The sequence below is a fragment of the Lepidochelys kempii genome, chromosome 2 (assembly GCF_965140285.1).
Source record: "Lepidochelys kempii isolate rLepKem1 chromosome 2, rLepKem1.hap1, whole genome shotgun sequence".
In the NCBI taxonomy this organism is placed as follows: Eukaryota; Metazoa; Chordata; order Testudines; family Cheloniidae; genus Lepidochelys; species Lepidochelys kempii.
Genome location: NC_136381.1, coordinates 70,391,143 through 70,463,231, shown reverse-complemented (window position 1 = coordinate 70,463,231; position 72,089 = coordinate 70,391,143). Strand labels below are relative to the sequence as shown.

Here is a 72,089-nt window from a genome sequence, read left to right as displayed (position 1 = left end):
GGTTTATGAATGTTATAATTCTTGACATCTGATTTGTGTCCATTTATTCTTTTACGTAGAGACTGTCCAGTTTGACCAATGTACATGGCAGAGGGGCATTGCTGGCACATGATGGCATATATCACATTGGTGGATGTGCAGGTGAACGAGCCTCTGATAGTGTGGCTGATGTTATTAGGCCCTGTGATGGTGTCCCCTGAATAGATATGTGGGCACAGTTGGCAACGGGCTTTGTTGCAAGGATAAGTTCCTGGGTTAGTGGTTCTGTTGTGTGGTATGTGGTTGTTGGTGAGTATTTGCTTCAGGTTGCGGGGCTGTCTGTAGGCAAGGACTGGCCTGTCTCCCAAGATTTGTGAGAGTGTTGGGTCATCCTTTAGGATAGGTTGTAGATCCTTAATAATGCGTTGGAGGGGTTTTAGTTGGGGGCTGAAGGTGACGGCTAGTGGCGTTCTGTTATTTTCTTTGTTAGGCCTGTCCTGTAGTAGGTAACTTCTGGGAACTCTTCTGGCTCTATCAATCTGTTTCTTTACTTCTGCAGGTGGGTATTGTAGTTCTAAGAAAGCTTGACAGAGATCTTGTAGGTGTTTGTCTCTGTCTGAGGGGTTGGAGCAAATGCGGTTGTATCGCAGAGCTTGGCTGTAGACGATGGATCGTGTGGTGTGGTCAGGGTGAAAGCTGGAGGCATGCAGGTAGGAATAGCGGTCAGTAGGTTTCCGGTATAGGGTGGTGTTTATGTGACCATTGTTTATTAGCACTGTAGTGTCCAGGAAGTGGATCTCTTGTGTGGACTGGACCAGGCTGAGGTTGGTGGTGGGATGGAAATTGTTGAAATCATGGTGGAATTCCTCAAGGGCTTCTTTTCCATGGGTCCAGATGATGAAGATGTCATCAATATAGCGCAAGTAGAGTAGGGGCTTTAGGGGACGAGAGCTGAGGAAGCGTTGTTCTAAATCAGCCATAAAAATGTTGGCATACTGTGGGGCCATGCGGGTACCCATAGCAGTGCCGCTGATCTGAAGGTATACATTGTCCCCAAATGTGAAGTAGTTATGGGTAAGGACAAAGTCACAAAGTTCAGCCACCAGGTTAGCCGTGACATTATCGGGGATAGTGTTCTTGATGGCTTGTAGTCCATCTTTGTGTGGAATGTTGGTGTAGAGGGCTTCTACATCCATAGTGGCCAGGATGGTGTTATCAGGAAGATCACCGATGGATTGTAGTTTCCTCAGGAAGTCAGTGGTGTCTCGAAGGTAGCTGGGAGTGCTGGTAGCGTAGGGCCTGAGGAGGGAGTCTACATAGCCAGACAATCCTGCTGTCAGGGTGCCAATGCCTGAGATGATGGGGCGCCCAGGATTTCCAGGTTTATGGATCTTGGGTAGTAGATAGAATATCCCAGGTCGGGGTTCCAGGGGTGTGTCTGTGCGGATTTGATCTTGTGCTTTTTCAGGAAGTTTCTTGAGCAAATGCTGTAGTTGCTTTTGGTAACTCTCAGTGGGATCAGAGGGTAATGGCTTGTAGAAACTCGTGTTGGAGAGCTGCCGAGCAGCCTCTTGTTCATATTCCGACCTATTCATGACGACAACAGCACCTCCTTTGTCAGCCTTTTTGATTATGATGTCAGAGTTGTTTCTGAGGCTGTGGATGGCATTGCGTTCCGCATGGCTGAGGTTATGGGGCAAGTGATGCTGCTTTTCCACAATTTCAGCCCGTGCACGTCGGCGGAAGCACTCTATGTAGAAGTCCAGTCTGCTGTTTCGACCTTCAGGAGGAGTCCACCTAGAATCCCTCTTTCTGTAGTGTTGGTTGGGAGACCTCTGTGGATTAGTATGCTGTTCAGAGGTATTTTGGAAATATTCCTTGAGTCGGAGACGTCGAAAATAGGATTCTAGGTCACCACAGAACTGTATCATGTTCGTGGGGGTGGAGGGGCAGAAGGAGAGGCCCCGAGATAGAACAGCTCCTTCTGCTGGGCTGAGAGTATAGTTGGATAGGTTAACAATATTGCTAGGTGGGTTGAGGGAACCATTGCTGTGGCCCCTTGTAGCATGTAGTAGTTTAGAAAGTTTAGTGTCCTTTTAGCTATTACCAGCAGGACAGTGGGGTGGGAATAGGTATTGTTTCATATTCTCTGTGTATATATAAAGCCTGCTGCAGTTTCCACGATATGCATCTGAAGAAGTGAGCTGTAGCTCACGAAAGCTTATGCTCTAATAAATTGGTTAGTCTCTAAGGTGCCACAAGTCCTCCTTTTCTTTTTGCGAATACAGACTAACACGGCTGTTACTCTGAAACCTGTCATTATGCAAGGCACTGCATTTAGCCGTATGGAGTGGAAATCTATCAACTGCATGAAAAAACTTGTACAGATACAGACAGACATCATCTTCCTTTCCAAATGCAAACAGATGGACATCGTACCAAAAGGACTGAAGGTAAAAAATCCATTACAATCTACATACCACACAGACTATGCTGACAGCTTATGCCACACGCTCTCAAAGAAACTGCGGAATCACCTGATCAACATCCTCTACAGCAAACAGGGAAAGATTAAGAATGAGCTCTCAAAAATGGATACTCTCATAAAAAACCAACCTTCCACACAAACTTCCTCGTGGCTGGATTTTACTAAAACTAGACAAGCCATTTACAACGCACACTTTGCTTCTCTACAAAAGAAAAAGGACACTAAACTTTCTAAACTACTACATGCTACAAGGGGCCACAGCAATGGTTCCCTCAACCCACCTAGCAATATTGTTAACCTATCCAACTATACTCTCAGCCCAGCAGAAGGAGCTGTTCTATCTCGGGGCCTCTCCTTCTGCCCCTCCACCCCCACGAACATGATACAGTTCTGTGGTGACCTAGAATCCTATTTTCGACGTCTCCGACTCAAGGAATATTTCCAAAATACCTCTGAACAGCATACTAATCCACAGAGGTCTCCCAACCAACACTACAGAAAGAGGGATTCTAGGTGGACTCCTCCTGAAGGTCGAAACAGCAGACTGGACTTCTACATAGAGTGCTTCCGCCGACGTGCACGGGCTGAAATTGTGGAAAAGCAGCATCACTTGCCCCATAACCTCAGCCATGCGGAACGCAATGCCATCCACAGCCTCAGAAACAACTCTGACATCATAATCAAAAAGGCTGACAAAGGAGGTGCTGTTGTCGTCATGAATAGGTCGGAATATGAACAAGAGGCTGCTCGGCAGCTCTCCAACACGAGTTTCTACAAGCCATTACCCTCTGATCCCACTGAGAGTTACCAAAAGCAACTACAGCATTTGCTCAAGAAACTTCCTGAAAAAGCACAAGATCAAATCCGCACAGACACACCCCTGGAACCCCGACCTGGGATATTCTATCTACTACCCAAGATCCATAAACCTGGAAATCCTGGGCGCCCCATCATCTCAGGCATTGGCACCCTGACAGCAGGATTGTCTGGCTATGTAGACTCCCTCCTCAGGCCCTACGCTACCAGCACTCCCAGCTACCTTCGAGACACCACTGACTTCCTGAGGAAACTACAATCCATCGGTGATCTTCCTGATAACACCATCCTGGCCACTATGGATGTAGAAGCCCTCTACACCAACATTCCACACAAAGATGGACTACAAGCCATCAAGAACACTATCCCCGATAATGTCACGGCTAACCTGGTGGCTGAACTTTGTGACTTTGTCCTTACCCATAACTACTTCACATTTGGGGACAATGTATACCTTCAGATCAGCGGCACTGCTATGGGTACCCGCATGGCCCCACAGTATGCCAACATTTTTATGGCTGATTTAGAACAACGCTTCCTCAGCTCTCGTCCCCTAAAGCCCCTACTCTACTTGCGCTATATTGATGACATCTTCATCATCTGGACCCATGGAAAAGAAGCCCTTGAGGAATTCCACCATGATTTCAACAATTTCCATCCCACCACCAACCTCAGCCTGGTCCAGTCCACACAAGAGATCCACTTCCTGGACACTACAGTGCTAATAAACAATGGTCACATAAACACCACCCTATACCGGAAACCTACTGACCGCTATTCCTACCTGCATGCCTCCAGCTTTCACCCTGACCACACCACACGATCCATCGTCTACAGCCAAGCTCTGCGATACAACCGCATTTGCTCCAACCCCTCAGACAGAGACAAACACCTACAAGATCTCTGTCAAGCTTTCTTAGAACTACAATACCCACCTGCAGAAGTAAAGAAACAGATTGATAGAGCCAGAAGAGTTCCCAGAAGTTACCTACTACAGGACAGGCCTAACAAAGAAAATAACAGAACGCCACTAGCCGTCACCTTCAGCCCCCAACTAAAACCCCTCCAACGCATTATTAAGGATCTACAACCTATCCTAAAGGATGACCCAACACTCTCACAAATCTTGGGAGACAGGCCAGTCCTTGCCTACAGACAGCCCCGCAACCTGAAGCAAATACTCACCAACAACCACATACCACACAACAGAACCACTAACCCAGGAACTTATCCTTGCAACAAAGCCCGTTGCCAACTGTGCCCACATATCTATTCAGGGGACACCATCACAGGGCCTAATAACATCAGCCACACTATCAGAGGCTCGTTCACCTGCACATCCACCAATGTGATATATGCCATCATGTGCCAGCAATGCCCCTCTGCCATGTACATTGGTCAAACTGGACAGTCTCTACGTAAAAGAATAAATGGACACAAATCAGATGTCAAGAATTATAACATTCATAAACCAGTCGGAGAACACTTCAATCTCTCTGGTCACGCGATCACAGACATGAAGGTCGCTATCTTAAAACAAAAAAACTTCAAATCCAGACTCCAGCGAGAAACTGCTGAATTGGAATTCATTTGCAAATTGGATACTATTAATTTAGGCTTAAATAGAGACTTGGAGTGGCTAAGTCATTATGCAAGGTAGCCTGTTTCCTCTTGTTTTTTCCTACCCCCCCCCCCCAGATGTTCTGGTTTAACTTGGATTTTAACTTGAAGAGTGGTCAGTTTGGATGAGCTATTACCAGCAGGAGAGTGAGTTTGTGTGTGTATGGGGGTGGGGGGGATGTGAGAACCTGGATTTATGCAGGAAATAGCCCAGCTTAATTGTCATGCACATTGTGTAAAGAGTTATCACTTTGGATGGGCTATCACCAGCAGGAGAGTGAATTTGTGTGGGGGGGTGGAGGGTGAGAAAACCTGGATTTGTGCTGGAAATCACTTTAGATAAGCTATTACCAGCAGGACAGTGGGGTGGGAATAGGTATTGTTTCATATTCTCTGTGTATATATAAAGCCTGCTGCAGTTTCCACGATATGCATCTGAAGAAGTGAGCTGTAGCTCACGAAAGCTTATGCTCTAATAAATTGGTTAGCTTCAGAAAGGTTTCTCAGGACCAGGAAGGAATTTTGGTCAAAACCAAAGTCATAGAGACCATACATACCCAGAATAGCTAATAGTCTGATTCACAGCAGGGACTTGAATCTGGGTCTCCTACATCTAAGGTGAGTGCCCTAACCACTGGGCTATTGGCTATATTTGGGTGGGATAGATATGTCTCTCTCTCTCCCCTCCTCCCCCCCCCCTTTTTTTTTCGGAAAGGTCAGAAAGTCTGTTTCATCCTAGTGTAAAAGGGAGGAAAAATTGGAAATCTCAAAAATGTATATGGGCCGGATATATCTTTTGCTGGCCATCTCTTCTCTGGACTTATCCAAACCTTAAAGGCTGAAGTTTTATAGATGGTCTGAGTCATGTCTATTCTCATTCTGAGCCTCACATCTTTTGAGCATCATTTTCATTCGTGATCTAGCCCCACCTTCAAAGGAAGAAAAGACTGCTTAGATGGCTTCTCATTCAGTAGTCCAGAAGGAAGGTGACAGGGAATAAAAATAAATAAGTCCCTGCTTGTCAGCGTGACTGTTCATGATCACACAATGTATTCATTATATTGAAACAAATCCAAACAAAAATGTATTTGTCATTCCTTGTAAGTTAATGGGGCAGATCCTCAGCTGGTGAAAAGTGTCATAGCTCCATTAAAATCAATGGAGCTATGACACTTTTCATTAGTTGAAGATCTGCCCCACAGAGTTTAGGACAGGTACAAAGAGAAAATAAATACAAGACAAATAAGCCATAGCCTGTTTTTGACTTTTTAAATCACTCAGTTGGGTTCTTGGAGTTTTCCCCAGTTTGTGATTACTTTACATTACATCATCTCAGATATTCAAAAGCAGTTAGGACATATAATCTGGGTGTGCATTTGGTGATTTCATCATTAGGTGATTAAATTTGCCTGTCCCTTATTTGAACCACTGGCTTGTAACTTGTATTTCTGCTGGACAGCACAGTCACCATTAAGAGATTTCAAAATAGTTCCCTTAAGATAGGGATGGTGTGATATTTGAGACAACAAATTTACCCTAATTGTGAGATCAATTGTAAAAAGTCTATGATAGTTCATAAGATCTTGTAGTTCATAAGATGTTGCAATAATCTATAATAACAAATGTTGATAGAAAAAATATGTCAAGTTGCTTTCTATGAAGAATGTTATAAACAGGCGCAAGAAAACTAGATAAAGACTTAGTCCAAACCAAAAAAAAAAAGGCCACTTTGATATGATTCAAGGACTATGTTGAAATCATGCTCGGTAATAATAGAAGATGTGGAACCAGAGATTAATTGGTGTGTTGGATATTCAGCCTAATCAGTGGACAAAATAATGAGGGGATGAGCTATTGTGGGTCTTTAAAGGAGACTTTGGAGGGGGAAAACACAAAATAACAGATCAAGGCTACTGAAGCAAGCTTCATCATCATAGCTGCCACCCCCACCATCTCTTGGGACCCTAGGCTTTTATCATCCAAATCCTGAGAGATGTCCTGACCATATAGGCCCATAGAGCGGAACCCAGATAACATCGCCACCTCTACTGGCTCCAGCTGAATCCCAAACACCACCTGGGATAAAATGAGATTGGATTTTAACAACAACAGTGTGAAGTTGCACTCCATATGATTTTATGAACGTGAATATAATGTAACTCGAATATGCTTCATGCAAAAGGTCTCTTGTAAGGTATCATTACAAAGCTTATAATCTACTGAGTGTGCTCATCCTATTTGCATAAATGTATCACTCTTGTATCTGAAACTATAAATATGAAATATAACTCTGAGGTCCTATTGTAATTATGCAAAGTATGGGCCATTAATGGTGGTTTGGAATCTTGATGGCTCCCATCAACTAGGGTAATTGGTTGTAAATGGCGCTGTTTACTTAAAAGCCTTCCTGTGAGTGAGGCCAGGAAGAATGAAGGCTTGGCGTCTCACAGGACATGTGACCGGGTCACCGGGTACTGGAATCCATCTTAAACCTTATGCTTTTCAATTTGGAAGAAGGGGTGGAGACCAAAGAGAGACAAAAGATTCCCACCTTGTGCCAAAGGTTTATACAGAGTAAAACAGATTCATCTGGGGTTTGTATCCCACTGGGAGCTGGGTGCTGGAGACAGGAGCACTTCTTAAGCTGTTTTCAGTTAAGTCTGCAGCTTTGGGGCATGTGGTTCAGACCCTGCATCTGTGTTGGAGCAGACTGGCATGTCTGGCTCAACAAGACAGGGTTTTGGAGGCCCAAACTTGCAGACAAAATGGGCTCAGAGGTAATCTCAGCACATCAGATGACAGTCCCAAGGGGCTTTCTGTGATCGAACCTGTCACAAACAGTAACAGCAACTCCAGCCCATCTCAACTAACTTCTTCTCTTTTCCTCAAAAAGACAGTTATTACCATCTTTGATACCATCTAAGAGACTGTAAAACAAGGGGGTAGGAGGTTCTTCTAAAAACTCTTTTCAGTTAAAGGGAAAGGAAACAAGACAATTTGTTAAAATGAACGCTGAATGTAATATTTTAACAGCTTTTCCTTCTTTTCTTTATCTTTAATAAAGGGTTAAAAGGATTTGTAAATGGTGTTTCTCCCATGGTACTAAGGAGGCTGAGGTCTCTGTATACCAAATCCCAAACCTTGTTTAGAACTGTTTAATGTTGAACAGTGACTGCATTATAACACCTTTGGCCCATTTATTCCATCTAAATTAATACAACTAGGCTCTCTCTCTTAGAATAATCATGGTATGATCTGATCAATATAGATTGCACATTTAGTCAGTTCTGTGTGGATTATCTCAATGAATCCAATTCTGGTGGACAATATAGAAATTATAATCCAACAAAAAGAACAGTAACGATAAAACAGATAAAAAAATCTGCCTCAACTAGACAGGAACTTTTTTTTTTTCACCAGAAAATGCAGATTCATGGAATGGGACATGTTCCAGTAGAACATGACAATTTTGACAAAACTTCATTTTTAAAAAAATGAAACAGTGATTCAATAAGGTGGTAATGGAATGAGCTATTTTGATTTTTCATTTCAAAACAACTTTTCAAAATAATTAATTTTTCTGTGTTATAAATTATATAAATAAAACAAATACAGTGATTAAAATAATAAAAATAGAAATAAAAATGCGACTGGTAAAAACTGAAAAATTATGAGTGACTTGATCTGAAATTTGTGTTTTGTAGGAAATTTTGAATTTCAATTCATTCCAATTTGAAACAGAAACAAATTTTGAAATCATGGAACTTCCCACAGAATGGATGAGCTGTAGTCTGGGAGTTTCCTCTGGATTATTACATTAGAATAATCCTTGTGCTATCAGTCCAATTATATGCTTAACTAGCACATCTCAGATTTGTTCCATCACCCCAAAAGAACACCTCAATATTTTATCTCTTAACCTATCCTTTACATAGAAGTCAGTTTGACAGAAATAAATGTACTATACCAATTGACACCATTGTTGTTTTTCATCTATAATTTATGTTTGATCCAGGCTGCACTTTTCTCTATCTGTAACGGGGTCAGCACCCACCTCTCAGGGTCAGCACCCACCTCTTTTTTTGGGTCCAATAAACCTGTAATCACAGACCTTTTTGAGGGTGGCACCCACCTCTTATGGACAGCCCCCTTTGTTTGTTTGGGTATGAGCCTGCTTTTGGTTTTAGTTCTTATATCAGGGTAGCACCTGCCTCTCGCAAGCACCCCCCAGCTGATGGTTTTCTTGGCAGGTCTTCAGTGACTTGGCCCTCTGGCAGAGCCGCATACACTGTTCCCTCCTTCCAGGGTATACAGTCCATACTCATATATACTATAATCATGGAGCAGGTCCTCAAAGAATCAATCCTGAAGCACTTGCATGAGAGGAAAGTGATCAGGAACAGCCAGCATGGATTCACCAAGGGAAGGTCATGCCTGACTAATCTAATCGCCTTTTATGATGAGATTACTGGTTCTGTGGATGAAGGGAAAGCAGTGGATGTATTGTTTCTTGATTTTAGCAAAGCTTTTGACACGGTTTCCCATAGTATTCTTGTCAGCAAGTTAAGGAAGTATGGGCTGGATGAATGCACTATAAGGTGGGTAGAAAGCTGGCTAAATTGTCGGGCTCAACGGGTAGTGATCAATGGCTCCATGTCTAGTTGGCAGCCGGTATCAAGTGGAGTGCCCCAAGGGTCGGTCCTGGGGCCGGTTTTATTCAATATCTTCATAAATGATCTGGAGGATGGTGTGGATTGCACCCTCAGCAAATTTGCGGATGATACTAAACTGGGAGGAGTGGTAGATATGCTGGAGGGGAGGGATAGGATACAGAAGGACCTAGACCAATTGGAAGATTGGGCCAAAAGGAATCTGATGAGGTTCAATAAGGATAAGTGCAGGGTCCTGCACTTAGGACGGAAGAACCCAATGCACAGCTACAGACTAGGGACCGAATGGCTAGGCAGCAGTTCTGCGGAAAAGGACCTAGGGGTGACAGTGGACGAGAAGCTGGATATGAGTCAGCAGTGTGCCCTTGTTGCCAAGAAGGCCAATGGCATTTTGGGATGTATAAGTAGGGGTATAGCGAGCAGATCAAGGGACGTGATCGTTCCCCTCTATTCGACATTGGTGAGGCCTCATCTGGAGTACTGTGTCCAGTTTTGGGCCCCACACTACAAGAAGGATGTGGATAAATTGGAGAGAGTCCAGTGAAGGGCAACAAAAATGATTAGGGGACTGGAACACATGAGTTATGAGGAGAGGCTGAGGGAGCTGGGATTGTTTAGCCTGCAGAAGAGAAGAATGAGGGGGGATTTGATAGCTGCTTTCAACTACCTGAAAGGGGGTTCCAAAGAGGATGGCTCTAGACTGTTCTCAATGGTAGCAGATGACAGAACGAGGAGTAATGGTCTCAAGTTGCAGTGGGGGAGGTTTAGATTGGATATTAGGAAAATCTTTTTCACTAAGAGGGTGGTGAAACACTGGAATGCGTTACCTAGGGAGGTGGTAGAATCTCCTTCCTTAGAGGTTTTTAAGGTCAGGCTTGACAAAGCCCTGGCTGGGATGATTTAACTGGGAATTGGTCCTGCTTTGAGCAGGGGGTTGGACTAGATGACCTTCTGGGGTCCCTTCCAACCCTGATATTCTATGATTCTATGATTCCAAGTTCTTATCTCAGCCCTGGTATGGGGCCGTAGATCTAAGGCTTGTCCCAGAGGCACTGCCTTCTTGAACCACTCAGCCAGGGCCCATCTCGGTACCCGCAGTTGCTGATGTTTCATCAGGCCTCCCTGTGCTCCGTGTTCAACCAAACCAGCGCGGCCCATCTCAGTATCCTCACTGGCCTGGTCAGGTTGTGTGCTTAGTCCCCTTGGGCTTCAGCCTGTCCGCACTGACCTCCTGCTGGTCCTGCTGCTCTTCCCGCCAGCCAGGCACTCGGTCTTCAGCAGCCTTCCCTGGGCTTCAGTCCTGCCTGCAGTGAACACTCCACAGTGAGCTGTCCGTGCTACTGCTGCTCTTCCAGCCAGCCAGCCAGCCAGTCAGTCAATCAGTCAGTCCCTCATCAAGCTCTACACCTCAACTGAAGGCTCTGCTCTGCTGCCTGCCTTTTATCTTGCCCCTTATTGGTTGCTCTAGCAGCCCCTTTGATTGGCGGCTCTTCTGTAGCCACTCTAGGCTGCCTGGAGGACTTCTTGCTGCTCTCTTCTGGGACCAGGTGATGCAGGGCCGTGAGGCTTCCAGAAGGGCTGGTTCTTCCCCCAAGTCTTTTCTCATGCCCCGTCAATCATGCCCCCATACTCCGCTTGGGCGGCCTCTGCCTCTGGCTCTGCCCAATAAATAATTAAAATCATGCCTGTTTCCGTGGCTGCCTCTGGCTCTGGCCCTCCTTCAGCCTCTGCCTCTGCCTTCATTGTCTTACTGCTTTTGCCTCCGCCTCTGCCTCTGGCTTCCTTTGGTCTCAGCCTCTGGCTCTGACCTCACACAGTAAAACAGTTAAAAGCTTTCAGTAAAACAGTTAAAAGCTTGCCACTGTAAAACAGTTATTCTGGGACAGGGTGATGCAGGGCTGCGAGGCCTCCAGCCTCCTTGCAACACTACCCCATCATGCCCTTGATAAAAATGGAAGACCCTGGAATAATAGATAAACAAGAAAAAAGGGAATATCAGTAATGTGAAGATCTCAAATGAAATACCTGCTGTGGATAATAAGACAGAATTCAGTGCAAACACTGGATATTGTAGTAAACTGTAAAGCTGTCACAGAGTCTTCTGTCTGCTATAACAATTTCATAAATGAAATTTAAACAAGTACTGATGTGTTAAATGGGCATCTCCATTTTAGAAGGTTTATATTCCCGCTCAGACTTCCATCCACAGTTATCAGAAATAGTTTACAGCTGAAGTCTGAAAACTTTATTAGAAGAATTATAATATAGAGAGCTTTAAAATAAATGTGCCACTTCAGTGCAATAATTAATACTGACAACTGGCTTGGTAAAGATGATAAGTCTTCTCCAACCAGCTGGGCAGACCACAGCAGTGTATGGCAGATCTGAAACAGTTAATGGAGTATCATTGAGGGCAGAGGGCCTGCTTGGAATTAAAGAAAGGGAATGAGGGGCATGTTAAGGTTGGGATTTGGTGATTGGTAACAGGAAGAGGGGAGAAGGCTGACAGAAAAAGATGGAAGGAAGGTGGGAGATATCAACAAGCTCAGAGAGCAAGTTCAAAGCATCCACACTTTTGGGAACTTGTCCAGACTGAATCAAGCCTGGGAATGTTTGCTATAGCTTGGGCTGATAAAGAGCTATGCATGTTGTTACACATAGGGGATACAGGTATTATACGGGCATGCCCGGCCTGGTTACCAGTACCTCAGTATTTTGACAACATTTGTAATATACTTTAGCTGATTAAACCATCTCTGCAGGTTTTCCTAACAGGCATAAAATAAAGCAGAAGGAGAATGAGATAATAGCCTTATTATTTTATCTAAGCTGACCTTGAAACTAAAGGAACTTGAAACGTGCATGCACACAAACTAGACCAGCAATGGCAATATAACAACATCACAAGAACTTGGAACATTAAGCAGATTAGCTGACACAACATGACCAGGACTATCCACTGACTAGATTGAGTCTCACTGAGAAGAGAAAAAAGCCTAGCAACTGTGACTATTTTAGGCCCCAGTCCTACAATAAGGACCATGCAGGCTTTCTCTTCATCCACACAAAGCCGCAACAGAGCTTTTATGAAGCCTTGGAGACACTGGAACACAGTGCAGATCTTTCTTACTTGACAAAATCCAGTCAGAAGTTAGTACCTGTGAAAACTGGAGCATACGTATGAGCTATCCAACAGATCCCCTGTGCTGTCTGGGGTGGGGGGGGGGGAACCAGCCAGCCAGCCAGTGGTGGTATAGTATTCTGGAGTGATTTCCACAGCACACAGGAATTAATATGAAAGTCATCATATTCTGAGCAAAATTGAAAACTCTTGTACCTGCCTAAGATATACAGATAAATCTCTCCATCCCCCACTTTTGAAGTCTTGTAGCTACCATGATGTCGAGGGAGGTATAAAGACTATGTAGAGAGAATGATTTCTGCTGTCAGGCAACAAAGGAAGGGAGAAGGGTCAATTGTCCATATATGTGCTCCTGTCCTGGCAGATCTGGAATGCCTTTCCTTATGAATCTCTGCTTGGTTGGGAGGAGTCACTCCCTAACACATCTGGGTCCTGCAGAACCCATCCGTCTTGAGAGGGTGCCTCACAGGAACTTTTGCCAGGGGAAGCTCGTGGAGCTTTCCTACTCTTCTAGCCCACTCCTATGGGAAGAGTGATAAAGCCCAGGATGAAGGCTGTACTTGGCCACACTACACTTTTGTTTGTTTGTGGGGAGGGGAGAATCACAGGTTAATAGCAGTGACTTTTACCAAAAAACAAGTTTTGGTTAATATGTGTTATGTTTTCTCCTTTTTACCTCTCCACCAACACCAACACTGATAAAAACACACTCTGGGGAAGGGGAAATCCTAATGCAACTGCACTGAGAATTGACACTGACAAAATTATTACCAGAAGGCTAACCCAGTTTCCCCTAGCTAACAGAATGAATACTTTTCAGTTATTCCAGACAAGCAAAGCCTGCTGCTGCATTTCTGGTTCAGGAAGTGGGTCTCATGTAGGGCCCTTTGCTGTATGGAGCAAATGCCCTGAAAAATAAAGAGACAAAGGGGGTGAGGTAATATCTTTTATGAAACCAACTTCTGTTGCTGAGAGAGACAAGCTTTCAAGCTCTTCTTCAGGTGTTTCCAAGACCCTCTTTGTTATCTCACCCACCTTCTTTCTCTAATATCCTCAGACCAACACAGCTACAACTACACTGCAAAATGAAATAATACATCTTTTGGCACTTTGCCAAAAGGAAAAAACTCTCCTGCTGTGTAAAACCAGTAATTTGTTTGTGTGACAAATTATCACAAGAGATAAGGATAAAATGTTGGTCAAAACTAGGTGAGAGTTACTCTCTCCCCCAAAAGCCAAGTTATAATGGCCTCTGCTCACTCTCCTGATCACAAAAGGAGTAAGTTTAGCGAATCAGAGAATAGGAGAGATGCCATGTAAATTCCCCTGTGATAACTGTGACAGTTAACTCTGTTTAAACTCAAAATACATCAATGAGCAGCTGCCACAAAGTTTTGTGGCTACTTCCTGAGAGCAAAAAAGTTAATTATCCATCTCTGAGAAAAATTTGTTTACATAAAAATATGAATCAACCATTGCTGATTCATGAACAGATTGCATTCAGAAAAAAATTTTAATTGCATTCAGGTCTTGAGTCAAGTGTTCCTCAGAGCTCTAATCTTATTGTTTCAAGTAGTCCTTTTTATAAGCAAAGTGGCTCATAGCTGGCCTGGGATATGCAAGTACACCACTGACTTCAATAGACACTGCACAGGTATATTTGAGGGAGAACTGCACCCGGGAGGGCTTGAAATTGCAATTTCAAGCAAACCAATTCCTGTACGACTAAGGGAAACATGAGCACAGATGCTGTCACAGAAAGGAAATTAACTCTGAATATAGTTGGTAGTGAGCCGCAACATTCAGTTCTAGACATGAACTTCTCTAAAGTTAACTGCTAAGGTTTTGACTCAAACCCTTCTCTAGAAACAAGGATATATATGACACTCAAACCTCAAAAGTAGAGCTGGGTAAATTTTTTCCAGGCAAATAGTTTACTCATTCTCTTACACATGCTCTCTCTCTTGCAGTGAACGCTTACATATTTATACAAAATGGAACAGTTTCAACAGGAAAGAGTGAGAGCAGAATAGCTTACAGCCTGGTGGCTAGTGGCTAGAATGCTCACCTGGGTAGAGGGAAGATTGGAGTTCAAGTCCTCGTTATAGAGCAGGGATTCAAATTTGGGTAGCCCACATGCAGGCAAGTCCCCCAGTCACTGGGCCACAGGTTACATAGATGACCAGATTTTGCTGACAAATTCCACACACTTTCAGAGCCAACCCAAGTATCTGCTCTGGTTTTTTGGTTGAACTGAAAATCAATTATTCACCCAACTCTACTCATAAGTGCAGAGGAGTTTTACCATTGACTTCAACAGGCATTGATCAGGTCCAATATGACTAGTAGAGTCTTGTTAACTGACAGGATTGAAGGGTACTCTTCTATGGCTAAAACTTTAAAAATACATATACTGTGGGCTGGTTTGGAGAACTGCAATTGTTTTGGATTGAATAAAGTATAGCTACAGAATATGATAATGGCTCTAAAATAGAACTGAAAGGTCTTTAAGAGCTCAAGTCAATACACACTGGGGTCAACAGGACTCTTTCCCTTTACTTCACTTGATTTTGGATCAAGGACATTATTGTCATTCAATCCTTCAGTAACCACAGCAAATTCTCTAGCTTTTTATCCAAATTAGTCAAAAAGACTAACAATTCAATGACTGCGTGACTATGATATCAGACTATAAAAGTTTAAGCTGTATTTTTTCCTTTTCTAAATGGAATGTCTTAGCACCCAGAGGCCTCAACTCATGCTGTTGGGGCAGGACAGAGTTGTCTGGCTCTGGCAAGGGAGTGAGGGCCAGTGGTTGGAGCGGGCAGACTGGGAGTCAGGACTCCTGGGTTCTCTCCCCAGCTCTGGGAGAGGAGTGGGGTAAGGTGTAGGGGTTATCAAAGAGTCCTCCAAAGGCTACAGGATACTCAATGGAGGGCAGCAAGTAGCATAGAGGACACTTGAGCATCATCCTTACCACCAGAAATCCCCTACTGGTACAAAATAGCTCTCCTTTCATCTCTCTGTTCAGTTCCACCACTCAACCAATTCTGTGTTGGTGACTCCCAAAATGTCATTGAAGGAATTCTGGGTAGAAATATTATGCAAATGCAGCCCTACAGCCTTCTGTAGTCTGAGGCATAGGGCTTACAGTTAAATGCCAAGCAAAGTGTATTATTCCAGGTGAGACTATACCAGAGCAATATCGAGTCTTACCTCCCTGCTCTGATGTTTTTTCCTATAGAATCAATTATGCAGTTTACCCACCTTTATCAGTCCCCTATCAAACCTAGACTCTACATTGTTAGAATCCCTTCCTTGTCCCCCAGCATGAGATACACACCCTCTGCAACATGCATCTCATGCCAGGGGACAAGGAAGGGATTTGGATAATGTGGGAGTTCACATAATAGAGCAGAGATGCCCCAGCCAGGTCCATGCAGAGGACAAGCCCCCAGCTGAGGAGGAAGCCATTTTGCTGATGAGTGGCTCCAGAGGTAGTGCAGGACACTCTGCAGCCCTGCTGTCAAGAGAGCGAGCGAGCGGGGCCATGACAGCAGAGCTGCAGAGGGTTCCCTGCACTGCCGCAGGGCCAGTGGCACCTAATCCCTGGAGGTTCAAGGAAGTCTGTGGTCCGGGCTGGGCAGAGTCCTGGCCAGGGGTCTGTACTCTGCCCTGCCCCCACCAGGACCACAGCCTCCCTGCTACACCTTGCCCCTGTAGGTCTGGGTTGTCGCCAGCCCTGCAGTAGTGCAGGGAGCCCTTTGCAGTCCTGCTCTCATGGGAGGGAGTAAGCAGGGCAGGGCAGGGCAGAGCAGAGATCCCTGGCCAGGACTGAGAGGAGAAGAAGGAGGATGACTGACAAGCCCATAACTGAGGGGAGCCCACCCCGCTGCTGAATAGCTCCTGCCCTCTCAACTACCCAAACAAAATCCATGTCCCCCATGCTATTTGGATAATTGGGAGCATACTGTACATGGGCTGGTTTTGCTCCCATATCACATTCCAAACTAAGGTCTCATTTACTGTCCATCAGCAGCAATGCCCGTTTCAGTATTACTGCATTTCATCTTGCTCCCTGCCTTCAGTTTCTTTCCTCCCCCACCAAAAAAAGTTTTGTTTTAAACATTTCCACGTCTAAACCCTTTAGGATTTGTTTGCAATAGAGCACTGTGAATGACTGAACCCTGTTCTGTGTGGGAGGGCTTGAATGACTTTCTGCGCCATATGTCATTAACACCTCTTTTATTGATTCTGTACTGATTGCTGTTTTCTGAATTCCAGTACAGTGTATTTAATTGCATACATCCTCACTCTAGGAAGGAGGCACATCACCACTGTACACATTTATGGCAGTTGGTTTTTGAATATTAATTCCTAATTGAGGATCCAGTTCAGCAAAACACAGAAGCACATGCTTAAAGTTAAGCACATGCATTGTTGAACTAGGGGCTGAATCCGTAGACTACAGAGCAACAGCCGCCACTGTAAGTTATTCAGTATTTGTACAGTGGCAACAGTATGCTGGGAACTATAGACAGATATAAAGACAAAATCTCTTACATTCTAGACAACATGCCGGTGCAGGCTGGGGTGGGGGGGATGGGGATAGAGACAAAATACCCATGCAATTCTCTTACAATCTAGATCCAACACAAGCAAATGCAGGAAAAGGTGATGGGCTGCATGACTGAATAGTGAAGTTCAGCATATAGTTTGGTAGCTTCTGAGTTTTATTGTTTGGGTAAAGGTTTTACAGTGGTAGCATATACAGTTGGAAGAGTTCATTGTTAACAATTAGAAGCAAAATGTATCATTCTGATATATTGGATTGTGATTTTCTCCATTTGTTATTCAAAATTCATGAATGTTTTCAACTTGTTCTTGGTTTACAGGTCATTCGCTAAGAAGTCACTGCAAATATTCAAAATTTGGAATGTCCGCCGTGCTAGCTAGTTGCATAAGATGTGTAATATTGCTTCTGTTTCCTGAGTGGATGGCTCAAATTACCACTCTGTCGGTTAGTTACAAAACATTTCAAGCATATATCATTCTAAATTTGTTTCTGGTGAATATTTAAGCCTAACATTCACTTTCCACACATATTTGTATTAATATAATTCACTTGCTAGAATATTAGGGAAAAGATAATATAAAAGGGGCACACCACATAGTTAATAAAAACTTGAAACATATTACTGAATTTTATTTATTTTTCAGAACTGAGTGCATACCAAGAGGAACACTTTTCTGAGATGATGACTACAACTGCTAAGCCTTTTGGAAGAAATATACTGAGAAGGGGCTTGATCTAATCCAGACATTTCCTTTCCTTATTGTAAGAAAAGGATAGCTGGGATATGAGTTCTCAGAGAGCATCTCATCTTATTTATTAAGCCATTAATAAGCAGCTATCCCATGATCTAGGCACTCGCAAAAATTACAATTTTCACAATAAGAATAGAAAATACATGTTGGGCCAGATTCTGCCACCTTTACTCATGCTGAATATCACCTCACTTTGTGAGTCCTATGTTCTCCAAAGGAAAATCTCAAGGAGTAACGTGCTACTCAATCTGAGCGAAGGGGCAGAATCTGGCCCTTAATGTGTTGTTCACCTGATAGATACAGATCCATTGGCAGATGTAAAACAACAATAAAGGTCACTCCACAGTACTAATACAGTCAGATCCTTAGTTCTAATCCCTATTCCTTCTTGGTACTGGATCTTGGTGGGCGCCTCCTCCAGTTTCTCAATTTGTGGCGAACCTTGAATCCAGACTCCGTTAGAGTGGTTTAAAGGTTCATGACAAACCTCTGGGAAAGACGACGTTATTGCCAGTGCAAGATCTATTTTGGATGGTTCATCTAGACTCGTTTTACCTATCTCAAGAAAAGATGCTTCCAGCACTTCCCTAGTCTATTAATCCCAGCATTAAGATGTTTCAAAAAGCTCCAATTTATCGTTACTTGCTTCATCCTGTAACTGCTCATTGAAACCAGCATATGTTTTCCAGATTTACTGTGGCAATGGTTAAGCATATGCACATATAGTAATGCTTAGCCCTTAATAGCTGAAATATTTAAGCCAAATGGATATTCTCCAGTATTAGTTAAACTATGTGCACATTGTTCAGTATTGCAAGCAAGGCCAGAAAAATATGAGGATTATAGGACAATGTGCTGTAAATGCAGACAGACATTTACTCTGTGGGATTGTGATAGCAGCATGCCTTTCCCCAGCAGGCACATGGCCGCTGCCTTAGCTTCCCCTCTGTGAATGGCAATTTCCCTCTGATTGGATATGAGTTTTGAAGAGGTTTAGCCCTCTGGCCAAGCCTGAATCTTTCCCTTTTTCAAGGAACAGAGTCCAAATAAGATTCAGTTTAAAAATAATTCCAACCAGCCTCAACAATTCTAACTGCAGGAATTTCCATACCACCTCCCTATGCAGCACTATAGAGTAAAGGGGACCCCATTTCCATCCTCTATCCCAGCTCCAGCCCATGGCCCTAATAAATTAAGTCACCATCCATCTCAGCCTCCACACTCGTTTTCCTTGTCCCCGGGGATACTTCCTACATTGGTTAGTTTGCCTCTTAAGGCATCATCCTGATTCCTTCTGTAGTGGTCTTCTACCTGCTTCCACCTTCTGCACCACAGCAAACCACCACTTACTACTCAGGTGCTTTCCCAGAAAGTTAATGCCCTTCTAGCTGGAGTCCACAGAGTCCTTTCCCTGGCTTCAGAAAGCCTATCCTCAGCATATAACCACTTCTACTGCCTCTCCCTCATATTACACATAGGCTGCCCTTATATCTCCCAGCAGACGGCTGTTACTCCGAAACAGTCAGGGAGTTAAACTAGGCACAAGTGAGAGACAGCCCAGGAGCAGCCCACCCTGTCATAGGGATAAGGACTAAAACTTGGGAACTTTAATACAAACTTTTTGGGGCAGGGACTTGTTCTGTTTTTGTGCAGCACCTATCACAATGTGGGTCTGGTCCAGGACTTGGGTTCCCAGGCATTCCCATAATTACATATTATAATTCATATTATTACCATCAGTAACTAGCTAGCTATATTTAAAAATGCTGATTCAGATTCTGCTTTCGTTTACACTGTATTGCAGTGCTATAAACTCCAGACTTACACTGCTGCAAGTGAGAGCCGACTTTGACGCACTGACTATAAAAGCATGAAAAGTAAGACATTCTGAAAATCCTTTACAGATTGATACATACTGAGCAAACCACTGGGACAATAGTATCTGACAAAAGCAGAAATAGCAGTCAACCACTAGTACCTGTCAGAGTCAAGCAGCTTTGTTTATTTGAGATATTGCACTACCGTGGCTGTTATGTCAGGCCGTGTTAGCTGTTAGTAGCAGAAGTGGCAGATACAAAACTGAAACCAACAGCAGTGGAGTGAGTGGAGCTATAAGATGCAGAAATGAAAGCAGCAGAAGTGGGGTCTGGAGAGGAGATGCAAAACACGGAAGCAAGCAAGACCAGAGAGAGGGCCAAACCAGTGCTACTGAAGTGGAAAGAGACACAGAAGCAAAAGAGGCAATGTATTCATCACTTGTCTAAATCACAACACTCTCTGGCTCTGACATAGGCTTAGATTATTTCTAGATGTGACTGCCCGCATACTTACACTTGAGTAAAAGGCACTATACAATAAATACAAGATCATTATTAACATCAACATTACAGAAATATGGCTACATTTTACAGAACTAGAGGACAAATGGAAAATATGACTCAGCTCATGTTTTTATGGCAATAAAGAAACTAGACCAGCTCTTCATCTGATGTAAACTAGCACGACTGATTTCAATAAAGCTATGTCAATCCACACCTGCTGAGGATCTGGCCCACTACATCTGTGCTCTGATAAGCCAGTTCCCATTTCCTTCTTCCTGTAACTTTCTTCTTTTATTTGTTCCTCGGTGAAGTTGTTTAAAAATAAACTGCCTCCCCAAAGAAATAAAGTTTTCCAAAGCTATTGGACCACACGCTGGTCTCAGAGTATAAACCCCAAATAACTCCCCTGTTGTTACTATAGTCCTGCAGTATTTGTACTGTTGTAATTGAGATCAGAATCTAGTCCATGATATGCAAATCTATTTATAACCCTACTCGAGTTGCACCAAACTGAATTTTCCTTTTACGTATACCTAAAATGTCTAAATCTTTATCATATGTTTAAGGAAATGAGTGGAGACACCTATTCTGAAACATCCATAACCAAGCATTTTACAGTTGTTTTATTATTTCCCTTTTACTGTCTTAAATGGCTTCAAATGAATAGCAGTGTAAATAAGCCAGAATTATAGAGATGCACTGTACCTTTCCATGGTTTGGGATCTATCTGTCTTTCCATTGGTAACAAAACTTCCATAATAATGCAGCTGGCATGCAAGGTCCCAGCCTGGGCATATGTCTGATTACTTTCTTAAACAAGGTACAAAAAAATGATGTCCATTTTTAAGCAATACCTATGTAATAACACAGAAGTTTAGTTTAACTGTTCATTCATTTAGCCCCCAAAGTCTGGACTTTAACCATAAGATCAAGAAAGGAATTAGATGGGAATGTTGGGGTGAATGGGTTCTGTTACATACATTTTGCAGTTTGTAGTAGAAATACATTTTTAGAAGGTCTCTGTAATGGAAAGGCTAAGCAGACAAATGAGCTAACAAGTTCCTTGATGGGTATCACAAACAGAACATGGGTAGTCTGACCCAATGGTCAGAGCAGGAGTCAGGCTGAATCACATACCAAGAGATCAGAGGCTGAGATATGCCAGAGGGCAGACACAGGGCAGGAGACAGGCAGGGTCAGAATACCAGGAGATCAAAGTCAGGCAGATGGCATAAGAGGAGCAGCCCTAAGCAAGGAAAATCCAGTTGCATGGACAATTTTCTGTTCCTATGCTCTGTTGAAATACCAGCAGGGAACCAATCAGGACCCGCAAAGTTCTGCCAATCAGAGCCCAGGACTGAAGTCCTCTGCTGGAGTTCAGCTTCTTGTCCGCACAACTATTAGCTGGGCACACCGGTTGGCAGGTTGGAACCTAGTGGCTCCTAAAAGCCCTATGGCCCAGGGTTTGAGACCTGTAGTCCCTGATGGTTGGTGAAACTCTTCCCTCTACAGAGGGCCGCATGAGAACTATACACTGTGTCAGTCTCACTTAAGGCTCTTTAGGGCTATGCACATCCTCCTCTCTGTGGAGGAAAGCTTAAGGCAGGGGTAATAGCTATCGTAGCCTCTTTATCCTCCAGTGTGGAGGAGGGCTTCTTCCTCTCTAGTCCATCTCCCTATACAGCTACCTAGTGCATAACCTAACATTCAGTTTCTGTGCTAGAAGAGAGGATTTGGGAATATATACAAAGAGGGGAATGACAAAAGCAGTAGATTCTCTGAACCTGCCCTCATCTACTCCACTGAGCAGCAAGGTGTCCCTGAGGAGAAATGCTGCATATCATTCAGCAGTGTCCCCATTCCAAGTCCAGCTCTCCTCCTTGCATGCAGAACTGTGCTACTTCCATTGTCAGGGCATTTCCCACACTCCCAGAGAGGAAGGTGGGATTTGCCCCACAATGCGAGAGAATGAAGTTAGTCGATATGTGGCTTTTGTCAGGAGTCTTTTATAATTAAGCAAATGTCAGCTTGAGCAATTCTGGTTATTCTTTCCACATATGACAACTGAGTTTGGACTTCAGGATAAAGGGTTACATTCTGGTACCCTGAAACACAGACAAAATGAACGGAGAAGCTCTGCGACTTACCTGCTTGTCATCATAATGATAAATAAAGAGAATTATTTTGGTAATAATTCGAGTTGCATACCTCTCCTCTCTTTTAGACTACCCTAACTCCACTGACTTCTGTGGAATTATTCTTGATTTATGCTTGTCTGAGAGGAGAAGAAGGCCCTCAGTTTTTACAAGGAACCTTGACAAATCTCACATTCCTCCTTTGGGATCAAACACTGGCAGTTTGAGCGAATCCATTTCTTCTATTTTGAAGAAAAATAGTCCAGAGCTCCTGAGGTTTAAGACTTATTGTGTATATACAGTAGTTATTATAAATAACTGTCTCATCGTGAGTTTGAGGCATAGGGAATTAGTGTGCAAGCATTACAGCTGGATGCAACAGTTTCACAGCTCCACTGATTTTAATTAAGTTGTGCCTCATTGCACCATAGCTGAATTTGGCCAACAGACTTTAATGTGTCTTCAGAGCTGCTATAATTGCTTCTTGTGACTCCAGGTCCTAAAAGATTTGTTTCAAAGGAGCCATCAAATTCCTGCAACAAGTGCTCAGCTTTCAAATGTTCCATTACGGATAAATATCCACTGCACCATTTGGAAACTTTAAATGCATGGTTATTATATTGGCATGTCCAGGTAGGCATATAAAAACAAAAGAAAAGGTTTCAAATCTTCAAAAGCTTCCAAATTTGAATATGTGTAGACTTGAATATGTGTAGCTATAAGCAAGTCCAAGTAGTTGTGTTAAAGCTTCATTTTTGCTTTTAAATGCTCATTTCAGCCTGGAGAGAATCCAAAATGGAGGTTTCATTTTCACGTGAAAAACTACAAAAACAAACAGTTTTGCCTGCAGGTTTGCCAGACTTTTCAAGTGATTCCAGAGTTCCATCATATAAGAGGCAAGTTGTTCCACAAGATCAAGCACTAAACTGGGACCCCTGTAATATGAGTTTTTCTGCCTCAGGCAACTGACTCGAGCTCTGTTCCCCTGACCACCTTTTCTTTGTCTTGTTTTCTTATAACTTAATGTCTTCAGGGCACAGCCTGTCTCTTAATTTCTCTTTGTACAATGCCACACATGCCATGACCCTGATCATCAGAGGGGCCTCTAGGCACTGCTTTAATACAAATAATATGTCCTGTTATGTGACCTTGTGGCCTGACAGTAGTTCAAGTTTAAGCACTACAAGTTTTATTAAACTAAAAACAAACAAACAAAAACCCACAAAATCCTCAGCCTTTTAATTCCAGAAGAGAAGATACAGACAGTTCCCCTTCTGCTGCTAGTGTTACTATTACATTCAGTTTTCGTCTTGCAATCATGAAAAACAGATACTCTGCCAGAACTTCCACAAAGAATTGTAATTTCTTGAGTCGGGGGCCTTTCCAAGGCAGAAGTATCCATGCCCTTTGGGGGCTGTCTGTGCATATGCCAAGAAATACTCATCCAGCCAGCACAATGCATTTGCTTTTTAAAAATTCCTAATAAAGACTGTAATTTAGCAAAGCACTTAGGCATGTACTTATTTGGATCCAAGCTCTAAATGTCTATCCGGCAGTCAGCGTAAGCTTTGAAGGAGCCACTGCGGTTGTAGGTAATGGGGCCAACGGAAAGGCTGATTCTCATCCCCACAACTAGCACCAGACACTCAGCTTAACTCTACCCTTAGAGCTGGTCCAAGTATTCCAGCTCCTCAACTACAAGCCCCTCTCTGACTCTCATGTTGCCAGTTACGGAGCAAGCAGAGTAGAAGAGCAGTGCTTTCACCGAGCGCTACCAGGATTGTCGTTAGAGGTATGTGACCTAGATTCACAAAGATACTTATGCACCTAACTCTGGGTTTAAGTGCCTAAGCCCCAGTTTTGGCTTCGCTGCAATTCATAAAAGTCCTACCAAACTCTGTAGATGTCCAACCTCATTCTGTGCCTTAATTTTCAGAGTAAAAAATTTTCAGAGTTCCCTAGGCACATATGTTTCTGCCTCTGAGCATGGACAGAGGTGCCTCAGTCTAGGCATCTGGGTGCCAACTCCCACCTAAGCCCCAGAGTGATTCAGAAACCAAGAGAAAATAGAATTGCCTCTGCCTCACTCATATGTGGAGCCTGATCTAGTAGACATGCTCAGAGGCCTCCTGCTGGATCAGGTCCCATTCAAATTCTGGCAACTGGAGGAGCAAGGGAGCTGTTCTAGCTTGCATAAATAATTAAAGAGTGATTGGAGCATGGGGACTGGACCCTGGTCTCCCACCTCCCAGGTGGGTGTCATAGAATCATAGAATATCAGGGTTGGAAGGGACCTCAGGAGGTCATCTAGTCCAACCCCCTGCTCAAAGCAGGACTGATCCCCAATTAAATCATCCCAGCCAGGGCTTTGTCAAGCCTGACCTTAAAAACTTCTAAGGAAGGAGATTCCACCACCTCCCTAGGTAACGCACTCCAGTGTTTCACCACCCTCCCAGTGAAAAAGTTTTTCCTAATATCCAACCTAAATCTCCCCCACTGCAACTTGAGACCATTACTCCTTGTTCTGTCATCTGCTACCACTGAGAACAGTCTAGATCCATCCTCTTTGGAACCCCCTTTCAGGTAGTTGAAAGCAGCTATCAAATCCCCCCTCATTCTCCTCTTCTGTAGACTAAACATCCCCAGTTCCCTCAGCCTCTCCTCATAACTCGTGTGTTCCAATCTCCTAATAATTTTTGTTGCCCTCTGCTGGACTCTTTCCAATTTTTCCACATCCTTCTTGTAGTGTGGGGCCCAAAACTGGACACAGTACTCCAGATGAGGCCTCACCAGTGTCGAATAGAGGGGAACGATCACATCCCTCGATCTGCTGGCAATGCCCCTACTTATACATCCCAAAATGCCATTGGCCTTCTTGGCAACAAGGGCACATTGTTGACTCATATCCACCTTCTCGTCCACTGTAACCCCTAGGTCCTTTTCTGCAGAACTGTTGCCTAGCCATTCGGTCCCTAGTCTGTAGCGGTGCATGGGATTCTTCCATCCTAAGTGCAGGACTCTGCACTTGTCCTTGTTGAACCTCATCAGATTTCTTTTGGCCTAATCCTCCACTCCTAGGTCCCTCTGTATCCTATCCCTACCCTCCAGCGTATTTACCTCTCCTCCCAGTTTAGTGTCATCTGCAAACTTGCTGAGGGTGCAATCCACACCATCCTCCAGATCATTTATGAAGATATTGAACAAAACCAGCCCCAAGACCGACCCTTGGGGCACTCCGCTAGATACCGGCTGCCAACTAGACATGGAGCCATTGATCACTACCCGTTGAGCCCAACAATCTAGCCAGCTTTCTATCCACCTTATAGTCCATTCATCCAGCCCATACTTCTTTAACTTGCTAGCAAGAATACTGTGGGAGACCGTTTCAACAGCTTTGCTAAAGTCAAGGAACAACATATCCACTGCTTTCCCTTCATCCACAGAGCCAGTTATCTTGTTATAGAAGGCAATTAGATTATTCAGGCATGACTTGCCCTTGGTGAATCCATGCTGACTGTTCCTGATCACTTTCCTCTCCTCTAAGTGCTTCGAAATTGATTCCTTGAGGACCTGCTCCATGATTTTTCCAGGGACGGAGGTGAGGCTGACTGGCCTGTAGTTCCCAGGATCCTCCTTCTTCCCTTTTTTAAAGATGGGCACTACATTAGCCTTTTTCCAGTCGTCTGGGACTTCCCCCGATCACCATGAGTTTTCAAAGATAATGGCCAATGGCTCTGCAATCACATCCGCCAACTCCTTTAGCACTCTCGGATGCAACACATCCGGCCCCATGGATTTGTGCACGTCCAGCTTTTCTAAATAGTCCCGAACCACTTCTTTCTCCACAGAGGGCTGGTCACCTCCTCCCATGCTCTAATGCCCAGTGCAGTAGCCTGGGAGCTGACCTTGTTCGTGAAGACAGAGGCAAAAAAAGCACTGAGTACATTAGCTTTTTCCACATCCTCTGTCACTAGGTTGCCTCCCTCATTCAGTAAGGGGCCCACACTTTCCTTGACTTTCTTCTTGTTGCTAACATACCTGAAGAAACCCTCCTTGTTACTCTTAACATTTCTTGCTAGCTGCAACTCCAGGTGTGATTTGGCCTTCCTGATTTCACTCCTGCATGCCCGAGCAATATTTTTATACTCATCCCTGGTCATTTGTCCAATCTTCCACCTCTTGTAAGCTTCTTTTTTGTATTTAAGATCAGCAAGGATTTCACTGTTAAGCCAAGCTGGTCGTCTGCCATATTTACTATTCTTTCTACACATCAGGATGGTTTGTCCCTGTAACCTCAATAAGGATTCTTTAAAATACAGCCAGCTCTCCTGGACTCCTTTCCCCCTCATGTTATTCTCCCAGGGGATCTTGCCCATCAGCTCCCTGAGGGAGTCACAGTCTGCTTTTCTGAAGTCCAGGGTCCGTATTCTGCTGCTTTCCTTTCTTCCTTGTGTCAGGATCCTGAACTTGACCATCTCATGGTCACTGCCTCCCAGGTTCCCATGCACTTTTGCTTCCTCTACTAATTCTTCCCGGTTTGCGAGCAGCAGGTCAAGAAGAGCTCTGCCCCTAGTTGGTTCCTCTAGTACTTGCACCAGGAAATTGTCCCCTACATTTTCCAAAAACTTCCTGGATTGTCTGTGCACCGCTGTATTGCTCTCCCAGCAGATATCAGGGTGATTGAAGTCTCCCATGAGAACCAGGGCGTGCGATCTAGTAACTTCTGCGAGTTGCCGGAAGAAAGCCTTGTCCACCTCATCCCTCTGGTCCAGTGGTCTATAGCAGACTCCCACCCCGACATCACCCTTGTTGCTCATACTTCTAAACTTAATCCAGAGACTCTCAGGTTTTTCTGCAGTTTCATACTTGAGCTCTGAGCAGTCATACTGCTCTCTTACATACAGTGCAACTCCCCCACCTTTTCTGCCCTGCCTGTCCTTCCTGAACAGCTTATATCCATCCATGACAGTACTCCAGTCATGTGAGTTATCCCACCAAGTCTCTGTTATTCCAATCACATCATAATTCTTTGACTTTGCCAGGACTTCCAGTTCTCCCTGCTTGTTTCCCAGGCTTCATGCATTTGTGTATAGGCACTTGAGATAACCCGCTGATCGCCCCTCTTTCTCAGTATGAGGCAGGAGCCCTCCCTACTCATCAGACAGCAGAGTCATTCTCTCTCTCTCTCTCTCTGGCACAGTGACTGTAAGTATTTATATATGGTAGAACAGCTTGGCCCCTTTTTATTCAAAATGCGACCCAATTTTATGTAAATTCTCTGTCACTTACCTTGTGGTTTTAATGCCTTTATTAAAAATATTATGTACAGCTTTTAGTGAATCACTCATTAAAAGTCTAAAAGACACTTTTTTCACTTTTCTTAATAGGGTGGGTTTGCAATGAAACAAGAAGCGAATCAGTGGCATTCTTCCAATGGTGCCCATTTGAGGAACAAGAAGTCACATTATTTTGGGAGCCAGACAAGATGCTCTGTGAGCACCCTTTTAAAACTTACCTTTGTCACATGACAAAGTAAAGAAAAGAGATGACAGGCTTGATCCAGAGGGACCCCTGCCACTGCTTAAATCAGCATCCTGCTCCTAGGTATGGGGGTAGGTCGTCCCATCAGTTTTCAAGCAGAGCTTCTCACTGAGATCAATGAAGCATTCTGATTGACAACAGGTTGTACCAAGTGGCCTATGGGAAAGAATTAAAGAGTAAATAATTCTAAATATCTCTGATTTATTTTAAAGTTTCCCTTATGTTCTTCTAGATAAGTCCCATGCATATTTATGGTACTATAGTTTGGTACTATGGTTTATGGTAATATAGTTTAACTTAGTCTTAAATAGGTACAAAACAGGCAAGGGCTAATTTCTCCATGAAGAACCATTTTTCTTTACATTGTACTTGTATTTTTGCAGTTGTTTTTTTAAAAGGGAAATTCAAACCATGATACTTGGATCACCAATCTGTGCATAGTAACGCTTTTTCTCTTCAGTTAGTAACTATGACAAGGTATTGAAAGGGTAAGTCCTTTAATAAACTAAGGATTAATTCCCTTAGATGAGGAGAGACTACAGGGAAATGGTCTGCCTCTCTTGTTATTGCTATTGTTTTTCTTTGCAGATTTTTGTTATTAGAAAACTAATATCCAAAGACACACTATAGTATAATATTACTTTTAAAGAGAAATATTATAATGGCCTTACTCAATACGCATAATACCTTACTCCACAAGTACTCTCATTGAAATCAGTGTGACTAATTGTGGAGTAAGTTGCTATTCAGTATGAGTCAGACTATCACAATTTGGGTCAAAGGTTTCAATGCACTGTATTGTGTAGTAATGCTATGTATTGGAATTATTTAGAGGATTTTCAAAACAAATCTTATTGAGAAGAAGAGGGACTCTCACAGATATTATAATGCTCTATTCCCAAACATTAATATACACCCCCACACAATTTAAAAGCCAATGGATAGCTCTGCAAAACATATTTATTTAACCACAGTACTATTCCATGGATTGTTCCTACTACAGAAGGAAACTTTCTGGCCCCAGATTCCTTCATTATGACTAAAACAGCTTCTCCTTAATAAAATGTGACACATCACTCTCATAAATATCTAAAAGCTGGATTTTTCTTTTTTAAAAAAGTACATGTTAAGCACATCAAACAACAAGACAGTAAGTAGAGAAGTGAGAGGATAACCCCACTGAGCTGTGGTCTTTCAAATGTATCTTTTTTTATCTCTTAGCTGTTTCAAGTCTTGCCAAGTCAACAAGCTAAATGCATATGGGGTGAAATCATGGGCCCACTCCTGGGAATTTTGCCATTCATGTCAATGGGGACAGGATTTCACCAATGGTGTTTTTCTGTTGAGCTTGTTAGAATTAGTAGAAAGCTCTCAATTTCTATGAATTACCATGTTAACTTAATGTGCTAAAATTATACCATTTATCCCATTATGTTCTTTGAATAATTTAGCCTCTGACCCTGAAAATGCTTATGTACAATCTTAACTTTAAGTAGTTCTCTACTCAGATACATAGAGTTAAGCATGTGTATAAGTGTCTGCAGGATCAAGGTAATACTCAGTTGGTGGCTAACACAGGAGTTACAATATAGCAATAATTATATTAAACAAACACACAGGTTCAATTAAAGTCAAACACCTCTTTTAAGAAGTACATAAGAGATTTAAAGATACCCTAAGCTTTCTCTACTTCATTCTACCTATACAGTTTCCAAAAATCTTCCCAGGCAGACACTCTCTGCTGGTATTTCCACAGACTGGGATAACCGGGCTTTTGGAAGCATGGAAAATGCTAAAAATGCATAAATCACCATATCGATTCCATCAGTCAGAGGGCAGGTCCATGAAAACAGCAGCATCTTTTTAAGTATCACCATATTCATAATGATCACATTATGCAGCATGATCTTGCCCTGAACACCACCTTTCAGCAGCTTGTTGGATGACTTGCTCAGCCATGCATTATTCACCAGAGGTTCTGGGCTGTCTCAAAGGCAATTACTGTTCCATGTACTGTCCTTATGAAGAATCATTTTAACCAGTATTTTGTATTGTGCAATTAAGAAGATTTATACTATGTCCCCTGAAACAGTACATTTTAAAAAAATAGTATTATAATTTAGTCTCTCGCTTTAGTGGCATAATATAACTAGAAACAATTTACAGTGGTACAGATTTCCATTTTTCTTCATTTTTGGTAATTACATGTGAATGTCTATTGTCTAACATGATCTCCAATTCAATAATTAATTCCTGTGCTCTAGTATAAAGTGTGTAATATTTTCAGTGATAAATTCATAGGCATTTGTAGACCACAACCTAGCCACTCTATTACACTGTGTGTTATTATTGCACACTAAGACCCTGACTCTGCACAAACTCTTGTACCCACAAAGAACTCCAGGGAAGTCAATAGTGTCTTCCCACCTGGATTTCATGACATGATCAGTGACTGTATGAGTTACACTATAACTGTTCTTTATGATGTGCTCATTGTTTGTGAACATTGGTTCTTTTTTGGTGACATTTTTCATGCTTGGTCTCAGAAGAGTGATGAAATTTTGTGGGAGGGGTGAGCAGTCAGTCTGGCTATTTCTGAGGTCTGTATGAGGAAAGAAATAATCCCAAAACAAAAGAAGAAAGAAAACCTTTTATGTTATATAGTCTGCACAGAAAATCTGCAAAAACCTAACTGAACGTTCTGATCCTGCAAACAGACCCTCTTGATTAGATCAGAAAGAGGAGAAAATGGGAGGAGAATGCACTGCCCCAGAAGTCATAGGATATGGAGGAATGAGCACAGGAATTGATACCAGGAAATTTTATTCCCACACTAGGTAAAAAGCATTTTCCCTGTCTGTAGATGGCAAAGATACAGATGGAATAGGCATAGTTGATTAATGGGTAGGAGTTTAGAACTGAGAGTCAAGAAACCTAGGTTCTGGCTCAGGTCAATTTGGTGGCATTTCTGTCTGCTGACTTGTGAAGAAAATGTAACTCTGTGTTGCAACAAACACACAGAGTAGTTTTCCACCAGTAGTGTCATGGTATGTGTAAATGTACTGATTTTCCTCAAACGTCACTTGATTCTTCACTCTCAATAAGAACCATAAAACAAGCCAAATCTATGTACTCTGTATAATATATTGTATATTATATATTGTATTAATATAGGACACATTAAAAAGCATAGGCACAATGAGGCAGTGGTAGTTTTATCTTAATGTTAAGTTGGTTTTTGCTTGTTTGTTTGCTTTTCATGAAGTTTCATATTTATGATATCCTAACATTCTAGCTGCATTACTTAGCAGAGCATGGGATAATTCAGGTCAAACAGCTTTTGTTCAATACAGCTCTCTCTGCACACATTTGGATGGATCAGGGATGTGAAATATATCCCTTTGGCAAAATGCTAAATGTGTGTTACATCAGTAACTAGCATCTTCATCTAACAAAACAACCAAGACAGCAGGACTGGAATAATACAGCAGGCAACATTCTCAGTGCTGATCTGGAAAGCTGCAAGATATTATCTGATTTCTACCATTGACCATTATATAGATTTCAGTCAAATCTTTGAAGATATTATTTCAGATAGCCAAAGATTATCTCCAAGTCATAATACTTTCTGTCTCCACTCCCTATGCTGTAAGAGTAATTGGATATTTGACACTCAGACTTACCACATAGGATGATGTATTCGTATTTGGCATTACTACTACAACATGAAGGTGAGATAAAAACATGGAGTAGATGCTACTATGGTTAGGGTTCTTGCTTTTTATCACTAAGACAGAGTTGATGCCAGACAGGTTCACCAGTGTAAAATGACTTGATAGTGATAGTTACGTTATCTTCTGAGGAATGGCTCTTCTCTATATACACTCTAGTTAAAAGTAAATATTGGTCATGATAATTCAAAGTTTCTTTGTTTCATGATCTAATATAGCAGTGATATGTCAGCCAGAGATCACCCCATGTTGTCTTTTTTGAGCTTTAGCTTCCCTGTAATACTTTGTGGGCATAATGGACTGTGAAATCGAAGTTGTAGCATGAAACCTCAGCTAGCTTTGATATTGACTGGGGGTGCTGAGAATGGTGGTGGGCCTTGTTTGGAAATGCTGACTGTTTGGGTGAAATATTGGTTGGGTGAAATCTATGAAAATATAAAGGCAGGCATTTACCTAATTTACATGCACATACAGGGTTTAAAGCACAGAGGTGGTGTGAGGTGCTGTACTTGCCACCTGTAGCAAGCACCCTTTTCCATGGCTTAGGCCTCCAGCTAAGTCACCTAAAGTTCAGTCCTGAACTTTACCCCTGTTACTTCTGGGGTAACAAAAAGGTCCAAACAGAAGGCCTAAGAAATCCATAGTAATAATACTTCTTCAACCACTCTCAGGTCAATACTTGTCCAACTACTTATCAAGGAGGAATTACCAGGCTATCCTCCCCCCAGGGATATTGGCAGTTTACTTCTGTGGTTTCCCTTCTCCCCACTCACGAGCCCCATTGCAGAACTTCTTCCAGGGAAGCCTCACCTGGTTCCTGTGGATTTCTTCTATTCATGTAGGCCCTAACTCAGGGCTTCTCCACGGGAGCCTACTCTGCTCCCTGTAGGTTTCTTCTACCAGACCACTCTCCTTCTTCCTCCTTTCCCTGAAACCAGTTTCCACCTCTAGCAATCTCTGGTCTGGAGACCTACACTAGCTCTCTTTCCAGAACCTGATGAGAGGAATTCCATCACTGTTTCTCTTCCCCAGGGACCCTTGGAAAATCCACTGTCCACTCTGTGCCACCCATCCCCTTCCAACCTGTAGAAACTGCAGGACTTCACTCAAAGGAGCTGCTTTTCTCTCTCCCTTCTAGATTTCTTTTATATTGTTCAAGCAACCTCTTTCTAGCTTGGCTGTTCCATTGCTAATTAATTACTCCATTACTAATTAATTAATCCATTAATTAATCCATTACTCCAGCTGGAGCACTTTATTGCTCCCATGTGTAGCCTATAGGGTCATCCGGGGACAGTTAGGCCCTAATTCTTCTGAAGGACCATTGGCCCCATGACAAGTGGTGTTTGTGTATTTTCTCCATGTGCATGGACTGTGCTCCTGTTTGAAAATTCAGGCTTATACATTTCATAGGGAATTTTAAGGTTATTATACCTTTGTGTAGTTTTTAATAGGAAATAGTAAAAATACTCCACCAGTTCTCAGCCTGAGCATATGAAGACATCCTAGTATCTCACCAATCCAAGACAGAGGAATAAAACAATGGGTGGTTTGTGTTTGTTTGTTTTTTATTAGTGAAGGGCTTAAAAGTGACTGGATCCTGATTTTGAATACCCTGAAACCGAAGTTCAAAGATACTGGGATCCCAGGCTTTTGTGTGGCTCATTAAAAGGACAGGAGCTACATGTATCTCAGATCAGATTTGAGCTACTTCAGACTTCTCATCTGGGATTTTAGTTTGGGTCAATCTCTTATTATTTATTTGCATTACAGAAGCCACTTTAGGTCCCAACTGAGTATGGGTCCCTATTGTGCTAGGAACTGTAGAAAGAGAGTATGAGCCAGACTCTTCCCCTTCAGATCTAAATAGACAAGGAAAGGCAAAGCCAGAGGCATCTCTAGTCTTCCTTGTAAAGTCGTTGCTGCATATTTACGGGTTCCCTATCAGCCACTATGACTCATTGGGCAGAGTCCGGTGGCTGAGCCACTTCCTTTGGAATTCAACTTTTCAAAGGGTGTACTTTGAAAGGAACCAGGCTGGAGAAGAGGAGGAGAAAGTTGGATTTCTTCCCTGTATTTTCGAATGGGCTTTCCATATTTGAACTCTGGCTGCAGGTGATTAAAAACAAACAACTGATCATGCTTCCCATCAATTACAATACAAAAGGCGTAACAGGGTCTGTGTTTGTTTGTTTGTGCTCCGAAGTGGGCTTATTTGCAACAAGGACGTCAGCGAACCTGTCATGGGAAATGAATACATTTGTGTCCTTGCCCTATGCTCAGTTTGACCGGTTAGCAGGAAGCTCTGGTGCCCATTTGCTGAGATCGCACCTGCGCTCTGTTCCCGTTTGCAGGCAGCGAAGTGGTGACTAGAGATCCAAAAGGAGCTGTCCAGGACTCAAGTATGTGGAGAGCTGTTCATCGAGTCAGTTGCCGGGGAGCTGTCCAGCATTTCAGCACCTAGGCGCTTTCGGGATCGCGGGCTTCCCGGGCAGCCTTCAGCCCCCACTATCTGCAGAAGGACCCGCAGAAGGAAAGCAGACCCTCTGCTCTAAGGTAAGGAAAAAGAAGGAATTTCAAAGCTCAACAAACACAGAAGCAGATCTGCAATTCCAGGAGTGTGTGAGTGAGTTAGATTTGGGGGGGGGGGGTGAGAAAGAGAAAGGAATCCGGTAGGATCCCCTTTAGATGACATGCTCCTGAGGTCTGCTGCTCTGCATTGTCTCTTTGTAAATGTGCTTCATAACTATCGTGTGTGTGTGGCGCTCAGTGACAACGCAACCCACCCCAAGAGGTGAAACGGAGCACGTGGAGGGTGCTTCGGCTGTGAGGTGCCTATTTCCATGTTTTCTGAAAATGGGCATTTCTCTTGGTGAGGAAGCCTGAACTTAAGTGTGTGTTTTCCATTGTCCCTGCAAGGAGCAACGGTGAGGAGACGAGGAGTGATGGGCAAAGAGGTGGGATGACGAGAGACCTGTCCGGTGCAGAGCCGGAATTAAAGGTCTAAAGCCAAGCCAAAGAAGCAGCGCCTTCCAGGTTCACCACGGGCAGCCGCCAGCCCGGAGATCTGACTCCGGTGACATATCCCTGGACCTGGTGTTTGAGCCGAGCTGGGCGACCGCGATTCAGCCCACACTTCACTCCCTTGGGGGAGCCGCGGCCGGTCTTTCTTTCCCACCGCAGCCCATGGCTAACTTCTCCTCGCACTCCGAGCCCAACGCGTCCTGCGCGCCCTGCGCGGGCAGAGGGGCCCCCTGGCCCAACGCCTCCGCCCCGCAGCTGCTCCCCGACTTCTACCTGGCCGTGCCCCTCATCTACTCCCTCATCTGCGCCGCCGGGCTGACGGGCAACACCGCCGTCATCTACGTGATCCTGCGGGCCCCCAAGATGAAGACGGTCACCAACCTCTTCATCCTCAACCTGGCCGTGGCCGACGAGCTCTTCACCCTGGTGCTGCCCATCAACATCGCCGACCACCTGCTGCGGCAGTGGCCCTTCGGCGAGCTCATGTGCAAGCTGATCATCTCCATCGACCAGTACAACACCTTCTCCAGCATCTACTTCCTCACCGTCATGAGCATCGACCGCTACCTGGTGGTGGTGGCCACGCTCCGGTCCGGGAAGGTGTCCCACCGCACCTACCGCGCCGCCAAGCTGGCCAGCCTGGCCGTCTGGGCCCTGGTCTCCATCGTCATCTCGCCCTTCGCCGTGTTCGCCAAGCTCCACCGGGAGCAGGGGCGCTCCCAGTGCGTCTTCGTCTTCCCCAGCCCGGAGAGCCTCTGGTGGAAAGCCAGCCGCCTCTACACCCTCCTGCTGGGCTTCGCCATCCCCGTCTCCACCATCTGCGTCCTCTACGCCGCCCTGCTGGCCAAGCTGAGACGCGTGCGCCTCCACCGCAACGCCAAAGCCCTGGACAAAGCCAAAAAGAAAGTGACGCTGATGGTGCTGGTCATCCTGGCCGTGTGCCTCTTCTGCTGGACCCCCTACCACCTCAGCACGGTGGTGGCCCTCACCACCGACCTCCCGCAGACCCCCCTGGTCATCGGCATCTCCTATTTCATCACCAGCCTCAGCTACGCCAACAGCTGCCTCAACCCTTTCTTGTACGCCTTCTTGGACGAGAATTTCCGCAAGAGCTTTCGCAAGCTGGTGGACTGCAGGGCGTCCCCCTAGAGCCCCCAGCCGCGGCTGCTCTCCTCTGTCATTTTCAAAGGGGAAAAGAGCATCCCGGGGGACAAGACTCGGGCGCCGGTTTGTGAACCGGCCTTGATCAAGCTTTAGATCCAATGCACCCCTGAAATCCAAGCACAGGCAGGGTCCAGTTCTTTTCGGTTTGTCTTGCAGCCAGCGGCACAGCGTTCAGACGGGAGGGCTGGGGATTTTCAAATCCACACTAGCTCCTTGGCCTAGCCTTACCCATCACACTCATTCCTTTTCCTTCAGTAGGGTGCTCTAGATTTCTGGGGGTCCTATATTATGGAGCAGGAGCAAAATCCAACATTTTACAAGATTTTTAGTGAAGAATAGCTAAGTACTTTGACATCTACATATATTACTGGAGATCTGAGTGCCTTGCTTAATGACTCTTAAGCCTGCTAGTTTTATATCTGCAGTACTTACCTTGTAGCTCCGCTTCACTCCCTTACTCCATTCTAAATAAATAAACCATCATTAAAAGAGCCTATGTTTTCATAGCAACCTGATATTCCCCCCTCCCCCTCTGGTCCGAGGCACTTTGTGAGTCAGAATCAGATCTCATATTTCAGTCTAAAAGCAGCAGAAATAATGCAGTACTCAGTGTAAATGCTCAGAGGCTGCCAGGTATAAATCTCCTTCCCTACACATAAATTATTGTTGTTAAAATCGTTTTGCATGGAATACTCTCCTGCTGGATGAAAATCAGCCTGACCTTTCTGAACACATTTGAAAAAGAAATCACTATCCGGCTTTAGATCATGTAGATTAGGCTATAATTCTACATCTTTAACAACCTTCAAAAGACAGATCTCCCAAGGCGAAGGAAAATGGGAGAGCGTTAGTAACACCGCTAAGCTTATTTCCTTTTATATGGGACCTAAATATGCCTATTAAAGTCTCCTGAAATCCCACTGCTTTCTCTGCACGTAGCAAGGAGCCCTTGGACTGGCTTTAAGAAAGAAGAAAAGAGGAACCATAGTGTGTAGAAATATGGATGTGTGTTCGGAGCCACTTTCTGTAGGAACTGGCATTTTCAGCCCAGCAAACTGTTCTATAATATAAAGTTCCCAGTTCCTATTAGTAACAGAATAGTTACAGAATAGTTACAGAATGGTTAGTTTTATGTGCAATACATATATTTATGATAGGTTCCTACATCTTCTCAAAAAATGCTCAGACTTCTTTTCCCCCTTGTAGCTACTTAAGGATCAGATATTATTTCACTATAAACCCTCACTTCGGAGTTAATAGTTTTAAAGGGGGTTCTGTCAAAAACAAACAAACAAAAAAAAACCCCTACTTCCACCCCTTACCAGTCACGTTAGCTTAATGCTACTTTCAAAATAAAAAGCTAACATATTATTCACTATTTTGCCTTAAAAAATCCTCTTTATCTAAACTTGGACAATGAGACTAAAAAGATGAATTTGGCTCTTTTCAGTTTCACCCTTGTTCACATGCCTACACAGTTCAGGGGAAGGTTGCATTTTTTCCCCATTTCACTTCTCTCCTACCCCCACAAGGAAAATTGACAGACTTGAAATATAGTTTGTAAAAATATTTCCAGGCACATAAGATTTTGAAATTGCAAAACTTCGTGGTCTTGTCTACTATTATTAATTCATATTGCAGTAGCGCTTAGGAGCCCACTGTGCTCGCCCAGAGGTGGGCAAACTATGGCCCACAGGCCACATCTGGCCCACAGGACTGTCCTGCCCAGCCCTTGAGCTTCTGGCCTGGGAGACTAGCCTCCTGGTCCCTACCCCGCTGTCCCCCCTGGCAGTGGTGGTGGGGGACAAGGAGCAGGGAGGGTGGATGGGTCGGAGGTTCTGAGGGGGGCAGTTAGGGGGCGGGAAGTGGGAGGGGCAGAGAGGGGGAGGCAGTCAGGCTGTTTGGGGAGTCACAGCCTTCCCTACCTGGCCCTCCATACAGTTTAGCACCCCAATGTGGCCCTTGGGCCAAAAAGTTTGCCCACTCCTGTCTAGGCACTGCACAAACACAGTCTTGTCTGCTTGATTTTTATGCGGATGAAACTTACTATATAAAAATATAAAATAGTCAAATATCAAATATCCAGATCATCTTTTGTTTCTAAAACTAGGATATATAAATTGATGTAGATTCTCATTAGACAAACATCAATCAATAACACTGTTTCTCTGAGGAATGGTGAAGATGATCATTTTTCTTGTTGTGAATAGGAGTGGAGATATAACTTTCTTAATAGCCCTAATGAAAAAAAATGGTTACACTTCAAAAGCTGACAGTTTTGAAAACATGTTGAGTCAAATCTTCTGAAGCTGGTATTTACAAGATCTAGTCACACTTTTCCCATATGCTTAGTGACTAAGATATACTAATAACAAAGCTCAGTTAAAGTTACAGTGCAGCATTTATATACATTTTCCAGTTAGTTGGCAGTGTAACAGAGCTGGTAGGATTAGCTGGTTACAATTGTGTCATAGCTACTGATGTATTAAGAAATTATTGTGTATGTGCACTGCTTTCAAATGATGCACTCATTAAAAATCATGGTATTGTACAGCTTAAAGATGCTCCAACTTCTTAAAGGTAAACGTGTATAATATTAGCACACATATAGTTTAATCAGTGTAGTACATATTCAGGCCTAAATCCAGCTGCTGCCTCCCCAGGTGCCTCTGACAGCAGAAGTGATGCATCACCACTGTGCAATAAGGCAGGTCTGGTTTCCAGGGGCCATGCAGAGGTCTGTGCAAGACTTTCACAGAGCAGAGCTCAGGTCTGCAAATGCCCCCTGTATGGCAGTGCAAAGGGGCTGCCTCCAACCTACCACCAAAAAGTGAGTGGGAACAGGTAATTGGGTTGTCTAATTGGGGGATGGAGTATCTGCCACTGATGGAGACCTTCAATCTTCCCCCTGTGAGCAGGACACAATATGGGCCTTATATGCTAATTCAACCACTGGGATGAAGTGCCCCTTTTGAAGCCACTCTTCTACCATGGCATGATCTGGCTTGGTTACCTGGGCTGGTGCTGGGCTAGCGGAGGAGGAATAATACAGAAAAAAAATAGTTTTCCCCAAGAAGACTCTTTTGGAATCTGGGGCGGGGGGGAGAACAGAATTAAAATATCTGCACACTTTGTGGTGTTTTATTCTCTCTGAGAATTACAGTGCTCTTGAAAGTCCGGGATTTTCTATACTAACTATAACCAAGCATTGTGTAGTCTTTCCCTGAGATCTTGGCCATGTCTTAGCACTGAGTAGTGGCATTCCTGCTACTTCAGTTCTTGCACTTTACCGGAGTAAAGTATAAAGAGCTGTCAAATTGTGTGATGGGACAAACAACCAAAGAACTAATTTCAGATCATCAGCACCTTTACCCTTTTTGGGAGCACAATTTGAACTCAGATCAGCAGAAGCAAAAATATCTAGAGAATACCACACCATTTTGGCCACATTTGATCTTTAATTTAAGGAGTATGTGTGAATGTCAACGCTTTGATAATAAAATATTGTTAGTGTAGTATAACTTTAGCTCAATACTATGTCAATAATTCCTTATACATAGTAAACACATACTAGAGTATCATTCCATTCTGATTCATAGTTGCTGCATGTCAACGGAGGAGAGAGGTATGAAATTCCATTTAAATCACAGGGATCACTAATAGCATGTAGATCACAAAGGTGGGGTTTTTTGCTGTTTGTAAAGTGATCTCTAGGATAAGCGTCTTGCTGCAGTGGCTGGGTAAGAGCTAAATGACCATTTCCATTAGAAAGGTCTCATCAATGTGACCGCTGATCCTTTCAGTAGTCTAAATTGAACACCTTAAACTAAGCTCAATAGACATTTTGAAGCTCAGGATTTAACTCATCCCTTTACCGCATGTGACAGTCCTCGCTCAGGGGTTGGTTGGTCGGGTAGTATCATCTGGTGGTCAGGGGTTAGGCCTGTGACCTGCCAGGGGGGAGGGGTTGTTGGTAGAGGAGCCCAGTCTCTCCCACTCCACCAGGCTCTGACCCAGGGCCCTTTGAGGGCTATCAGTAATCTGACAGTGGGGGATGCTTAAGGCTGCCCTACCTCCGCCACTCCCTATCACCATTCCCCTCCACCCCCATGATTGTCTGAAAGTCGACATCTGAGTTAAGACTGCATGAAGGATGTCCACTCACCACCAGGCACGTCCTGGCAGCTACGTGTAGTGTGGTAGCTCTTTTTTGCTCTTGGGAAGCAACTGCCTCCTCCTGTGGTATGGCTCACCTTCCTGGGTGGGCCAGATCAGTCCTAAGGCTTTCCCTTGCTGGGGCAGTCCAAACCAAACAAAGGGAATTACCAAAGTCTGGAGTTCATATGAGAGGGGGAGAGGGGAACGTTTCCCCCTCAGGCTGTCTCCGCAGCAGGTCCTCCCTTTCCTCAGGGAAAGATTTATGGGCAGTTGTCTTAGGGAGAGACTCTACCTTCCCTCAGCTCTCCTCTGTTGGAGGAGCAAGTTGCATGTCTGCTTTCTTCCCTGGGCTGCCACCAAATGAGCTGCCACCTTCTGCCCTGCCTTTTAGCTCCTCCTCCAGTTGGTGCATTTCCTACAGATGTGGCGGGGACAGGGTTGGCTCAGCCCAGAGCAGTTCCTTATCCCCTTGTTGCTCAGTGTGGAGTTTGTACACTCCATCAAACCTTGCTTGCAAAAATTGACTTCACTGTGGTTGCATGGGTATAGCTAAGTATAGAATGTCATCCTTTGATACTACAATCCATTTTTAAAATAAATAACGACTTTGACATGGAAAGGGAGGCAGTCAGCCATGTGCTGAGCTTCGGAAAACCAAATTTACATTCCATGGCAAATTCTGACATTTTGAAATTTGTTTTCATTCTGCATCAGAACAAAGAGTCCAAATTTCACATTTCTCACAATACAGAAATTCTGAGAAATTTTGATTCTAGCACATTAAAATGTTTCATTTTGATAGCAGCAAATTGCCATAATCAAAATGAAATGTTTTGTTTTGATAGGGTAATTTTTGTATAGATAATATCAGCACATTATATATATTCTATCATAATTAATACTGTATAACAAACATTATGATATAAATATAATTAAAATAATATTTTAAAAGTCCAGATGAAATCAGAAAGTGCAAACAATTAATTTAGGCTTTTTCCCCATGGAAAAATTTGTGAAAATCAATAGAGTCCCACCAGACATTTCAATTTTGATAAAACAGCTTTGTAAGTAAACAACATCATTCAGAGAAAATTCATATTTTACTAGGTCTATTTTAAAAGCATTTCCCCTTAAGATTTTCTCAATGATTGCTGAGACATTCAAAGTCCATTTGAACAGCCATTCTAGCACAGTTAAGATAGACACCTAAGGAATTCGCCTTTGGGGAGAAGACATCTCTTCGAGCCTGATTCTGCTTCATTCAAGCCAATGTGGGATTCATGACTGACTTCACTGGCCATCTACCAGCCTCCCAGGAGGATGAAGTACCCATCTCTATACTATATACATGAGAACTTGCCATTATCAATTAGTCTTGCTTCCTGAAACAAAATGTAAGTGGAATGGCATGTAAATTTAGTACCAAGAACATGTCATCTCAACTAAATTTGTAAATTGTGATTACACTTATCTTTAGGAAATGTTACAAATAGACTTGAGTGCCTCAGCAAATTAGTGTCAAATCCATTTCATGGCATGCTGCAATTTATGTTCCAGGAAAAGTGAAGAAAAAGACAGCTTTGAAAGTAAAGAACATCATTCAAAGAAAAGTCATGTTTTACTTAGTGATCATCAAGTGTGGCTTTAAGAATACAAGAGGAGCATCCTTTCTGGTTAATAAAGTCACAAAAATAGCAGGGGAGTTTAAGACATGAATACGAGTGTTGTCTATGATGTTAGTTGCCAGAGGATTTTGTTTAAACTGATGTGCAGTGATTCTTGTCTCATCACCGTTGGGACTTCTATAAACCTTGGCAATGTGATTTGGATACAAACAGCTGTGCAGCGCTTCTGTGGAGTTTGACCTGGTTCTGTAGAGCAAATGCCCTAGTCAGCTGCTCAGTTTATACTAACAATAGGTTAAAATATGTATTCAACCCCATTTTTATACAGTTTTGGATGCCTGAATCTTAACCAATTTCTGGGGCAGTGTGATCTGAATCAGAAGGAAAAACCCTGTGACTATTTCTATTTAGGTGCTTCTGTTTGAGGAATAACTAAACAAACCATTTTGAGGCATTTCCTTCCCTAGGAGACTTGTGTTTCCCCCTTTCCCTTCCTCTGAATACATTTCTCACTGCCCGTGGGGACACAATGGGATACACCATGGCATCTGTCACCAGATAAACATTATTTCACGCTGCCTATTATGCATGTTCAGCAGTTGCAGAGATATCATTTGGCTTGTCTGTCATTGTGCGGGAATGTAAACATTCATTCAGAAAAACACTATTACTTGTAGCACATACAATCCATCAATACCTTCTTTGCTACCTCTGCCATGCTGAATCTATCTCTTACCTCTCCTAAGCATCAAGATAACCATCCAATTAGAGCTCCCTTTATGTGCAGTAGCAACCCCCTTGTCACGGTCTGAACACTGGTACAAAAGTACACAACATATAGGTTTGATATTCAAGATGGAATGTTCAGGTTACCAGGAATAACATTTCTGTCTGTTTTTGGGGGGTACATGAATGCCCCCCCTCCAAACCATTAATGCCTCAGATACATTTATAATGTATTTTCTCACATCAACCCTGTGCCGCAGGGAAGCATTATTTTCCCTAATTCTCAGAATCTGAGAGATTATGGGCCTGGGTTTCAGTGAGCACTTGCAGCTCCCATTGAATTCAAGCTGTGGGTATTCATCATTAATGAAAATCAGGTCCAACGCTTAAACTTTTCAGAAGCACCTAAATGGCTTAGAAGCTTAAAGCCTATTTTCAAAAGTGGCTTAGGCACTAAGGAGCCTAAGTCTCATTGATTTTAATGAAACTTAGGCTCCTAAGTGCCTAAATCACTATTAAAATGGGACTTAGGCCCATAAGTCACTTACACACTTTTAAAACTTTTGCCCTACAGCAATGCCTACACTTGCAAGTATACACGGTTACATGTGTGCTCTCGTGCCATAACCCATGTCCTGTCTACAGATGAAGCCATGAAGACCATTTCTGAAGGACAGTCTAGTGTAAGAAAGCTAGCATACCTGAGGGTAGTTAGTGTGTACACGCCTCTGCTGTGGCATGGCCCCACACCTGTTTTACAATGCAGAGTGGATGGGAGCAAGGGGCGTGTAGTCGGTCACTGTTGTCAATAGTCCCCCCAAGGCCATTCTTACAATGCATTCAACCTTTTGCCTCCTGACCCTTATCTAAACATATAAAGGTCCCTGACCCCACCTTATCAGGGGTAGTAGTAACCGGCACTGTGCACTTCAGAACTGTTTTCTGCTAAAATCTATTGAACAGTACAGGAGATCATGGTGTTGTGAGCCAAGAAAAGATCATAGGTGACCCAAGAGGAGCCACTTGGTCTCTGGAGCACACACAGGCGCAGATCAATGTTTAGTCAGAGTGCCCCATTCTCCATGACTTTGCCCGAGGTAGCCGGAGCATTCACTGAACTAGGAGATTTCCCAGATGCTGAAGGATGCAGGCATTCATCAGTCTCCATCCCAGTACTGGGAATGCATGGAGCGCTTCAAGCTCCTGTACTGGAGGGTGAAGGACTCAAACTGTTGCTCTGCGAGGGGACATAGCACACGCCCCTGCTAAAATGAACTGCACCAGGTATTCTCCAGCACTGCAAGTACAGACCCCGCAGTCACCCATGACCTAGTCCTCAACCCTGCCAGCCTCATCATATGACAGGATGCTGATGAGGGGCAGGGTGAGAAGGAAGAGGAGCATGTGATTCTGCACCCCTACCCAGCAGACACCCCTGAGGAAGCCCACTCTGAGGAGGACTCCAAGCTGTGGCAGGAACCAGAATCCAAGGTTGGTAAGTTACTTTACATCTCTATACACCACAGAAATATCCCCTCTTGTATCAAGAATACATGCCTGACACTCCCACCCCTGACCCCTGCTTCATCCTGACATGGTCCATGAGCAGGCCAGGGCGGTAAATCAGATTTTATTGAAATCTCATGATCCACTGTAAAGTATTAGCAGAAGTTATAACACAGTATTAACAAGCAGTCTCCATGCCCCATGTTTGCCAGCCAGCACTCCAAATAGTGATAGTCCCTGGGCCAAGCCAACTGGAGGAAAGTAATGGAGGGAGGGTCAGGTTCTGAAAGGGCCCTGATAGGGAAAGAACAGCTCTTGATATATATATACTTGTTTGAAGATCCCAAACCTTCCTCCCTTTGCAAACAAGAGTCATGAGGGAGGAGGGGAGAGGTATTAGTGGCTTGGGTGCGCATCTGGGAAGGGGAAGAGAATCAATTGTTTGTCTGAGGAAAGTCAGAGCAGCCTATTCTCCCTGTGGCCATTGGGAATATTTACTACCATTCCCAGTCCCTGGTGTGTGGACTCTCCTTGTTCCAAGCCACTCTGCAGAAGCCACGAGAAGTGGGGATGGGTGAAGCATCCACCCCAGCCGATGCACAAACACAATGCCATGTCCCTTAGCAATGGAAAAGCTGTGGTGTTAAAAGTTCAGTAAAGAAACTACACTTCCATAGTGACTTTGTTTCTCTGTGCCTTTCAATACTGTTTTCTGGACATGGGACCAGACTTTCTGGCAATGCACTGGGGGATAGCAGGTGGGTAGATTTTGTCTACAGTTCTCTGTTCCTTTTCCACAGAAACTCCATCTGTTAACATAGAATACAATCAACTTCCTCTTGAATTGCCACTCAGTCCTGTAAGCATAAGTCAACAAATTTTTGGTGTAGCAAAAATTCAAGCTTGATCTTCAAGTTTAACAGTGGGGCAAATGTGGTTGATCAACCTTCACAGCTTACCAAATCCCTCCACTCAACTATATGTAGAGGGGTCACCATTATCAGTAATCTGTCTCTGCCCCAGGTGGCCAGATATCCTTTGAGGTACTGGAAAGCCACTTCTTTTTCCATCCCTGTACCTCCACAACTGCTACCTTCTCCATGTGATGAACAGCCTTTAAAGAACAGAAAGGTGACTTGGCAACCTTACCCCAAAAGGAACCCAACTCCACCCCAAGCAGTTCATCTGTACACTGTAAACATTACAACATTTTAATAAAATTAATGCAGGTATCTTACCCTTTTTCACCTCAGCTCCTTCCTCATGGGCTGAAAAAGTAGTCTGAAGGAAGGAGGCTGTAACAGCTGTATTCCTTGGATTTAAAACAGTAACAGTATTGTGGCCTCTGGCAGCAACTTATGTCGGGGGATTTAGGTACCTTCCAAAGAAAAATGAAATACAGTGTTACTCTTGTGTTTGACTTGGCAGGACACTGATGCTGAGGGAGAACCCATTGCACCAGGAGAGTCACTGCAGCGATAGCAGAAGAAGATATCGAAGGATTCTGGAAAACTTGCTTGTTGCTATAGACAGAAAGAGTCAGGAGCAGCTGGACTTTCTTAGGGCAAGGGAGGATCAGGCTCTTAGGCAGGATGAGGCATTCCTGCAAATGGAGACACACCACAGGCAATGGGAGCCTGCATATAGGGAATGGGATCATGCAGTCCCTAGTCCAACTGATGACGGAATGCTTTTGAGGCTTGACCATCACCATTGCTGCTGCTCCATTCCTGGAACAAGGCAGCTCCTCCCCCCACTTCTCCTCTTCCAACTGTATGCTGTTGAACCAGTGAATCCCCCTAATCCCAGCAGGGAGGAGCTGGACTACCACCACAAAATACTCTACTGTGCTAAATCCCCAAACCCCACATAGCAGATGTACTTGTTAGTTGCTCCACAAAATATTCTGTGGGAGTTCCCTTCTTCTCAGGTTGAGGAGGGGAAGAGCAAGGAGTTGTACCCACAGAAAGTAATGTTAGCCCACTTCTGAGGGAATTTGGCCTTCTTCTTTTTTTATTCATTTGTTCTTGTTGCAAACTGTTCTAGCTCTATGTTTCCCGTATGTATGTAATCAAAACTTACTGATCACTTCACTTGTATGTGCACCTTCTTTTCAGAGTATGATCAGTGTGATACTTCTCAGAGGTCTGGGATGAGGTAGCAGGATTCACACACCACATGACAGTGTGATTTCTGTGAAAGTCTGGGGCCATGGAAATGCTAACAATACCATCCCTCCCACAACCGCTTCTCCCCCCAGTGCTTCAGCCATGCGTTTGGTAATATCTTTAAAATGATCATGGCAATGATGGATGTTGTGAAATAACTATTGTTGGCCAAAGCACTACCATGAAAACCAGAAGACAAGCTAACTGAAACACCATGATGGCTTTGTTTATAATTAAGTGAGAATACAGATGAAGGAAACAAAAAGTATCAGTGAAGATACCTGGCACTGAGAGCTTTACTGACTCTCCCACTCCACCAGTTACCACTGGCAACCACAGGAGTAGTCATGTCAGGGGCAAAATCAAAAGCACCTAATAAGAGCTCTGAGATGCTGCAGGTCAGGCAGAATTGTAAGGATTGTTATTAAGTCCCTCCCAAAGCCTTACAGGACTGGTTTTGATTTATCATAACAATGCTTTTAAGTGCTCCCCATAAACCAACCTGAAACAGAGCATGAAACGAAAACAATACTCAATGATGGCATTCAAATTCTCCTTAGCACAAAACCATGGCCAAAGGTGTTGACCTTGCAGGTCCTCTCCCCAGTTGCTTTTGGTTAGTACATGAGCTACAGGGGATCAAAACCCACCCAGGTTTTTCACAAGAGAAGTATGTGGCAATGGTCTGTTGAGCTTGCCCGGCAGTGTCACACTAGTGTGCCTCAACCCTGTCCCAATTCACCTTCTGGCTGCATTTAGGAGGAAACTTGAGCTGCCTAGTTCTACATGATGTATGCAAAACATTAAGAATAAAAACCATTTTCTCTCCATCTTTCTTATTTGCTCTTCACTAAGGAGTTCGGAACTATGACTTGGAAGAAAAGAATAAAAAAATTAGTAGGCACTGGGTTTTAGTATTCAAATAATGGATTCTTGCTTGACCTCCTCCTAGCAGCATTTCTCAAACATATAATACTGGAAGGGAAATTCCATTTGTTTATGTCTTGCAATAAATTTAATATATTTTTGCTACTATATGGCAAATATATATGTGGCAGATTTCTCTCATTCGGATATGTGGACACTAAACATTGACCACTAGAATAAATCTCACCACAACAGGGAGGTCTCTTGTACATGTATCATGCAACCTCTCTTGCAGGCCTTGGAATTAAACAGATTTTTCCTCAATGCACCAGAATCTTTGTTTCAACAACTCACAGGCTGTATACCAAAACATGAATTTAGAGCAAAATCCTGAAGCCTCAAGTCAGGCCTAAACTCATATGCAGAGAGAGGACCCCTCAGACCTGGCTCTCATCTCTTCTATACAGAAGGAGTGTTTTGGAGGCAGGTCTGTAACATTGTCCTCCAACCACCTCCAGACCCCACAGTGCGTGCTCCATGGGTCTGGGAACCAGATGGGAGAGCAGGCAGGGGCTGGACAGTCGAAGGGAAGGAAAAGGTGGACAGGGACAAGGCCAGAGAGACAAAACATTGTCCTCATGGTGTTCTCATGAAGCTTAAGCACAAAATAGGATGTGGTCTCTTTTCTATAGAGCCCCTTTGTTTTCTCAGGGACAGCTACATTCCAAGAAAGGGCCAAATGGAGCTGCACTCCTAAAGAGTATCCAGAAAGAGCTTCAGCACTGGTTATTGTGGAATGCATGTGGATCACTAGAAGTGGAGTTGGTGGTCTATTCCACAAAGAGCAAACCGTGACCTCCCAATGGAGCAACAAGGGAGGAATTCCATGTAGACATTCTCTCCTGAGACCCTTTCCTGTGTGTTTTTTCCATAAGAAGGGGTGATCTAGCCCTTTTACTTGACTCAGTGCAGAACTAAGGGGACTCAACCTTGGATAGCTTGTAGGAGATCTGACAAGATCACAGCCTGAGCCATTATGACTGCTGTAAGATAATTACTTCTGTGTTTTCCAATATTAAAATATGTACATCAATAAAGCCAACTTTTTTTTCTGCAGCACCATCCCAACATTGCAGGGGTCAGGCATACTTTTTCATAGAAAAGATAAAGATATAAAATTTATAGATAATCCAATAAAGTGAACACAAAAACATGGGTGCAGTCTTTTGCGCGGGATGCAATGGGAACCATGCAAACTTCTTAACAACAGTTACTATCATGTTCACTGATTATTTATATGGGCATATGCACCTTAGACACTTCTTTTTAAATTAGCAAATTTAACCAATCACATTTGGTCCTGATATAGCAGTCTTAATTGCACCTTGTACTTCCAGCTATTTGATCAAGATGGATTAGAGCCTGCAGAGGAAAAATAACAGCATGGCGGCCTGGTGTGCAGCATTAGGAGTTCCTTCTGAGGGAGTATTTGCAACAGGAGTCATGAATCAGGTATTTAAGTCCAGTCACCTGCAACATATAGAATGCAATTCTGTCCACAGTAGAGTGCCAGAAACAGCCACTCATTAGCCAGTAGCAGCATTCCAATTCCCCTGCCTGGCCAGATCTGCTGAGAATGAATTACTTGTGACATTCTCCTTTTAATGAGCCTCTATGCCTGTGATTAGGCCTATGATATATATAGGCCTGTGATATATATTGATATGAAAACAGGACGAGTTCCAGTCTATTCCACCTCATTCCATGAAGAGGGTTACCTTGTTGACATGAGTGACATCACTACCATCTGGGTCATATAGGAGCTGTGCAATGTCATGAAACTCTCTCATGACTTGCTTTCATAAATATAAAGGGAAGGGTAAACCCCTTTAAAATCCCTCCTGGCCAGAGGAAAAATCCTCTCACCTATAAAGGGTAAAGAAGCTAAAGGTAACTTTGCTGGCACCTGACCAAAATGACCAATGGGGAGACAAGATACTTTCAAAAGCTGGGAGGAGGGAGAAAAACTAAGGGTCTGTGTCTGTCTGTATGCTGCTTTTGCCAGGGAAAAACAGGAATGGAGTCTTAGAACTTTTAGTAAGTAATCTAGCTAGGTATGTCTTTAAATGGCTGAGAAAAGAACTGTGCTGAATAGAATGACTATTCCTGTCTGTGTGTCTTTTTTGTAACTTAAGGTTTTGCCTAGAGGGATTCTCTATGTTTTGAATCTAATTACCCTGTAAGGTATCTACCATCCTGATTTTACAGAGGTGATTCCTTTACTTCTATTAAAAGTCTTCTTGTAATAAAACTGAATGCTTTTTTCATTGTTCTAAGATCCAAGGGTTTGGGTCTGTGGTCACCTACGCAAATTGGTGAGGATTTTTACCAAACCTTCCCCAGGAAGTGGGGTGCAAGGGTTGAGAGGATTCTGGGGGGAAAGACATGTCCAAACTACTTTTCCCAGTAAACCCAGATAAAGTTTGGTAGTGGAAATCCAAGGGGAAAGGGTAAAATTAATCTGTACCTTGGGGAAGTTTTAACTTAAGCTGCTAAAAGTAAGCTTAGGAGGTTTTCATGCAGGTCCCCACATCTGTACCCTAGAGTTCAGAGTGGGGAAGGAACCTTGACACTTGCAGTTGGTGCTGCCTGTGATGGGGGGTGGAGTTACGGCTGAAATTGTAATGATTAATTGTCTTGACAGTGGCCTCAGAAACTGTTATGTGCACATGGTGGCAGCAGACAAGCTTCTAATCCCCATGGTATATCCAGATGGCTCCTTGATAGGTGCCTGTTGCCAGGATCATATGGGCAAATTTGATATGTTTTTAATTTCATGAGCAATATTTTGCCCAGATCTACTCTGTGGGTTTCCAATTTATTCTCCAACATCCTGACTATCTGAAAGTTCCGACAACCAAATCTACTTCCTTTCCTGGATAGGTTTCAGAGTGGTAGCCGTGTTAGTCTGTATCAGCAAAAAGAATGAGGAGTACTTGTGGCACCTTAGAGACTAACACATTTATTTGGCATAAGCTTTTGTGGGCTAAAACCCACTTCATCGGATACGTGCAGTGGAAAATACAGTAGGAAAATATATATATACACACACAGAAAACATGAAAAAATGGGTGTTGCCATACCCACTATAACAAAAGTGATCAGTTAAGGTGAGCTATTATCAGCAGGAGAAAAAAAAAGCTTTTGTAGTGATAATCAGGATGGCCCATTTCCAACAGTTGACAAGAAGATGTGAGTAACAGTAGGGGGAAAAATAAGCACGGGGAAATAGTTTTACTTTGTGTAATGACCCATCCACTCTCAGTCTTTATTCAAGCCTAATTTAATGGTGTCCAGTTTGCAAATTAATTCCAATTCAGCAGTCTCCTGTTGGAGTCTGTTTTTGAAGTTTTTTTTGTTGAAGAATTGCCACTTTTAGGTCTGTAATCGAGTGACCAAAGAGATTGAAGTGTTCTCCGACTGGCTTTTGAATGTTATAATTCTTGACATCTGATTTGTGCCCATTTATTCTTTTACATAGAGACTGTCCAGTTTGGCCAATGTACATGGCAGAGGGGCATTGCTGGCACATGATGGCATATATCACATTAGTAGATGTGCAGGTGAACGAGCCTCTGATAGTGTGGCTGATGTGATTAGGTCCTATGATGGTGTCACTTGAATAAATATGTGGACAGAGTTGGCAACGGGCTTTGTTTCAAGGATAGGTTCCTGGGTTAGTGTTTTTGTTGTGTGGTGTGTGGTTGCTGGTGAGTATTTGCTTTAGGTTGGGGGCTGTCTGTAAGCAAGGACTGGCCTGTCTCCCAAGGTCTGTGAGAGTGATGGGTCGTCCTTCAGGATAGGTTGTAGATCCTTGATAATGCGCTGGAGGGGTTTTAGTTGGGGGCTGAAGGTGATGGCTAGTGGCGTTCTGTTACTTTCTTTGTTGGGCCTGTCCTGTAGTAGGTGACTTCTGGGTACTCTTCTGGCTCTGTCAATCTGTTTCTTCGCTTCAGCAGGTGGGTATTGTAGTTAAGAAGAAAAGGAGTACTTGTGGCACCTTAGAGACTAACCAATTTATTTGAGCATAAGCTTTCGTGAGCTACAGCTCATTACATCCGATGAAGTGAGTTATAGCTCACGAAAGCTTATACTCAAATAAATTGGTTAGTCTCTAAGGTGCCACAAGTACTCCTTTTCTTTTTGCGAATACAGACTAACATGGCTGCTACTCTGAAATCTGTAGTTGTAAGAATGCTTGATAGAGATCTTGTAGGTGTTTGTCTCTGTCTGAGGGGTTGGAGCAAATGCGGTTGTATCGCAGAGCTTGGCTGTAGACGATGGATCGTGTGGTCTGGATGAAAACTGGAGGCATGTAGGTAAGTATAGAGGTCAGTAGGTTTCTGGTATAGGGTGGTGTTTATGTGACCATCGCTTATTAGCACTGTAGTGTCCAGGAAGCGGATCTCTTGTGTGGACTGGTCCAGGCTGAGGTTGATGGTGGGATGGAAATTGTTGAAATCATGGTGGAATTCCTCAAGTGCTTCTTTTCCATGGGTCCAGATGATGAAGATGTCATCAATGTAGCACAAGTAGAGTAGGGGTGTTGTGGGACAAGAGCTGAGGATGTGTTGTTCTAAGTCAGCCATAAAAATGTTGGCATACTGTGGGGCCATGCGGGTCCCCATAGCAGTGCTGCTGACTTGAAGGTATACATTGTCCCCAAATGTGAAATAGTTATGGGTGAGGACAAAGTCACAAAGTTCAGCCACCAGGTTTGCCTTGACATTAGCGGGGTTACTGTTCTTGACGGCTTGTAGTCCATCTTTGTGTGGAATGTTGGTGTAGAGGGTTTCTACATCCATAGTGGCCAGGATGGTGTTTTCTGGAAGATCACCAATGGACTGTAGTTTCCTCAGGAAGTCAGTGGCATCTCTAAGATAGCTAGGAGTGCTGGTAGTGCAGGGACTGAGGAGGGAGTCTACATAGCCAGATAGAGCATTTTTATTGCTACTCCCTTTAATGAGTGAACTCACAATTTTTAACAGATCAATCTTTCTGAGAGCAAATTTTATCCAAACCCTGCTGGTGCTTAATTTTACTGGGTCATTCACTTTGTTAGGAGAGATGAATAGTTTATCTTAAATCTTCCTGAAAACATTTTGTTCTTTCTAGATACACTTCCAAACAAGAAGGATGGCACATATTTTTGTCTGATTTATCTTTTGTCAAATGGACCTCATATTATTCTTGTCATTTGACGTTTGCATATGGAATTTAATTCAAACTTCTAACCGGATGGAGTTTCTCTTATCAGGGGGTTCTGGATTTCTCAAAGCCTGGTTGCAGAGTATAAACAGAAGGATGCCAGTTCCACAGTGAGCAATCTTATGAGACATAAACTGTTTTATTACATAAATAATTCAGCAGAAAAATATCCCCAATCTTAGAAGTGACAGGTCTGTTTAGATTAGTTTCCCTAAAGAAGATTCAGGACCTGATTTTAACTCAGCAAAGATAGAACACAAAGCAGAAAATACATTTCCACAGTTGAAGTTTGTGGATAAGACTGAAATCTGAATGTCAATTTTTTTAATTGTAATGTTGTAGTATTAGAACATACATATTCATTGTACATTCAGATGGCAAACTCTCTGTTCATTCAATTTCATGTGCAGCATAAGAAATTTTCACTGAAGTAAAAATTATTCACATTGGTAAGCACTCACTGATGTAAATTCAACCACCCATCATTTAACTGTTCACCAATGTGAGGAAAGATCTCACAAAACTGGCCCATAAAAGTTTGAGACAGTAATATCCTGACTCTTTAGGTCATCTATTTTCTCTCTATTTTACGAGATTATCATAATCCAGTTGTGTCTTGTGAAAAACTTCTATTACCCTATTATTTCCCGAAACAAGTCTGTCAAGCTGTCTGGATTGGCTCACAACTGCAAGTGCCAATCTTAGGGCAGACTGTCAGAAAAGAAGGGCAGACACCCCAAAATGTGATATAGTCTATAATTAGCAAAAAGAAAAGGAGTACTTGTGGCATCTTAGAGACTAACCAATTTATTTGAGCATAAGCTTTCGTGAGCTACAGCTCAAGTGAGCTGTAGCTCACGAAAACTTATGCTCAAATAAATTGGTTAGTCTCTAAGGTGCCACAAGTACTCCTTTTCTTTTTGCGAATACAGACTAACACCGCTGTTACTCTGAAACCAGTCTATAATTAGATTTCACCAAACCATTAATAAAATGTGAACTCCTGGATCACTATACCAGTCTTACCATGGAGTCACAGTCAGTCCCATTAGCCTCTCCTTGGCACCCAGACAAACTGAACTTTGTGATAAAAGGTTATTAACACCCCCGCCCCAAAAAAATCACACCACATCAGGTTTCTTTCAGTCCTAAGAGACCAGTCATGCACCCCAGATCAATTGATACTCCAGATCTTACACCAAAGACAATACTGGCAGTCAATTCTATAGTAAACTAACTACAGGTTTATTAGCTAAGAGAAGAAAATGAGAGTTATTGAGAGGTTAAAGCAGGTAAAATATAACAACATCTGAGTCAAAGTTTGTAAGTCCAAAATGATAGCAGATATGTAGTAATCTTCCAGTTTCCCAAAAGTCTTTTCAGGGCTACCCACAATAACTCTGTGCTTTGCATCTGGTACACTTCCCTGTAAGAGTCCAAGACTGTTCAGAGATAAAGCATCTTCCTTTGAATCAGTATTTATAGCTTCTTCAGACATCAGTCTAAGTGTTTTTACTCACACAATGGCCAATTGCTTTGAATTAAGCACTCTTCTTCATTTGAAGCCAATGAGTATTTAGTCACAGGGATACACATAGTATAAATGTCTGCCATTACATTATAATAGGAATAAATAAGTGAAAATAATACAAGTAACTTTCCATTAGTTTTCATGAAGTTCTAACACCTGAATACACATTTACATTAACACACACTTTGATATAGTTTTCAGAGTAGTAGCCATGTTAGTCTGTATCAGCAGAAACAACGAGGAGTCCTTGTGGCACCTTAGAGACTAACAAATTTATTTGGGCATACGCTTTTGTGGGCTAAAACCCACTTTATCAGATGCATGATATAGGGTTATTTAATTACCAGGCATGCATAATGTAATGTAATAGTAAACAGGATAGAGATAGGCAAAAACAATACAATTAACATCTCCTTTGATCTCTATTAATACACAAATGAATTGGCCTGAATATATATACTAATACATTTAACTCCTTTGATATTCACACACAAGCAAATTGGCCTATGGCTCCGGCCTGAGCTAGTCTGTCAGTGTCACAAAGACATGATCACAATGGAAGATAATACCGAATTGTCATTCAAATGAAAAACCAAAATTTCATTCTCTCTAATATGGAAAAAATTAAACCTTTGCCTAAGTTGTACATTTTCCTTTTTGATTATTTCCTCTTGTATATCAGTTTTAAGAAAGACTGAAGAAAAATGAAAAAGGTCTTAACTGCAACAAACTTTTATACAATAAGGCCAATTTAACAATCCAGAAATGTCCACTCTAGTGCTGGAAAATGTATACCACCAGAGGGAGTTAGGAGACAACTTTTTCAGAGAAAATACTGGATACAAAACTTTTGTTAATACTATCAGTCATGCCACTGCAAGTTTTCTTTTCCACAAAAAATCTTATTTTTTCAGATTTTACTAATCAGCTTAATTAACAAAAATTGATTTTCTGTTAACAGTGTAAAGTATATCACAATAACATTGGGAGTCTGATATAAACCTCTCAGAACAAGGATATTCATAGTTAAGGACAGAATAATTTTCTTCCAAGGTGTTTCAGAGGATGGGGTGATCTTAGAAAAAAAAAACCCTTAACTCTTCTATGAAAGTAGGATCAAAGGCTATTTAAAAAACAAAATAGGGAGACTAACTTTAGGTTCCTAAATCCACACTTAGGTATTTAGGTGTGTGGCGTGATTTTCAGACATACAGAGTACTCAGCAGCTCCCACTGAAATCCCAGAGCGTTTGAGGAATCTTTTCCCACTGCAGCACACTTTACAAATTAGGGGCAGTGACCCCCCTCATTATCCTGCATTAGGTCATTTGGAGAAGTCACCTGGAGCCCCCAAAGACAGGAGAATGGCTTATCTGGCCCCAGGATGAAGAGTGGATAGGCTGATGAGTGCAACCTTGAAGACATCTTTGTTAAATTGGAGGGCTACTAGGGTCTGTGGAAGACAGAAGGGACTGAATATGAAGTTAACATTTTCCACTTGCAAGTCCAAATTAATTGCATTTTCACTCGGAGTGAATGTACAGGGGTTGGATAGTTTCCAATCCTTGTGAATCAAACCTACATAGTTCATTTTGTAAACTTCTTATGAGCTGAAACTCACAGGGCTTGCACATGTCCAGTTAGACTTGTCCTGAGCCTTAATGGCTGCTGCAGAGGCAGACCAGAGAGTCAGAAAAGTTAAAGTGACTAGCTTAAAAATATGTAGCTACCTCTCTCCTTTCTGTGGGAACAGAGTGGGCTGATGTTATATTATTAAAGTAAGAAATCTTCTAATGTTTGTCTTGAACATTGATACATCTTACATTTACTTCAATTTAATATCCAAATTAGGGCTGTTAATTAATCACAGCTAACTCACGCGATTAACTCAAAAAAATTAATTGTGATTAATCACAGTTTTAAACACACTGTTAATAATAAAATAGCAATTGAAATGTCTAAAATATTTTGGATGTTTTTCTACATTTTCAAATATATTGATTTCAGTTACAACACAGAATACAGAGTGTACAGTGCTCACTTTATATTATTTTTGATGACAAATATTTGCACTGTAAAATGATAAACAAAATAGTATTTTTCAATTTACCTCATACAAATACTGTAGTGCAAGCTCTTTATCGTGAAAGAGAAACTTACAAAATGTGTTTTTGTTACATAACTGAACTCAAAAACAAAATAATGTAAAATTTTAGAGCCTACAGGTCCACTAAGTCCTAGTTCTTGTTCAGCCAATCGCTAAGACAAACAAGTTTGTTTACATTTACGGGGGATAATGCTGCCCATTTTTTATTTACAATGTCACCTGAAAGTAAGAACAGGCGTTCGCATGGCACTTTTGTAGCCGGCATTGCAAGGTATTTATGTGCCAGATATGCTAAACATTCATATGCCCCTTCGTGCTTTGGCCAGCATTCTAGGGGACATGCTTCCACGCAGATGACTCTCGTTAAAAAAGAATGTGTTAATTAAATTTGTGACTGAGTTATGTCAGTCTCAGATGATGACCCACCATATATTGTTCGTTTTAAGAACAATTTCACTGCAGATTTGACAAAATGCAAAGAAGATACCGATGTGAGATTTCTAAAGATAGCTACAGTACTTGACCCAAGGTTTAAGAATCTGAAGTGCCTTCCAAAATCTGAGAGGGACGAGGTGTGGAGCAGACTTTCAGAAGTCTTAAAAGAGCAACACTCAGATGCGGAAACTACAGAACCTGAATCACCAAAAAAGAAAATCAACCTTCTGCTGTTGGCATCTGACTCAGATGATGAAAATGAACATACGTTGGTCCACACTGCTTTGGATCACTATTAAGCAGAACCCATCATCAGCATGGACTCATGTCCTCTGGTATGGTGGTTGAAGCATGAAGGGACACATAAATCTTTAGCGCATCTGGCACGTAAATATCTTGTGATGCAAACACCTATTTTCACTTTCAGTTGACATTGTAAACAACAAGTGGGCAGCATTCTATCCCGCAAATGTAAACAAACTTGCTTGAGCAATTGGATGAACAAGAAGTAGGACTGAGTGAATGTGTAGGCTCTAAAGTTTTAGAATCATGGAATCATAGAATATCAGGGTTGGAAGGGACCTCAGGAGGTCACCTAGTCCAACCCCCTGCACAAAGCAGGACCAATCCCCAACTAAATCATCCCAGCCAGGGCTTTGTCAAGCCTGACCTTAAAAACCTCTAAGGAAGGAGATTCCACCACCTCCCTAGGTAACGCACTCCAGTGTTTCACCACCCTCCTAATGAAAAAGTTTTTCCTAATATCCAACCTAAACCTCCCCCATTGCAACTTGAGACCATTACTCCTTGTTCTGTCATCAGCTACCACTGAGAACAGTCTAGATCCATCCTCTTTGGAACCCCCCTTCAGGTAGTTGAAAGCAACTATCAAATCCCTCCTCATTCTTCTCTTCCGCAGACTAAACAATCCCAGTTCCCTCAGCCTCTCCTCACAAGTCATGTGTTCCAGTCCCCTAATAATTTTTGTTGCCCTCCGCTGGATGTTTTCCAATTTTTCCACATCCTTCTTGTAATGTGGGGCTCAAAACTGGACACAGTACTCCAGATGAGGCCTCACCAATGTCGAATAGCGGGAAACGATCACGTCCCTCGATCTGCTGGCAATGCCCATACTTATACATCCCAAAATGCCATTGGCCTTCTTGGCAACAACGGCACACTGTTGACTCATATCCAGACACTGGTTTTTACATAGTTTTATTTTTGAATGCAGTTATTTTTTGTGCATAGTTCTACATTTGTAAGTTCAACTTTCATGATAAAGAGATTGCACTACAGTACTTGTATGAGGTGAATTGAAACATACTATCTCTTTTCTTTTTTACAGTGCAAATATTTATTTAAAAAATGTGAGCGCTGTACACATTCTGTGTTGTAATTGAAATCAATATATTTGCAAATGTAGAACATCCAAAATATTTAAATAAATTGTATTCTATTATTAACAGTGCGAATAATATTTTTAATTACTTGACAGCCTTATTTCAGATCTTAAATAAAATTGCTACACATGAAAATCATGTCATTTGGTATAATTTGGAATAGTGCTGCAGCTGTTGTTGTTAACTAGCCCCCCCGCCCCCCCAGAAAAGGAATTTATTTTCAGCTAGGATTTGAAACAAATATCATTGTTTGCATTCCAAGATCTGAATTGTAATCTTGTAACATTGCAATTTACTGTACAAGTATAATAAAAAAAAATTCAGTTTGCTAAATATATCCACCAGATGGCACTGGTTGCCTAATGACACAATTATCCTTGGGAAAAATTAAAATTTTCGCATAACAGCTGCTTTGAAAAAAAAAATCTGAGAACAGTAGAGTTCCACACATCTTCGAAGGGTACACTGATATAAATATGATTTTGCCTTCATCCTCCCCTATGGAAACAACAACATATATAATCCTAATATCTCAATAACTTTAAATTATATAAACATACAAAGAAGGTATAAATGGCATTTATTTTCTGAGTGTGAATCTAAACATGGGGGCAGAACTAAGTTTTAAGTGCTCAGTAGAACAATTTGGAGATCCCTATAAACAGAGATGTGTGAATGTAGGGGGAGGTCGATAGCTCATGGAAGGCTGAGCACAAAGTTAGTGATGAAGGCCCTGACTCAGCACGTAAGCACATAGCTTTGAACACATGCTTAAGTCCCCAGGAAGCCACTGAAATAATTTGTATGAGTGTAGTGCTTAGGAGCCCTAGCCATGGAGCAGGACCTCATTGTGTTGGATGCCGCACAAGCACAGAATACATAAAAAAGGCAGCCCTTTATGAAACTAAAACTGTGCAAGAACTTTGATGAATCAGAGCATATATCAACTGCCTACTCCGTATCAGCAGAACACTGTGAAAATGAACATAGTCATTTCCTCTCTGTACAAATGTTGTCACCTGTGTGTGGTCGATGCCCTTGTTTGACAGTGTGTTAGATGGTCTCAACAATGGCAATAACTGTCCTTTTGAGTAGAAGAGAAGAAGTTAGGATGGGTTGGAGCTGTTGTTGTTGCAGCTGTTGTTAACGTTCTATCCCATTTCATGCCATGTGGTGTTTGGGTTTCAGCTGGAGCTGGTAGGGCTGGCAGTGTCACCTGGGTCTCTCTCTCTCTGACCTGGTCTGGTCAGAACATCTCTCAAGATCAGGATGATGAAGGTCTGGGGTCCCAGGAAATGGTGAAGGTGGCAGCCATGATGCTGACGCTCACTCCAGTAGCCTCTATGTGTTATTTTTGTATTTGCCCTCCAAGATCTCCTTTTTTCAAGACCCCAAAAGGGAGCGATGGGTACAAGAGTCCAACCCCTCATTATTTTGTCCGCTAATTAGGCCTAATATTGGACACATATATTTTGGTTCATTAACATCTAGTTCCACATCTTCTGTTTTTAGCAAGCATGATTTTAACAAAGTTCTTGTATTAGATTAATGGGGTATTTTTGTTTGGACTGATTCAGTCTCTGTCTGGTTTTCTAGCACTTGCTCATAACATTCATTTATTGAAAACAACTTGAGCAATTTTACATGGTTAATTTCCAAGCAGGCAAAAACTGTAGGTTATTGTGACATTTTATGAACTTGCACATACTTTTAACATTTGAGCTTACAGGTGGGGTAAATTTTTAGGCCCAGTAATCACAACAGGACATAAATATTAATTTGATTGCTTTTCTATATCATTTTTAGGATCAAAGAATGAATCTATCCCTCCAATTTAAAAAAAGGCAAATATTTAATAGTTTGTCTCTCCCTTATATTCCCGCTGGCTCTTTCTGTTGGTCCCTCCGTTTCAATACTGCAGTGTCATTATTCATTTCTTACTAAGGCAAAATTCCCATTGAAGTCAGGAGGACCTAGTACATGAGTCATAAGAGAGCTGGTCAAGAAAGAGATAGGGTTTTGATAAAAACAAAAACTGACACAGAAAAATGTTTTCCAAAGAAACCGGAAACTCAACCCCATTGTATTGTTTTTGTTATTTTTTTTTAACTGAAAACTCTTTTTCAACCAAAAATTGAATTTGAAACCCCCAATGTTTTTAATTGGAAACAATTTTTTTAGCCGCCCCCCCACCCCCATTTTTGTTTGAGTGTTTCAGTGGGAAAAAAACACATTTTAAAATGATGGGAAACGTAAACAAAAACTAACAAATTATTTCCCATGAAAAATAATTGGTGGTGTTACTAGCTCTAGTCACTAACCTTGCTAGTCAGTAGTTAGTAGACCTGGCTTCTCTTCCTGGTTATGCCACTGACGAGCTACATGACCTTGGGCAAGTGTTTTCACCTGTCTATTTACTGTTCACTCTTGGTGACAGGGACTGCCTCTCACTATGTGTTTGCATAGTGTTAACTACACTGGAATCCCACTCTCAGTTAGGGCCTCTTGGTGCCACTGTAATAAATAACAATAATAATAACGAAGTCAATGGGATTTTTGCCTGAGTAAACGGAAAGGACTGCAGGATTTGCTACTGCTCAAGGACCTGGTTATTCGCTCAGTTGCATGTGCAACTTCCAATAATGTTAATAGGAACTATACCAGCTCCACCAAAGGAATAATCAGGAGAAGTTTTCTTTCCTATGCCAAACCTATTACCTCACCCAACTAAGCATAATTCCATAAGTAATACTTTGGCTGGGCAGCTCATGACGAGTATTAACACATTTTTAAAAACTTTGAGATCATTAATTTTTAGCAGACATTTTTGGAGAGAGGGAGTAAAGTTTGCTAAAAAGTCTCAGAGCATCTTTGTTATAAAACTAGAAGAGAACTGCTTTCAAAGCATCTCTTTCCTCTGGTGACACAATTATGATATCATTCTGAAGGCAGCTACCCTTTTCTCCTGACAATTTTCAGTCATTTAGGACACCAGGCAGAGCATTAGGGAAAATGCAAGAGACTTGGTCAAGTCAAATTTCAGACACTAGAAGACAAAATATATTCTGTCTCTAAGGAAAGTACATCAGAAGTCCTCATTTTCAGCTTAACAGAAAAGAAAATTTAAAATAGCCCTGCCAGTGTAACACCAATAGACCCCAGTTGTCAGCAGGCAGAATTAAAGCTGGGACCTCTGAAGCTTAGTGCATGAGCCATATGGCTATTAGCTAAGGCTGCAGCAGGCTCATTAATCTCTAAGTGGTCTCAGTGCCACTAGAGGGGACAGAGCACCACACCCAGGAATTGTGTGGGCTACACAAGGACTCAGGAGAATCTAAGTTTTTCCTTCAGGAAAGGGTAACAATTAATAAATATAACAGGGTTTGTGGATGATCTAATATTAAAAATGGAATCTGAATAAAATTGCTAGTATTAATAGTCTGGGTGAATAACCTGGTTAATTTGGGCTGTTTTCAGATTGTCTCAAAGGTTAAGAACAGGGTTGTCAATTAATCGCAGTTAACTTACACAATTAATTTTTTAATTGTGATTATTTTTTTGAGTTAATCATGATTAATTGCAGTTTTAATCACACTGTTAAACAATAATAGAATACCAATACCAATTGAAATTTATTAAATATTTTGGATGTTTTTCTACATTTTCAAATATATTAATTTCTATTACAACACAGAATACAAAGTGTACAGTGCTCACTTTATATTATTTTTGACTAAAAATATTTGCACTGTAAAAATGATAAACAAAATAAATAGTATTTTTCAATTCACCTCATACAAGTACTGTAGTGAAATCTCTTTATGGTGAAAGTGCAATTTACAAATGTAGATTTTTTTGTTATGTAACTGCATTTAAATATAAAACAGTGTGACGCTTTAGAGCCTACAGGTCCACTCAGTCCTACTTTTTGTTCAGCCAATCACTAAGACAAACAAATTTGTTTACATTTATGGGAGATAATGCTGCCGGCTTCTTATTTACAATGTCACCTGTAAGTGAGAACAGGTGTTTGCATGGAACTTTTGCAGCCAATGTTGCAAGGTATTTGTGTGCCTGATGTGCTAAACATTCGTATGCCCCCTTCATGTTCAGCCACCATTTCAGAGGACATGCTTCCGTGCTGATGATGCTTGTTAAAAAAATAAAGTGTTAATTAAATTTGTGACTGAACTCCTTGAGGGAGAATTGTATGTTTGTTGCTCTGTGTTTTACCTGCATTCTGCCATATATTTCATGTTATAGCAGTCTCAGATGATGTCACAGAATCATAGAATAGAATCATAGAATAACAGAGTTGGAAGGGACCTCTGGAGGCCATCTAGTCCAACCCCCTGCCCAGAGCAGGACCAATCCCAACTAAATCATCCCAGCCAGGGCTTTGTCAAGCCTGACCTTAAAAACTTCTAAGGAAGGGGATTCCACCACCTCCCTAGGTAACGCATTCCAGTGTTTCACCACCCTCCTAGTGAAAAAGTTTTTCCTCATATCCAACCTAAACCTCCCCCACTGCAACTTGAGACCATTACTCCTTGTCCTGTCAAAAACCAGAACAGAGGGGAACTGTAAACAAGCTAGCTAGGGCTCATCCCTCTCCAGGGTGGCAGGGAGCCACACCGGCTCACTACACACTGTTGATGTTTACGGGGAATTAGTTCTGCTGCGGGAGTCTCTCTCAGAGGCCCTTGCGGCAACTGAAATAAGCACAGTGAGCCTGGGCCCTAGGTCAGGGTGGGGCAACAATGAGTCAGGCGCTCAGGCCCTCAGGCAGGGTCTGAGCAGCCGCAGTACAATGGTAGCAATAAGCCCAGGCCCCAAAGGACCTGACAAAGGGGGAGACTGCCAGAGGGAACACAGGCCCTCCCACTCCACTGTGGCCCAGCCTGGGGCCCGAGCAGTGGCAGAAGACCCACTGCTGTGTCAGTGGGGATACTGGCTGCAACACACTGACATGGGTTCTGGCAGTGTTGTAGCCAGACTAGGGTCGGCTGCTCCCAGGCTACTTCCAGACTCCCCCTTGGGTGGTACCTGGGTCATGGTGGTGTCCTCCGGGGGGGTCCAGCACCATGGGTTCCTCGGGTAGGTGGTGAGAGGCAGACCCAGCAACTCCTCCAGTTGGCGGGTGCAGGACAGGTCAGAGGCGTCTGGTCTCCCCGGTGGCTGTCTCCCTAGTGAGTTCTGAGGTCAAGCCTTTATACTTTATACTGGGGGAGGGACAGCTCAGTGGTTTGACCATTGGCCTGTTAAACCCAGGGTTGCGAGTTCAATCCTTGAGGGGGCCATTTAGGGATCTGGGGCAAAAATTGGGGATTGGTCCTGCTTTGAGCAGGGGGTTGGACTAGATGACCTCCTGAGGTCCCTTCCAACCCTGATATTCTTGATACTTCCGGGGGACCACCTGACCCTCTGAGGGGCAGGCTCAGGGCTCCCTAGCTCTGCCCACTCCGGTGTCCGGAAGGGCTCGTCACTCTCCGGGGTAGTGGGGAGCCACACCAGCTCACTACAGGAACAAATTTCACCAAGATCACTTTTCATTGTTTCATTAATTTGGCTTGAAAAGGTGTATGTTTGTTTTCACTCCTTGATTATCATGAAAATGTTAAAGTTGGGCCCTTGTTTATGGAAACTTGCTTGCATATTTAACAAAGGTAATTTCTGGTTGGCATAGTGATTCAGCAGCAAGGTACTATAAAAAGCTTTGGTGAGCATTTTATTAAGTTTCTATAGAGGCTATTACCTTAGTGTTCTTTATGATGAGCTAAAGCTACCCAATTATCAAATTTTTTTAATATGGCTTGATCCAAAGCATAGCAATGTCAATGGGACCAGAGAGAAGAACTACTCTCAGCCCCTCATAGAGAGGTGTTTGCACTGCTCACACCTTGCATACCTCCATAAGCCCATGGCCTCCCTTGCAAACAGAACTACACTATTTTGAGAGTTGCCACATTCTGGGCAGCTGCATGCGTGCCATTTAATGCACATTATTAAATGAGCTCAGTTACCTATTTGAAAATACTTTGCATACAACCATAAACTTCATCCTTACAATCTGCATGGATTTAGTGTTGGTGAAAGGAATTTTCTCAACAGACCTGGTGAATGAAGTAATCTGTTTATCATCAGGGCAAACTTTCAAACACACTCACTGTGCCATGGCAGAATGCCTCAACATTGGTTTGGGACAGGGAGACTTCTGGACGTAACTGGAGTAGTTCAGTCTCTATGGCTAATGCAGTTTTTGGCCTCTTTGCCAAGTCTTCCAGTGAGTGCAAAGCACGGTCACAAGTTTGTGACATGGGAGTTGAAACTGAGGACCACTAAACTGATCTTGAATAGGGACCACCCAAGATCCATTAGATTCAAACTGGAGACCCACAGGTGAGTGAGGAGCTTTCCCTGGTGAATGTGGGTCATAAGCCATCATTTTCTACAGAATTTAAACTTTCATATAGAAATAATTAATGGTCTAGCCTTTTTGGTTGTAAAGATAATCTTCCAAATTGTAAACCAATGCAACATTGACTCATTGATTCTGCAAACAGTGTCTCAGCCAAGCAGCAGTAGAGTTAAATTATGACAACTCTGGTCAGTAGCTGAATCACATGGCAGCAAAAGCATGCTGAACAATTCATAAACAATTCAAAAGGTGGGGAGAGGAAACATCAATCACTTGACAAAGGGGCTAAATCAAACAAGTGAAAAACCATTTCAAAATGAAATCTGTATTTGTCTGCTATGATTTGTGTGAAGCCTCACTGGAGACACATTGCTGCATACTCTTATTTTTCTCAGCTATTAAAGAAAGTTTCTTTCCATATAACTCTTAATTAGTCAAACATTCCAAAATAACTGAAGTGCTTCAGTAATTAGAACATGTGACAGACAGCGTGAATGTAAAATGTTTCCTTAGTAGCCTGGCATAATACTACTTAACTCTTAAAATACCTCACACCGTTCAGGCTCCAGGCTTAATGCAGAGCTCTGTGGAAACACCAAGATGAAGCCATGGTGTTAGAGAGCGCTACGCCACACTCTCAATAGGTCGGTCCTGCTCCCACTGCAATCAATGGTAAAACTCTTCTCGACTTCAATAGATGAAGGAGCAGCAGGCCCCTAGTAACCAATATTATCCAAGTGTACTGTAGGAATGGCACTGACTGGCTCCATAGGGTTCTATATTCAGCTCTGCTCATCAGAAGGCAAGTCATCACTCTGCAGGATTTCTGTGGAGGGAGAAGGGGAACTGGAGAATTTACCCAGAATAAAACTGTAGGGTGAAATTTACTGAGCAGCTGCTGCTCCCACTATGTTCAAAATTTGTTCCTAGCCTTAAAAAGAATAAGGATTGGTTAGAAAGGAGAAGCTCCCGTTGTTAAATTCAAGCCCTTTGTGTACTAGAGGAGTCGGACTCATCTCTCTTTGCTGAACGTACACTGTAGGCTCCTGGGTTGCATTGGGGAACAGCCTGACAGACCTATCACTACCTGCAAATGCAAACACGATGCTCTCCATAGATCCCATCTTTTAATGTCACTCTCTAAATCTAAAGTAAATAGTGGTTTTAAACTTAGGTTCAAAAAAGGCAGTCACCAAGCGGGGGGGATTAGTAATGCCGTTGTGCTAGAAACCGGGCTCTTCAGAGATTAGAGTTCATGATGCCGTTATCCATAACTCAGAGCAAGTAAAGCCTATAGTATCAGCTTGCAGGATTTTACTCTACCAGACAGAAAACTGTTCTGCTTGGCAGTTGAATTTAGGGTGACTGAAATCTGATACCAGAGATGAAGCAGACAGGTTATATCCATCATCCTATTCTACAAGTAAAAGGATATTACTATTTTATGCAAGGTGAAAAATGTGTATTTAAATGTTTCAGTTTAATTTACTGTTTGCACCAATTTCTTTTACCTGTCTCGAGCTCTCCTTGTCCTTAAAGAACAACTACCAAAGAAATATAGAAATTGATTAAAACATCAAAATGCCAGTATTTATAGATTTTTCCCAGAGTTTTGATGATTGCCATGACATCTGTACATAAAAAGCTTTGTCCTTTAGTAATTATCTCCTTCCTGCTTGACTGCTTCAGTCACAACACAGTCCAATGCTTTGACACCACAGTTGCTTTCCGCTCCTGACTTGTGATGTCACAAATATTAGATTATGGCATGACTGAAGGACTCAGGAAGGATTATTCTAAAGAGAACTTTCACTTATACACAAACATTTGATAATCAACAGTGGTAACAAAAACATTGATAAGATAATTACTAGCTCTGATATAATAATTATTATAGAATCATTATAATTACTAGCTCTGATATAGCACTTTTCATCCATAGATCTCAAAGTGCTTTACATAAAAAGAGGTCTCGGTCATTATACCTGTTTTACAGATTTGAAAACTGAGACACAGAAAGGGAAGTACCTAGGTCATGGTCACCCAGCAGGCCACTAGCAGAGCCAGGAATAGAGCCCAAGTAGCCTACATCATAGTCCCAGGCTGTTTCCACTACACCATTCTGCCTAGTAGATGGCTGTTTACAGGTATCTTGGTTTTAAGAGGGGCAGCATGTTCCAGTGCATAGGACAAGGAACTAGGAGTCAAGAGGCTTGTGATGTACTCCCAGTTCTGATCTTGAGCAAATCAATTCAACTTTCTACCTCAGTTTCCCCATCTGAATAGGATGATGTTTCTCACCCACATTTTTAAAGTGCTACATAGTTCTCTTTAGCCATAGAACTAAGTCATACACACACACACACACACACACACTATTCATTTTTAAGAAGTTAGCATGAGCAAGGCAGATATTTAGCACTTCAAACCAACCTACCAGGCATGAAATACTAGGGTAAGCATTTCTTACAAAAAAGCCATAAATGCAGAATAAAAACAGTTTTTAAAAATTATAAATATCCAAGAAGAATGTGACTGTTAAGAACATAAGAACAGCCATACTGGGTCAGACCAAAGGTCCATCTAACCCAAGATCCTGTCTTCCAACAGTGGCCAATGCCAGGTGCTTCAGAAAGAATGATCAGAACCAGTAATCAAGCAATCCATCCCCTGTCGCCCATCCTGAGCTTCTGGCAAACAGAGGCTAGGGACACCATCCCTGCCCATCCTGGCTAATAGCCATTGATGGACCTATCCTCCATGAACTTACCTAGTTCTTTTTTTGAACGCTATTATAGTCTTAGCCTTCACAACATCCTCTGGCAAAGAGTACCACAGGTTGACTGTGCATTGTGTGACAAAATACTTTTTTGTTCATTTTAAACTGTTCATTTGTTGCTTCTTAACAGCCCATTTTGATCGACTCTTTGGTACACTTCTGTACAAGTATGGAAATCTAGCAATGAAAAAATCAAGTTACTGGTCATGTGCCACCTTTGATGAATTCATCTCACTTATATCTGAGAAAATTCTTAAATGAAGAGAAATGGCTATAGAAGTAAAGTATGCTAAATGATGTGCACTAAGGGGCAATTCTCTTTTGTCTGAAGAGCTAGTACAAGACTTATGCACACCTGTTTACCCCTGAGGGAATTCTGCACTACTATGTGTGGGCATAATTAATGAGCCACACACATTTATTTTTTTTGCTGAAAAAAGCTTCTGCTGAAATGTTGCTGCAGTTCCACCTTTTCCCACCAGAGGGCACTGTGGCACTGGAACACAGCAGCAGCTCCTGGCCCGCGAGGGAAGAGAAAGAGCCCATCTTCTTCACAGCACCTGTCAGGCCAAGTCAGGAGACAGGGGTTATGGGGGGCACAGACAGGGGCTTATAAAGACTAGTAGGGGAGGACAGACTGGGGCAAGGGCTGAATGGTAGTGGAGGCACAGGGCTACAGGAGGGAGGGAGGTGCAGGGCCACATTGTGATAGGGAAGGGGGTGCAGAGCTATATAGGGACAAGGGAGTGGCTGGGTGGGGGCACAGAGACACATGGGGATGGGGGAGTGGGTATCTGAGTGGGGGTGGAGGGATACTTGTGGACAGGGGGTGCAAGGACACATGGGGGTACAGGGACACATGGGGACGGGGCAGATGTGCCTGACTGAATGGGAGAGGTTGGGGTCAGCCAGGATCTGCATGGGGGAAGCCCTAACAATCCCTCCCTACCCCCCCCCCCCAAAAAAAAACTTGCTCCATGCTTTTCCCACCCATGTCCAAGACCCTCCAAGTTCACACCCAGGCTCCTTCCCAACAATTTACTTCCCTCTCCCTCAGCTCCTCCATTACCCCTGACTCCCCCCAAGCCTTTGCACTGCTTCTGAGGGGTACAGGAAGTATGGTTCTGTATTGTACTTCAAATGAATTATTACTCAGAGTTCTGTATTAATATGCCTAGGAAGGAATTTATTTGTCAAAAAACATTTCCTGAATCTTTTTTGTTGTCTATATTGTTAGACATACTTGCTGCCAGGTATTTTGAAATAAATGACCAAAATTAATTGAAACTGGTGTGATTATATTATATTATTTTGACAATTAAAATATGCAAAATTTTAAAATATGCACAGAATTTTTAATTTTTGGTGCAGAATTCCCCCAGGAGTAACAACTTAAGCCTCAAACAGGACTTAACTTTTACTTATGCGATGCATAGGCCTTGTACAGTATTTCTGCATGGGGGTGAATTTTATCCTAATAGTTGATTCAATGCCTGACATCACCAAAGTAAAGCAGCTCTCATATAGCAGCAGCAGATAGGTAAATCAGGTAGGTGAACCTTTCCAGCATTTGTTCACATTTTCCTCTACATATGAACATGATGCATATCGTTTAGCTGAAATGGTCACTTTTCCCCCCACTTAAGGGGTTTGTCACTAAGCCTGCAGATTGCAGGAACAAGAGCTTTGACAATGCCTACAGCATGGCAGAAAAGTTCCTGGCTTACAGACAAGGAATAAAGCAATAAAACTACTGGCTAATTGTTTTCTGTGGTGACTCCATTCTCTCAACTTAGTTGAGTCTCATGTTGATGAACTTCACATCAATGCATTTTCATTTTCAACAGCCTTTGAGTCCATAATAGTTTTGTTCCTGGGTACACACAATGAAAACTCCCTCTTAAAGGGAAACAAAATATATAATTTGAAAAGAGTGGGGAGGAAAAATGTCAGCTGAAGTTAATGCCATAGAAGGAGGAGATGAAAAAGCACTGAACAGAAGCTAGATCTCTTCATTCAAGGCTTAGGAAACTTGGAACTGCAGTGATAACTAATGTGGCATACAATTCCTCACCAAACAATGGCAGCAAAATACTGTAGGTACTGGACATCTTGAAGGCTATTTATAGTTCCTTCATGCAATTTGTTTGGTTCACTAAGGATAATTATTCTGAGTATGAGATTAAACCACAGCAATTTGATGGTGAAAACATTGATATATCAAATTGCAGAACCAGAACAGCATTAAGAAATAGAATGTTGGAAGATTTAACCAATCCTGATGTTTTCCCAAACAGTCAAGATAGATAAGTCACAAAACTACCCTGATAGGTAATGGACTTTCCAAATGTGTTTCACCAGTTTTCACAACTGAAATAATTGGGTCCATTGTGAGTCCAATACTGCTCCCCTTAAAGTTAATAAAAGTTGTGTGCCTGTGCAGGATTCCATGCAGTGGGCAGTTATACTATAAAATGTAACCAGAGGACTGTAGTTATATTATAAATTACACTATAATCACAGTATAATTTTAAAATGGCAACTCTGGTAATTTCCAATTGCAGAGGTTTGTATTAGGTACATGTTTTAAAAGAGTAATTACAGTATAACAATAAGTAGGAAACTACAGTATAAAATATTAACTAAGAAACTACAGAGTAATAATGATTCATTTATATAGTTAACCTTCTGGATATATAAATGTAGTAGTAATTATCGTCACACAAAAACTGTAATTGCAGTTATAGTCTGTTTTATAATGTGCAATACTTTTATTTCCATGTCTTTTGTTTTAAGTATTGCTTAGTCTGAGCCAGTTTTCTTTCTCTGTTCAGTATGTTATCAGCACATTTTCCAACTGGAAATTTGCCTAGAGCTTTAGCATCAATGTTTGTTCTGCTGGGGTATGCGTTTCCCAAGAATAGTTTAGAGGCATATTTTTTCTTAGAAATAAGTATGTGCAGTAATGAAAAAAAGAATTATATTCCAAAATCCAGCGTATGATTGGGGACAGCGATGAAGATGTGGGTAACTCCTAAAAGCTGCTTGCAGGGAATCTTAGGCAAAGGACAGACAATGGTAAGAAGTTACATGCCTTATTTCTTCTGAAGGGAAATGTTAAGCCATATGAAAAAATAGCTTCCTATTATTAAATAGCAAAACATTATTTTTCAAAAATATGGAGTTTAAAGACTTCCTAGCAGAAGGCCCAGGGTCCCGTAAGCACAGCATTTTCCATCCTTGATAGTATATTAAAATTAAAGATGGGTCTGAACAGAAATACAGCTATAAACATCTCCAAACAAATTGCATGAGCTGAGCTTGTGGCTTAAACATAATTCTCTTTATAAAGCAGACTAGAAATCTCAATAACAACACTAGAAAGCTTTAAACAGAAAATTCTGAGTGAAGGATATATTCCCCAGTGCAGAGGGTCAGCAAAAGGTCAATGTACCTGTGACATATTGGGAAATATCTTTATTGTTTATGAACTTGGCTGTTTGTGTGTGTACGCACATTTATTTATGATGAGTTACTTGCTATGGAGTTACTGCAAAAGGGGTAGTTAAAAAGAACCAAGCAGGAAAAAGTAATAACACAGATAAGAATCCTTGAGGAAACAATGGGGAAGCTGTTAATTGAGAAAATACCCCCTACCTGGCTCCAGCCAGGCCAAGGGTTCACTCTTCCAAAAGCTAAGCCTAGGATCAAAAGGCAAATACCAAACAAATGGAGGACCCCAGGCATAGAAAAGGGTGGGGTTTGAGTGAGGGGAATTCATCCCATCTCCCTGGAGGATTCATCTCCCTGGAGAAATTCATCGCAATGGTTCAGCAGTTCCATGATGGCATGCTCACTTGTGTTATGAATGACAGTGAGTCATCTGAACCATTCCCAGTCACCAATGGAGTCAAGCAGGACTGTGTGTTGGCCCCAGCCCTCTTCAGTATGATATTTTCTGCTATATTTACAGATGCTTTTCATGACCGTGATACCAGGATTAGCATCAAATACCAGACTGATGGCAAGTTTTTCAAACGGAGGAGACTATAGGCAAAGACAAAGGTACAAGAAATGACTGTTCATGATCTTCTGTTTGCTGATGGCTGTTTCCTGAATGCCAATCTGAGTCTGACAGGCAGGAGAGTATGGATTATTTCTCTTCAGCTTGTGACAATTTTGGTCTCACAATCAACATCAATAAGAGAGAAGAGATGTACCAGCCTGCACCAGGAAAGCCTTACGTAGAGCCCTCTATCACAGTGAATGGCCAAACCCTGCAGGCAGTGGACAACTTCACCTACCTCAGCAGTACACTATCATATGCATTTCACACTGATGATGAAATCAAATTTGCCAAAGCAAGTGTGGCCTTTGGCAGAATATGTGTGGGAGTGTAGAGCCATTTGTCAGCAAACAAAACTGAAGGTCTACAAAACCATCATGTTGCCAACTCTGACTGTGTACAGACGTCACGTTATGAAGCTGTATCGCTTTCACATGGTCTGTCTGAGGAAACTGATGAGGATAATAAGGCAAGACAAGGTTCCAGATACTGGGATTCTCATACAGACAGGCATTCCAAGCATCCATAGTCTGTTGATGAAATCACAGATGAGATGGGCAGGTCATATCACCAGAATGCCAGACAAGTGACTGCCAAAGAAGATCTTTTATGGTGAGCTAAGGGAGGGAAAACACTTTCAGAGAGGCCAGAAGAAACATTTCAAAGACTCCTTCAAGTTATCCTTGAGTGTTTCAAAGTTGACCCAGAGTTTTGGGAAGCTCTTGCTCATGATCATTCTACCTGCCGAAGGCTCATCCATACTGGAGCTACAGTCTATGAGCACAGGAAAACTACTGAGGCAGAGCAGAAGTGCCAGCAGTGTAAATCTCACAACAGCAACAGGTCTGCTGTTAATCAAGTAACCCATAGCGGCATCTCCTGTTCAGCGTGCCAGAGACAGTTCAAAGCTCAAATTGACCTGATCAGCCAATCACGTGTTCACAGAAACCTAACCTACCAGTGATGTCATAGTCATCTTCAAACTTGAAGGACAAACAATAACATCTACACCACAATTGTATGTCCCGCAGCCTCAGCCTGAGTCAACTGACATGGGCCATCCAAAGGTGTTAA

At 42.5% G+C, this 72,089-nt stretch overlaps 1 protein-coding gene across 1 annotated transcript; it reads left to right on the top strand.

Annotated features, from left to right (window-relative positions):
- The first annotated feature begins 34,073 nt into the window (after window positions 1-34,073).
- Window positions 34,074-37,779, top strand: NPBWR1 (neuropeptides B and W receptor 1). The gene is made up of 2 exons (XM_073331178.2): window positions 34,074-34,327; window positions 34,691-37,779. Exon 2 carries the CDS (start codon window positions 34,958-34,960, stop codon window positions 35,942-35,944), a length of 987 nt encoding a protein of 328 aa, XP_073187279.1. The 5' UTR covers window positions 34,074-34,327; window positions 34,691-34,957; the 3' UTR covers window positions 35,945-37,779.
- Window positions 37,780-72,089: the final 34,310 nt, after the last annotated feature.

Bases quoted from the DNA above. Each gene is read 5' to 3' on its own strand.
- NPBWR1 (XM_073331178.2), top strand. From the start codon at position 34,958: ATGGCTAACTTCTCCTCGCACTCCGAGCCCAACGCGTCCTGCGCGCCC.